This window comes from Hemitrygon akajei, chromosome 28 (genome assembly GCF_048418815.1).
Source record: "Hemitrygon akajei chromosome 28, sHemAka1.3, whole genome shotgun sequence".
Classification (NCBI taxonomy): domain Eukaryota; kingdom Metazoa; phylum Chordata; class Chondrichthyes; order Myliobatiformes; family Dasyatidae; genus Hemitrygon; species Hemitrygon akajei.
The window spans coordinates 27808581-27880669 of NC_133151.1; the positions used below are offsets into that span (position 1 = coordinate 27808581).

A 72089-nucleotide genomic window follows, 5' to 3' on the forward strand; every position below is an offset into this window, starting at 1 on the left:
TTTCATTTCCTCTGTTACCCTATGCCCTTGGCCCATCCATACATCTGGGAGATTGCTTGTGTCTTCCCTAGTGAGGACAGATCTAAAGTACTTAATAAATTCTCCTGCCATTTCTCTGTTTCCCTTAACAATTTCACCCAATTCATTTTTCAAGGGTCCAACATTGTTTTTTAACTATCTTCTTTCTCTTCACATATCTAAAAAAGCTTTTGCTATCCTTTATATTCCTGGCTAGCTTGCGTTCGTATCCACGTTTTTTCTCTCTTTATTGCCTTTTTAGTTAAGTTCAGTTGTTCCTTAAAAATTTCCCAATTATCTGCTATCCCACTCATCTTAGCTCTGTCATACTTCCTTTTTTTTAATGATATGCAATCTCTGAATTCCTTTGTCAACCACTGTGGCCCCTTTCCCCCGTTTGAATCCTTCTTTCTCCGGGGGATGAACTGATTTTGCACCTTGTGCATCATTCCCAAGAATTCCTGCCATTGCTGTTCCACTCTATTTTCTGCTAGGATATCCGTCCGGTTAACTTTGGCCAGCTCCTCCCTCATGGCTCCTTTGTTCGACTGTAACACTGACACCTCCTATCTGCTCTTATCCTTCTCAAATTGCAGATAAAAACTTATCATATTATGGTCATTACCTCCTAATGGCTCATTTACTTCAAGATCGCTTATCAAATCCTGTTCATTACACAACACTAAATCCAGAATAGCCTTGTCCCTGGTCAGCTCTAGTACAAGCTGTTCCAAGAATGCATCTCGTAGGCACTCTACAAACTCCCTATCCTGGGGTCCAGCACCAACCTGATTCTGCCAGTTCACCTGCATGTTGAAATCCCCCATAACTACTGCGACATTAAGTTTGCCACATACCAGTGTTAACTCCCTATTTAACTTGCACCCAATATCCATGCTACAGCTTGGTGGCCTGTAGACAACACCCATTAGGGTCTTTTTGCCCTTACTGTTCCTCAGTTATATCGACACGGACTCTACGTCTCCTGATCCTCTGTACCCCCTTGCAAAGGACTGAATCTCATTCCTCACCAACAGGGCCACCCCACCCCCTCTGCCCACATTTCTGTCCGTACGATAGCACGTAAACCCTTGTACATTTATTTCCCAGGTCTGATCTCCCTGGAGCCATGTCACCGTTATTCCAACAACATCATAGTTACCCATTCGCACCTGAGCTTCAAGCTCATCCGCCTTATTTCTGACATTTTGTGAATTCAGATATAGAATTTTTAGCCCATTTCTCCTCTCTCTGTTTAAATCGCTGCCTATTCTGTTTAACCCAGCTCCCCGAACTCCCATAGGGCTATACGCCTCTTGAATGTTGTTGTCCTTCCTAAATTTACTTATTCTTTCTGCACATTTAACTCCATGTTCCGTCAGACCATCCCTCTGTACATGTATCCTCCTTCTCACTTGTTCCGCCTTATCTTTCTCTACTACACACTTAATATTCCGGAACCGTGTAGTCCCCACCTGTCATTTATTCTTCATCTCGCTATCCTCTCTCTCATTCTGGATCCCTGACCCCTGCAAATTTAGTTTAACCTTCCCCCCCACCCCCCGAGAAGCACTAGCAAACTTTCCTACAAGAATGTTAGTACCGCTCCAGTTCAGGTGTAGACCGTCCCGTCGGAACAGATCCCACCTTCCCTGGAACATAGCCCAATTATCAAAAAACCTGAAGCCCTCCCTCCTGCACCATCCTCTTAGCCACGTATTAATCTGTATAATCCTTCTGTTCCTTGCCTCACTCGCACGTGGCACAGGTAGCAATCCTGAGATTGTTACCCTGGAAGTCCTGCCCTTCAGCTTTGCACCTACCTCCCTGAACTCACTAGGCAGGACTCCCTCACTCATCCTACCTACGTCGTTGGTCCCTACATGGACCACAACATCTGGGTTCTTGCCCTCCCTCTCGAGAATAACCTGCACCCGATCTGAGATGTCCCGGACCCCTGCACCAGAGAGGCAACATACCATCCGAGACTCCAGATCTTCCCCACAAAATCTCCTATCTGCCCCCCTGACTATAGAATCCTCTATCACTACCGCTCTCTTCTCTTCCCTCCTCCCCTTCCAAGTCGAGGATCGAATCTCAGTGACAACCTCAGTTTAATGCTGTTCAGTTGTGAGAGGCGAATTTGCAGCTTGCTGGCATTTTGTTAGACATTTCATTGATTTTCAGATTTGAAAATCAAGCGCTGTTATCCAATTACTGCAACATTAGGGCTATACTGATGCTCTCACGAGCGCGTCTGGTAGGTCCCCAAAACAGGAACAATACAATCCAGTAACGTTGCCGGGTCTCCTTCATCCTTCAACGCTGGTAGATGGTATGCATTTGGTACGGCATCAGTCAAATTGTAATTACCCCTTGACAGCGTTTGCTCAGACTAGAGACATCATTTATATGGAAAGGGGATACCCTGGGACAATCAATACATTAGGCCTGCCAGCCGACTCTGTAAGTGCCATCAACAGAAGTCGTGTTATCACTGATGACTAATATGTACTGTTACCTACATCTGACCCCATTGCCCCGTAGTTGCAATAATAGGCTTCACCCTCATTCTCATGATGCAGCTTCAAAGATGAGGATTCTTGCAGTCCATTACAAGAAATTTAATGCCATCGTTCAAAACAGTTCCATTGGGAAGTGTAATTTCTCTGGGCAGTTCAGTCCAGTGCTCCCTTCACAGCTCTAACATTGTTAGCAAAGTAAATAAAACTGACTCAACCTTGCCCGAACCTCTTCACCCCCATTTGGCCTCCAGTAGATTATTTTGGGTTCTGGTGAGGTCATAGCTGGACGAATCTGCGTGGATAACTTCTCTGACGTCAGCTCTGAACAACCTATGTGCTCACTATCATCGGCTCTCTAACTCGTGTCCTCTGTATTATTATTTTTTTGTTTATTTGTATTTGCAACGATTGTCGTCTTTTGCTCCTTGATTGTTTCTCAGTCGTTGTATGTTTTTCTTTGATTATATGGTATTTCGTTGTTCTACTGTGTATAATTGCAAGAAAATGAATCTTGATCTGGCAATGGTGACATACACTGATTTTACTTTGCAATTTGTGTATCGCATGCTGTTCTGGTTTCGTTTCTTGAAGAAAACTATTGTTTTCCTTGTTGTTGCAAAGCAGGATGACCACATTTTATTTATTTCCAGCATTTGTAGATTCACTCGTATGGCCATATTGATGGCGAGTTTGTCAATGAGCAGAGGTTGAATTGACTGCGATTACGCATGCTGAAATTCAGAAGAACCTTAGTGAAACATATAGAATTGTGAAAGGGGTAGACAATATAGAGGCAGTACAGTTGTTTCCTCTAGGCTAAAACTGGGGGTCTTAACATCAATATTTGGGGGAATAGATTTAGGATGGAGTAAATAGGAAACAGGATATAAAAGGGAGTTGTGAATTTGTGATATTAACTGGTAATGAATGAGTGGAAACTAACTTATTACAGACATTTACAGGAAATTTACCAGGAAATTTGATGAAGGAAAGGCAGTTGATGTTGTCTACATGGACATTTGCAATCTCTTTCACAAGGGCCCGCATGGGTTGTTATCAAGAACGTTCACTACCAAGGTGTGGTAGTGAACTGCATTACAGTTTGATTTTGCTGGCTGAGCCAACGAGTGGTAGTAGATGCTGCCTCTCTGACTGGAGACCTGTGACGAATGGAGTGATGCAGAAATGGATGCTGGCTCTGTTGCTGTTTGTAATACATATCAACGACCTGGATTATAATGTGCTAAGTACGATCAACAAATTTGCGCATGCCACCAAGACTGGGGGCAGAGTGGACAGCATGAAAGGTTATCAAAGCTTGCAATGCTCTCTCCGGTCCTGTTCACCCTGTACACATCAGACTTCCAATATAACTCGGAGTCCTGCCATGTGCAGAAGTTCGCTGATGACACGGCCATAGTGGGGTGTATCAGGAATGGACAGGAGGAAGAGTATAGGAAACTGATACAGGACTTTGTGATATGGTGCAACTCAAACTACCTGCGTCTCAATATCACCAAGACCAAGGAGATGGTGGTGGACTTTAGGAGATCTAGGCCTCATATGGAGCCAGTGATCATTAATGGAGAATATGTGGAGCAGGTTAAGACCTACAAGTATCTGGGAGTGCAGTTAGACGACAAGCTAGACTGGACTGCCAACACAGATGCCTTGTGCAGGAAGGCACAGAGTCGACTGTACTTCCTTAGAAGGTTGGCGTCATTCAATGTTTGTCGTGAGATGCTGAAGATCAGTTGTGGAGAGCGCCTTCTTCTTTGTGGTGGCGTGTTGGGGAGGCAGCATTAAGAAGAGGGACGCCTCACGTCTTAATAAGCTGGTAAGGAAGGCGGGCTCTGTCGTGGGCACAGAACTGGAGAGTATGACATCGGTAGCAGAGCGAAGGGCGCTGAGTAGGCTACGGTCAATCATGGAAAAACCTGAACATCCTCTGCATAGCAACATCCAGAGACAGAGAAGCAGCTTCAGCGGCAGGTTGCTATCGATGCAATGCTCCTCAGACAGGATGAAGAGATCATTACTCCCCAATGCCATTCGGCTTTACAATTCAACCGCCAGGGGTAAGATATATTAAAGTGCCGGGGTTAGGACTGAGCTTAAGTTACCATTCAATGTATTTTAGTAAACTATTTAAGAACTTTTTAAAAGCTATTTATTAATGCTTTTTGAGAGGGTGATTTTAGATGCATATCATATTATACTGAGTTAAGTATTGTATGTAATTAGTTTTGCTACAATAAGTGTATGGGACATTGGAAAAAATGTTGAATTTCCCCATGGGGATGAATAAAGTATCTATCTATCTATCTATCTATCTAATGTCATCGGGTACCGCTGTAAACACACCAAATTGAATTTAATACAGACAGGTATGAAATGTTTCAGAGGATACTGGGAAGAATGCCATGCTGATACACTCAGGCTTTGAACTTCTCAGGTAGGCCAGACTTGTCCGCAGATTTCAGCCAGCCATCCAATTCGCTGCAGGTCGCCTGAGTGGATGTCGTGTCCCTTAAAGAGCTGTCAAAAAACTTACCAAACCTCTTGACTGGCTTTTCTGTTATGATTGGGATGGCTGTGCCTGCGATGCTAAACCAGAACTTATTTTCCATCTTCCCTTTCCTCAGCACCATAGATCTAGATTTGGCTGGTTTGAAACGCATCCGGGCCCACTCCACCAGCTTTTCGAGCCCCTGCGGAATCCACCGGCATCCCGTGACTGATTCTGTGGTGACTGTGAGATCATCCATGAATGCCTTGATTGGTGGTTACCGATGAGCAGAATTCATTCTGGGCCCTCTGCACTCTGGTTCAGCAGACTAAGTGAACATGTTATTGGCCGGGGAGAACAGTGTCACTGAGATAGTGCATCTTGTAATGATACCGGTCTCCACTTTGTGCCAGTTTGATGTAATTGCTCCTGTAGAGACCCTCATACTGAACTTGCTGTAATAATCAGCGATAAGTTCTCTGGTATGGGCGTGGTGCTTGGTCAGTGTGAGCTGCACCAGCTTGTGCGAATGGAGCCATGTGCATTTGAGAGGTCGAGCCACAACAATGGCAGGTTGCCCTTGTTCTCTCTGGCCTCCCTGATGAACTGTGTCACCACACCAGCATGTTCCAGACAAACCGGCATCCCTGAAATGCAGCTTTCTGGACTGATGTATCAATATAGGTGTTCTTTGCTAGGCAGGTACACAGCCGATTGGAAACGGCACTGAAGAAGATCTTCGCCTCGACACACAGCAGGGAGATGATGCCCAATTGGTATATCTAGGTGGCGTTTTCCTCCTTAGGGATCCACACCGCTTCAGCCACTCTCCACAGTTCTGGGATCTTTCCCCTTCTCCAGAGGACACGCAGCATCTTCCACAGACGTAGCAGGAGCTTGTGCAATTCTTGTACACTTTGTACGATGTGCTGCTTGGTCCTGGAGCCGGGCTTGCCCTCGCTTTGCGGATGAACTCTCTGACTTCCTTTACCTGCAGCTGACATGTCGAACTGCACATGCGGTTCGGGGGGGGGGGGGGGGGTCTATTAGGATGTTGCACTCTCCTAAACTCCTGCTCTTTGTCAGGATCAATGTAAATTTTCTTCAAATGTTGATCTACGTCTTCCTACGAACAGGCCAGTTTCCCACTGCGCCTCTGCCCCAGTAACTCCTCGGTGAATCTGAAGGGGTTAGCGATAAAGGCAGCACGTTTTCGGGCCCTCTCACAACGCCACCTCCGATGCCACTCTGCCGGAGGAGGCCCTTGATCTTCTTTCGTAGTATTCACTTCAGCTGGGTCAGGCTGATGCGCTCCTCTTCTCCTGCCTCACCGTCAGACTGAGCTGCGCGTCCTCCCTCCCTTTCGGGCACCACTGAAGGTATATTTCCTTTAGTTTCATCGTAGCTTCTGTGGCAGTCCTCCTCTCAGAGGACACAGATTAGTTTGCCAGTCCGTTCTGACCCTGTCGCTGTCTCTTCGGGCTGTCACTGACTCTCCAGTCGTCCCCACTCTTCTCGTGGTTGTCACGCACACTTTGCTAGCTGTCGCTGATGAACTCAGGGTATAAGCTGTGTACGTACATCTACTGATGCCTCTGGAAACACCTTCAGTGATGTCCCTGGAATCATCGGGTGTTTCGGGAATATGATTCATAAATAAAGATACTGAATTAAATTGATCAAAATCCATAGCTGTAATAATCATTTATGTGAACAAAGGATTGTGGCCTGAATACTTTTTTCGAGGTACAGTACTATAACTTCACTCGATCCATACTTCCCAGATCCTGTCTATGATAATGAAATTAATGACATGGCCTTTATTTCCAGACTAAACATATTAGTTCCTACTCGGAACTAATTTGAAACAATTCCTGTTCTCTGCTGACGATTTTCAAAGTGCTATTCCACTTCCACTTTACTCCACCTTCTGTCCAACATCCAGGGAGACAATTTATGTACTGGCACAGAACGCTTTGCTGGACGCATTCCAAAAATTCCATCTCCAATCATTATACACAAAGGCAATCCGCTTATAATCTTTCAAAATATAATACTTTAAAACTTCGCAGCTTTGTTGTCAAACCAAAGCCCTCTTGTTTTGCATCACCCCCTTCCTGCAGAAACAACTAAGCCTCACGTTATCCATGCCACTTATGGTCTTATATACATGCCTCAAATCATTCCTCGATCTACATTCCAAGGCAGAAGCAACTTTTTTTTTAATAACGGCCCCCAATTCCAGCAACAATCTGCTGAATCTGTCCTGCATTTTTTTTTTAATAATTTAATACCAATATTTCTCTAGAGGATTGAAGAAGTTTATACGGACTACTCCGAGAAACATCTCAGCCACGTGCTACTTAACTGCAACAACATTCCTTATTCGTTTATTCACTCAGTGCCCTGACTGATGAAGGCGTTCGGCTGAACCTGATGATCTTCATCACGGTATCTACTTGTGACACGCGTTCATTGAACTGTGCACTTGCACTCCTCGGCCCCTCTGCACCATAACACTCCCCGGGGCTCCAGCCTACACTGTATAAATCCTGCACTGGTTTCATTTCCCACAATGCTGTGCTTCACATGTATCTGTATTGAAGGTCGTTGGCGATTCCTCAGCACACACTGCTAGATCACCCCCTTGCACTTTTATATCGCTGCCTACACGATCTACACTGCTGCTTATTTTAGTATCATTTGCAAACTAAGTACGCCTTCTACTTTCACATCCAAACCATTCATAAAGAGCGCAAACAGCACATTGAATTGAATTTAATTGTGTTGAATTGAATTGAATTGAATTGTCTTTATTTCTTGTATCCTTCACATGATAAGTACGAACCTTTACGTTACGCTTCGTCTAAATGTGCAATGTATAATTTATAGTAATTTGCAATTTAAAGAATGATACTTATGTGAGAATGCTGTCTTGGATTGCAGTTCAGGATTTAATGCCATAGTTCCATCTAGTCTGGACAAGAAGCTCTGAGACCTCAGCCTTGACCCTGTCTTGTGCATCTGGATCCTGGATTTCCTGTCAGATCACCAGCATGTTGTAAGAGAGGGCTCCCTAATTTCAAACCCTCTGATTCTCAATACGGGAGCCCCACAGGTCTGCTCACTGAGTCCCCTCCTTTACTCCCTGTACACCAATGTCTGAATCGCCACCCACTGCTCCAATATACCAATTACTTGCTACAGGGGCACAATCGGGAGCATCCTGACTGGCTGCATCACTGCCCGATGTTCAAACTGTACCTCCCTTAATTGCATGAGTCTGCAGAGAGTGGTGCGGACAGCCCAGCGCATCTGTAGTTGTGAACTTTCCATGATTCAGGACATTTACAAGGACAGGTGTGTGTAGTATCATTGAGGACGCAAGCCTTTCCGACCACAATCTATTCCAGTGGCTACCATCCGGGAAGCGATACCGCAGCATAATAGCTTCGTCCAATAGGCTCCGGGACAGCTTCTTCCCCAGGGCATTAGACTAATAAGCTCACGCTGATTTAGTGCACATTATAATACGTTGAATGTTCTTTTTTTAATAAATTATTATAAATTACCATGATTGCACATTGCACATTTGGACGGATACGTAACGTAAAGATTTTTACTCCTCATGTATGTGAAGGATGCAAAACATAAAGTCAATCCAATTCAGTTCAGTTCAATACAAATTCAGTTCCCAGCACTGATCCCAGCCTCTGTCCACAGATCTCCAGTTACAGTAACAGCCTTCAACCATTGCTTTCTGTTTGCAATCTCCACCGAGCCTAAATGCTCTGGATGAGCCCACCATGAAAGGCCTTGTTGACAGCTTTTCAAATTCGATTAATACAATATCCACAGTCCGGCCCTCATCAATCAACCATTTTACATAAAACATATGATCAGGTTAGTAAACTATAATCTCACCCACACAAAGCCATGTTGGCTACCCTGAAAAAAAATGCCTTTGCCCATGTGAGTTGATTCTATGAGTAAGAAATAATATAAAGATTAATGCACGAGTCAACCATTTCCTGGATTTTGTCTATTGCCTTGTTAAACAGGGAAACACTATTGGCTCATCAACAGTCCTCTGCAAAAACCTATGTGTAACATGCTGTAGGGTTTCACTAATAATGCAATAGTTTCTCAGTAGCTGCAACGTTTGGGTTATGACTCGAAATAACAGGGTTAGGAATGTTGTTCCTTCTTGTGAGCTGGAAGCGAGACTTCCGCGGTTGTTTTGGCCGGGGAGAGATGAGGAGAGAAGACGCGAATGGAGAGATTTGGTAGACCACCGGATGGGTTGGACTTGGAGCGAGAGCCTGAAGGGCAGCGACGATCGAAAGAGGTTGATGGTGGTCAATCGACTTGTCGGTGAGCTCCAACATTGTGTAACAAACTGTTTCAAACGATTAGCCTCTTTTGTTTGTTCGTTTGTTTTTACTAACCATATAGTCAAAGTAAGAACCATAAAGCCTAATCGTTTAATCGCATATTGTGTATTGTTTGTTATTTCCGTACTGAATTGTAACAGGGGACACATCGCGCAGCATCCACCCAAACGAGATTTCTTCAGCTTGGCCAGGCAGGGGGTTATCACCCCTATATTAAGCCGCTGGCTAAAGAGAGAGTCACCTGTGCAATTAAAACGAATCTACAAATATCTCCAGGAAGGCCACTGAAATCTGCTATCTTGCCTCATTCACCCAGTAATCTCTGATGTATCCCATCCAGTCTGGTGAGAGCTCCAACGCTCCCACCAGCTTGCTATAAACATGCCGTGGAATATCCACGTATCCTCCTGAAATTTCTTTACTGCGTCACTTTCAGTTTGAGGAATATTGACATGAACTAAACATCTGGTGCTTTGCCCAAAACCTCTGGAACCAGGCATACGTTCTGTTCTCTGCCCCTGAGATGTTTCACTTTCCTACCTTCCCTGTGATGTCCTTCTTGTTTTTAATGTATGATCAAAGTGCCTTGTTATTCCCCCAGTCTTGCTCTGCAAAATCATTCCCCCCCCCCAGCCTCATTCCGTACTACTGATTCTCAGAAGAACTTGCATATTGTTGAATATTCATCAATGGCCTTGTCTAATTTCTCCTTAGCGAATAGTCCTTATGGTTCCTTTTCCATTTTGACTGAATTTGCAACATTCCTGAACAGATCGACTGTCAATAAATCCCAGAGGTCAGATGTACGTTTACCCAATAACAACAGTTCCCAATCTCTACTCTCCCAATTTCCTGCCAAACACAGTTCTCATTAGCTTGCCCTTTGTTTAGTAAATGCCCCCCAGATTGTGTGCTTATCTACGGATGACTGTTTTCAAAATAGTCTCTCACAGAAATTCCTCAGCTGCAAGACTCATGCCCCAATGCAAGGTCACTTAAATGTCTCTAATGTATCTGCTTCTAACACTACCCCTAGCTGTGAATTCCATTCATTTTCTGAGAGTGAAAAAAGAACCTATGGCACCCCGCACTGCTATGCATTCCTCCAATCACCTTAAAATTACACCCCTCCCCTCTTTTCCGCCACTTCCACCCGAAGAAAAATGTTTTGGCTGTCTAATCGATACATGCCTTCCATCATCAAGTCAAGTCATCGCTTTTGATTGTAATTTCCACCATAAACTGCTGGCGCAGTACCTAGTAAAAACGAAACAACGTTCCTCCAAGACCATGGTGCTACATAAAACAACACACAAATACACCAGACTAAGTGAGATAACACAAGGCCGCATTAGACTCCGTAAGACAACACAAGATCTACACTAGACTACAAACCTACACAGGACTACATAAAGGGCACAAAACAGTACAGCGTAGTTCAATAATTGATAAATAAGACAATAATCACAGTAGTGGACAAATTTCAATATAATAATAAATGATGTAGATGTCAGTCTAGACGATGAATATGAAGGATTCTGATGGCTTTGTGGAAGAAACTGTTGCACAGTCTTAGTCGTGAGAGCCTGGATATTTGGTAACTTTTCCCAGATGGCAGGAGGGAGAAGAGTTTTTTAAGGGGTGCCTGGGGTCCTTCACAATGCTGTTGCCTTTACGGGTGCAGCGTGAGGTGTAAATGTCTGTATTGGCGGGAAGAGAGACCCCGACGATCTTCTCAGCTTACCTTCACTATCCGCTGCAGGGTCTTGTGATCCGAAACGATGCAGTTCCAGAATCAGGCCGTGATGCAGCTGCTCAGGATGCTCTCGGTACATCCTCTGTAGAATGTGGGGAGGACGTGGGTGGGAGATGGACTTTTCTCAGCCTTCGCTGAAAGTAGAGACACTGATGTGCTTTCTTGGTAATGGAGGTGGTGTTGAGAGACCAGGTGAGATTCTCCGTCAGGTGAACACCAAGAAATTTGGTGCTCTTAACTATCTCTACTGAGGAGCGATCGATGTTCAGCGGAGAGCGGTCGCTCCGTGCCTTCCTGATGTCAACAAACATCCCTTTTGTTTTGTTCACTTTCAAAGGCAGGTTGGCTTTGCATCGCCCTGTTAGCTGCTGCATCTCCTCTCTGTATGCTGACTCGTCGTTCTTGCTGATGAGACCCACTACGGTCGTGTCATTGGCAAATATGATGATGTAGTTCGAGCTGTGTGTTGCAGCACAGTCATGGGTCAGCAGAGTGAACAGCAGTGGAGTCAGCACACAGCCCTAGGTTGCTCAGGTTGATGGTGTTGGAGATGCTGCTTCCGATCCGGACTGACTGAGGTCTCCCAGTCAGTCCGCATCTTGTATACCTCTTTCAAGTCACGTCTCATCCTGCTCCCTCCAAAGAGAAAACTGCTCCCCTCCTCAACATGTCCACACAAGACATGCTTCATAAAGTATAACGTTCAATGTAAATTTACTGTCAATGTTTACACGTGTCACCACATACTACCCTAAGATTCATCTTCTATTTGTCGTTCACATCTAGTTCCATGGTGTAATGGTGAGCACTCTGGACTCTGAATCCAGCGATTTGTGTCTCGGTAGAACCTATTTCATACACAATTATACACACTGGATTATCTGACAATTTTAGTCAGTCCTCCATGAGAGGGCGCATCCCGAGACCACGCTTTTCACGCCTTTGTGTCAGAAGGCCCTACAAAACGATTGAGTACGACTGTCGCTGACGGAGGATACAGTATTTTCGAAATTCGAAGACAACGTGATGACTATAGTTTATATTATTCTCCTTCAGTTCTTTCTTGTTGGTGTCACGGTTATTTTTATTGGGGGGCGTGGTTGGGATTTGAAGTCCAATATTCCTGTTGGCGTTTTCAGGTGTGAGTGATCATAGCAGATGAATGTGTTTCTGAGGAGCTGGAGCAGGGGCAGAGTTTCAAGATTCTGGATCATAGATTCATGAAGTCATAGAAAAGTACAGCACAGAAACAGGCCCTTTGTTCCATATAGTCCGTGCTACATCATTTAAACTGCCTAATCCCATCGACCTGCACTGGGACCATATCGCTCCATACCCCTACATGACCGCACCTATCCGAACTTCTCTTAAATATTGAAATCAAACTTGAATGCACCACTCATTCTGTCAGCTCGTCACAACACTCTCACATCCATCTGAGTGAAGAAATTTCCTTTTCTGTTCTCCTTAAACTTTTACCTTTCACCCTTAACTCATGACTTCTGGTTGCAGTCACTCCCAAACCCTAGGAAAAAGCCCGCTTGTATTTACCCAGTCACTGGGACTTCATCTGTGCAGGGGTCATCTATACCAAAGGGATGGTTTGCATCTTCACTGGAAGCGTGTGGTGGTCAGTATCCTGAGGTTCATTGCTGTTTCTTCATCACACACTTTCTGGCAAACGATCATCGCAATTGGCAAACAAGAGAAAATCTGCAGATGCTGGAAATTTTAGCAACAAACACAAAATGCTGGAGAAACTTCATAGGTCAGGCAGCATCTCCAGAAAAAAAAAAACTTCTTCCATAAATGCTGCCTGGACTGCTGAGTTTTTCCAGCAATTTGTGTGGGTTGACCATCGTACGTAATAGTCTGTAACTTCCCTTTGGATTTGAAGAAAGTTCGATGTGGCTGAACCGAGGCGAGGCGGCGGATTCTTTGCTGAGAGCGAGGAGGACACAAGCTTCGATCGATGCCAGCGCTCTGCTGAAGGCCAAATGGAGGTGACGAGTTATGGGCAAGATTTAGTCTGTGTTTTACTTTGGTAACAACGTTAGATCTGTGAAGGGAGCACTGGTCTTAACTGCCCAGAGAAATTACACTTGCCAATGGAACTGTTTTGAACGCTGGCATTAAATTTCTTATAATGGACTGCTGAATCTTCATCTCTGAAGCTGCTTCATGAGGATGAGCATGAAGTCTGTTATTGCAACTACGGCGTAATCGATCAGATTTAGGTAACTGTACGTACAATACCTATGTCACCAGTGATATCACAATTTCTGTTGATGGCACTGACAGATTCGGCTGGCAGGCCTACTGTATTTATTGTCCCAGGGTATTCCCTTTCCTTATAAATGGTGTCTCTAGTCTGAACAAACGGTGTCAAGGGGTAATTACAATTTGGCGTATGTAGTACCAAATAGATACCATCTGCCAGCGTTGAAGGATGAAGGAGATTGAGCAACGGTACTGGATTGTAGCGTTCCTGTTCTGGGACCGTGGATAGGCAGAAAAAGCCAGAGAAAGCAGGATCTCCCGGTGGCCAGACATTTTAATTCCACGTCCCATTCCCATTCTGAGATGTCTATCCACGGCCTCCTGTACTGTCAAGATGAAGCCACACTCAGGTTGGAGGAATAACACCTTATATACCGTCTAGGTAGCCTCCAACCTGATGGCATGAACATTGTATTCTCTAGCTTCCGTTAATGCCCCTCCTCCCCTTCTTACCCCATCCCTGATTTATTTATATCCCTCTCTTTTTTCTCACTCTGCCCATCACTTTTTTGCCTGTTCTCCATCTCTCTCTGGTGCTCTCATCCCCCTTTCTTTCTCCCTAGGCCTCCCGTCCCATGAACCTTTCCCTTATCCAGCTTTGTATCCCTTTTGCCAATCACTTTTCCTGCTCTTATATTCAGCCCACCCCCTCCGGTCTTCTCCTATCGTTTCAGGTTTCCCCATCCCCTTCCTACTTTCAAATATCTTCCTATCTTGTCTTTTGGTTCGTCCTGACGAAGAGTCTCGGCTCGAAACGTCGACAGTGCATCTTCCTTTAGATGCTGCCTGTTCTGCTGCGTTCCACCAGCATTTTGTGTGTGTTGCCAGTATAAACTGTGTCCGCCACACTTCTCTCCGGGATCCTGCAACAGACGCTCTTTGTAAACCTGCCCGGCTCGGTGTCCTGCAAAAACAAACACGAGGAGACTGGGACTAAACATGGATTTCCCCCCGGTATGGGGAGAAGAGGCAGGAATGCACATCACCGCCAGCTTCTTCCCACCCCGCCTTCACCGCCCCACCTACCCCAGCCCGGGAATAGCTTCTCTCTACCCACTCACTCGCATTCCGAGCTCAGTCGTTGTTACACTCCGCTTCTTTCTCGCAACCGCCATCTCCGGAGTCAGTGCCGATCTCTGAGCCTGTCTGTAGAGCTGCTCTCAGAGCGATACGCTGCTGGTGGAAGGAGGACACCAGTAGCGCCCTACTCCCGGGCCCTGGAGCTCTCCATTCCCAACTGCTGTAAAACCGCTTCCGGGCATGTGTTCTGCTGTCCTCAGGTCAAGGGGCGAAACGACGCTGCGCATGCTCTCATGTTCGAATGACGTCATAGAGTGAAACATCGTCGTTTCTTCCCTCAGTTCACTTTCTGAGCGTCTGTTCGGAGGGACCGAGGCTGCGGGAGGGTCAGTGTGGATTTGAACCGGGCATTAAACATATTGCCCACTTGGCATCTTCCTTTCCAAAGTGTTTCAGCTGTTCTCCCTGCATTCTACAGTCACTCGGACACACTGAGGGAATCGGCATTTGTGCTGGGAAGTGTGTGAGTTTATATCTCACAGCAACAGTCCCTATTTAATGTTTCGAAGTGACGGAATCGGTGACCGAGTGTAACGCCGAACGGCTCTCGATTATAGACCTGTTCATGGATTACTAGAGAAAAGGTGCTGAACACAACGTTCTCGAAAAACTCTCCCGTCCCGGGCTATGTTCCGACTGGGTTGTTTTATATTCTAAACGATCACTTCAACACAGTTTGTTTTATTCAGAAAATTCTCCTGTATTTCTAGCTTTAATTTCCAGCAGGAAAAAGGTCGCCGCGACAGGGAATCGAACCCTAGTCAACCGATTGATTGGAGGGGAGATTAACCACCACACTAATGAGGAAAAAAAGGAGGTTATGGAATCTGTCACACGGATTACAAACAAGAGAAAATCTGCAGATGGCGGAAATCAAACTAATGCACACAGAATGCTGGAGGAACTCAGCAGTCCAGGCAGCATCAATGGAAAAGAGTAAACAGTCGACGTTTCTGTCTGAGGCCCTTCATCAGGGCGATTATACGGATGTCAGGGTATAAGAGAGCTCACAGAGTCACTTTGATGTCTGTTTGTTGAGTGTAGAGCAGGCGCCTTTCACCCACCCCCTCTCACCATGTGACTGGAGGGGTCACAGGATTCTTTCGCGATTCAGTCAGTTAATGAGTTCAATGACTGGCCAAAGGAAGGGCTCCCATTAATGTCCAACTGAGTGTTCTTTCAATTGCTGAAACATTTCTAATCAGGGTTTGTTTTCTTCTTCGCTGATGCGTGAGGTAAGGAAACATTTCTAGCTCCGCCTCTCTCAAGAGTCGATTTGCTCCCCAAATTTCATCAGTATGTGGACTTTGCAACGAGACGGGAGAACGCGTCGTACCTAGTTTATACAAATACCCCCGACGCGTACCGGGCGGAGCCCCGCCCCCACCTCGGTTACTCAGACCACATCTCTGTTATGCTAATCCCAGCATACAGTCCGCTCGTCAGGCGCTCCAGACCAGTTCAGAAGTAGGTGAAAACCTGGCCAGCAGGAGCCATCTCTACTCTTCAAGACAGTTTTGAGCAAACTGACTGGCACATGTTCAGGGAGGCTGCAACTGATGGCGACTCTACCAACTTAGAAGAGTACAAGGCAGCAGTGACTAGCAAGTGCATTGATGATGATACCCTGCCCAAGACCATCACTATACGCTCTAACCAGAAGCCATGGATGACCGTGGAGGTGAGTGCGCTGCTGAGGACCCGTGACTCCGCCTTCCCAGCAGGCGACGAGGCAGCCCTAGCAACAGCAAGATGAAAACTGTCCCGGGCCGTCAGAGGGGCAAAGCGTGCACACACACAGCGAATCCACAGCCAGTTCCAGGACAGCGGCTTACGCGGCGCATGTGGAAGGGCATCCAGGATATCACCAATTACAGGACATCACCTGACTGTGCGGGTGATGCCTCCCTCCCAGATGGGCTGAATAACTTATACGCCCGTTTTGAGGTGGAAAATTGGCGTTACGGCGAGTAAGTCCACCCATCCCCCTCCGCCTACAAATGACCAGGTGCTGTGTCTCACCTTGGTCGATGAGAAGAACCCTGAGCAGGGTCAACACACGGAAGGCTGCTGGACCAGACAACATTCCTGGTAGAGTGCTCAGAAGATGTGCAGACCAGCTAGCAGATGTTCTCACTGTCATCTTCAACATCTCCCTCAGCAGCACCCCGTTCCAACGTGCTTCAAATCCGACACCATCGTTCCCGTGCCGAAACAGTCTTCAGTGTCCTGCCTAAATGACTGCCGTCCCGTTGCACTCACGTCCATCATCATAGCGTGTTTCGAGAGGCTCGTCATGAAGCATATCAGGACCCTGCTGCCCCTCTCACGGGGTCTCCTGAAGTTTGCGTACCGTCCCAACCGTTCAACAGACGATGGCATTGCCATGACCCTCCACCTGGCCCTGACCCACCTCGACAAAATAGACACATACGTTCAGATGCTGTTCATAGACTTCAGTTCAGCATTCAACACAATCATCCTTCAGAAACTGATTGGAAAGCTGAGCCTACTGGGCCTGAACACCTCCCTCTGCAACTGGATCCTAGACTTCCTGACTGGGAGACCTCAGTCAGTCCGGATCCGGAGCAGCATCTCCAACACCATCACACTGAGCACGGGAGCTCCCCAGGGCTGTGTGCTCAGTCCACTGCTGTTCACTCTGCTGACCCACACAGCTCGAACCACATCATCAAGTTCGCCGATGACACGGCTGTGCTGGGTCTCATCAGCAAGAACGACGAGTCAGCTTACAGAGAGGAGGTGCAGTGGCTAACGGACTGGTGCAGAGCCAACAATCTGTCTCTGAATGTGAACAAAACAAAATAAATGGTTGTTGACTTCGGGAGGGCACTGAGCGACTACTGCCCGCTCAACATTGACGGCTCCTCGGTAGAGATCGTTAAGAGCACTAAATTTCTTGTTGTCCAACTGGCGGAGAATCTCACCTGGTCCCTCAACACCAGCTCCATAGCAGAGAAAGGCAAGCAGCGTCTCTAATTTCTGCGACGGTTGAGTAAAGTCCAACTCCCACGAAACACCCCCCCCTCCCCAACTTCATCACATTCTACAGGGGTTGTATTGTGAGCATCCTGAGCAGCTGCATCAATGCCCGGTTTGGAAATTACACCATCTTGGATCGCAAGAATTTGCGGTGACTAGTGAGGTTAGCTGAGAAAACATCGGTGTCTCGCTTCCCGCCATCACGGACATTTACACCACAGACTGCATCCGGAAAGCAAACAGCATTATGAAGGACCGCACGCACCCCTCATACAAACTCTTCTCTCTCCTGCCGTCTGGGAAAAGGCACCGAAGCATTCGGGCTCTCACGACCAGACTATGTAACAGTTTCTTCCCCCAAGCTATCAGACTCCTCAATACCCAGAGCCTGGACTGACACCTTACTGCCCTATTGTCGTCTTTATAATGCATTGTAATGCCTGCACCGTTTTGTGCACTTTATGCAGACCTGGGTAGGTCTGTAGTCTAGTGTAGTTGTTTTTTCTGCCTTGTTTTTTTTTACGTAGTTCAGTCTAGTTTTTGTACTGAGTCATGTAACACTATGGTCCTGAAAAACGTTGTCTCATTTTTAATATGTACTGTACCAGCAGTTATGGTCGAAATGACAATAAAATTGACTTGAATTGACTTGCTTTTCCCTGCAGTCCGAACACAGAGTGTTGCGTTTCTCCGGTCTGTGGGAATGACGCGACATCCAGTGGTCGGAATAGGAACAACAACGGAGTGAGGACAGATCCTTCAGAAAACAGCTCAGAAACTGATAATCGAGTTACAGAACTGAATCTTATAGCAAAGGAGACGGTTCACTGCCCGAATCTCCATTCGATCATGAGGCGATTGCGGTATAGTGATCAGCATAGCTGCTTTCTAACCATTAGACCTGAGTTCGATTCTCGGCCATTTAAAAATCTACAATTTCATGCTATAAAAATAACCTCTTTCGGAGCACTATGAACATGGAACTCTTGGGACCAAGTCGACCAGTCACACTAATTCATGGGCGATTTTCTGTGAGTCTAAGCGTTTTATTAATTATCATTCATTGTAGTAGATCAGAGATTGAATTCATATCCTTTATCTGGGATGAAACCAACTGAACTGCGATTGAACGATCGAGGACCCCACATTAAATGAAAAACACAACATTAGTTGCGGCCAGTCCGTTAGTTCCAAGGACTCCGCTCGAGGAAACACACACTTTCTGGTCAACTGGAACAGACAGATTTCTGACCAAAGACACCCCACATCCCGGATATTCTCTCCTTTCCCCTGTTCCATCGGGCGGAAAGCACAAACGCCTGAACGAACGTATTACAGTCTCATGGATAGTTTCAGTCCCGTTGTTTTGTCCACTGAATCGTTTCTCAGTAGGATAAGGTGTACGTTTGACCTCACAATCCACCTCGGTGTGATGCTGCAGCTTATTATTTACCTGCACTGTTCTTTCCCTGTCGCTGTTACACCTTAATTTGCATTCTGTTATTGCTTTACCTTGTGTGATCTCAATGCACTGTGTAATGATTTCATCCCAATGAACAGTATGAACGGAGAAGGTTTTCACTCTATCTCGGCACGTGTCTGAAATATAACAGTTCAAATTCCCATCGCGGCAGCAGTAGGGAGCCCCGGCCTCCGTTCAGCGCAGCGTTTCCCAGCTGGCAATGAAACACAACAGAGAAGAAACATCTGCCGGATCATTAGCCGCCAAACTTTCAGTTAACAGCCGAACGCTCTCACCGATACGCCACAGAGGCAAGTTTTGTGGAAAGTAGGAATAAATGGTTCAATTCTGTGTTGTAGAACGTGACCAACAATCGCTGCTGACCTGGACCCTGTTTTTCGCAGTCTACATGACCGGTTTGCATCAGAGAGTCACAGATAATATCAAACAGAAAATGTTGGAAATACACAGTTGTCAGGACACGAAGCTGTACGAGGAAATACCAATGGATTCCGGGTGCATTGCCAAACAACTCGGCCAAGACTACACACTCCCTTCTCATTTCATTTCCGGTGTTTATCCAAACGGAAGAAGCACTGCGCCTGTCCATTCACCTCCTCCCACACAACATTCAGAGTCCCAAACAGTCCTTCCAGGTGAGGAAATACTTCAGCTGTGAGTTTGCCTTGCCCATCTACTGCATCGGGTGCTCCCAATACGACCTCATTTCCAATTGAGATACGCAAGATGGATTGGGGAAGCATTTGTCGAGCAACTTTGCTCCGTCCGCAACGAGCAGGATTTCCCAATGGTCAAACATTTTAACTCCACTGCCCATTCCCATTCTGACATGATGGTCTATGGATTCCTCTACTTTCACGATGAAGCCAGTCTCGGGATGGAGAAGCAGCACTTCATATTCCGTCTGGGTAAACTTCAACCTGATAGAATGAACATCGATTTCTCTGACCCGATAATTTCTCCATTCTCCGCTTTTTGTTTTAATTTTCCATTCGGGATTCCCTCTTGCGTCTTCACTTTTCCTCGCACATCTACCGCCTCCCTCTAGTCATCCAATCTAATTTCTGCTTTTCAACCATTTTTTTCTTTTCCACCAGTCACCACCCAGCCTCTTATTTATTTCCCTTTCCCCAAAATATCTACCTTTTGTTCTTACCTGGCTTCAACTATCATCTCCCAGTTTTCAAAACTCCCCTTTCCCCAACATATCTACCTTCCGTCCTCACCTGGCCTCACCTATCACCTTGCAGCTTGAACTCCCTTCTCTTCCCCCGCGTTTTTATTCTGGCTTCTTCACACACCCTTTCCAGTACTGATGAAGGAACACGGCCTTAACACTTCGATTATTTATTTCTCTATATAGATGCTGACTGACCTGCTGAGGTCCTCCAGTGTTTTGTATGCGTTACTCTTATGCTTGTGCCAAAAAATATCCATCTTCGACTGTCGCCCACCAGGTCTTTGACTCAGTTTATTTTTCCCTTCCTTTCATTACCATAGTCCACCGTGCTGGACGTTTCCCGCAGTTTTGTTGTTCATATAACATAGAAATAAAAGTCCCGATTATTACATTCACAGTCATTCACTTGGTCTCAGCAGATCCGCGGCTTGTCCTCTGTCCGCTCACGTTCGCCTTCCTTGTCTGAAACTGAAAAATACCTTATTTTCTCTCTTTCCCAGTGGTGACGAATGGGTCTCCACCTGAAACATTAAATGTGTTTCCCTTTGTACAAATGTGAACGACGTGCGTGAACTTCGCAGTGGAGCAGCAAGTCGTCACTTTATTTAACTTGCACGTTGATGTGAACAAGAGGTGAAACATCCCGGCTCCTGGGTTCACAAAACGACCCGGAGAGTCGCAGTGAGATCCGTGATGCAGCCACCGACCACTAGAGGACACCGAGGGTGTGGGTCCTGTGTAGCAGCGCATAACGCTTCCAAGTTCTAAGTCAATTCATTACCAAAGCACAAATATGCCACTGTTAGATGCGTTTCCTTGCGGGGATTTGCAGTAACTGCAAAGAAACAGAATATAATCAATGAAAGAGTGCACACAAGACGGACAATCAATGTAGAAAACATAACAGACCGTGAAAATACAAAAAACGTGAAATAAAAATAATAATAATATAAAATTAACCAATGGGGGAGCATCCCTCCATGGAAAACATCCCCATGATCTGAGCAGACAAGATGTGAAGAAGGAAACGTGGAACGCTTGGCTCAGAGTTTGGAGACCTCTTCCCAGAAACAGAGGGGTTCCTTGTGGCAATACAGGGCCAGGTGGTTAACGGAAAAATATTAGAAATACATAATAAACGTCTGACAGATTAATGACGATAAATGCAGAAAATGACAAGAGCCACCAGGAACAATCCAACACATTACAGGATTGAGCAGCAGTTTAACTCAATCTGATTACTTACACAGGGAAAATCAATTGACAAATATCACTCACCAAAATCTTGCTTTAAAATGCAAACTCATAAAAGACACCACACCTTACTATAAATACAAACCTGTTCTAGATTAGGGTCAGAGTCCTACACATTAATTTTTGTCTGATCTATTGTTACAGATAGGACAATCCATAATAACCGTCTGGATATATAATATTACTGGATTAAAAAGCAGTAACAATGTACATAATCGATATAGTCATTGCAAACACACATAACGTACAACAATTAACAAGTGAAAAGCACCAGAAATATGCTGAATTAAAAGAAGAATTTGAAAGACTATCGAGCATGAATAGGGTGTAGAATGTCCCAATGGTAATATCAACAACAACTATGATCTCATAGTCACTGCACAATAGCATTAAACAGTTTGGACATCAAGCCAATATTTCTGTAAATCTCCTGAAATCCACTATACGCCACTAAAGTGGTCGGCAGTCCGTTGCTATTGACGAATGAGTGTGCGTCAGTACGCCCGGACTTCAGGTTTTACCAGCTTGAGCTGAGAAAGTCATAATAATAATAACAAAACTAAAATGTCGACAGCATGAAATGTCGAGTTTGAAAGTGAGTTGTGGAAACAGTTAGTGTTAGTGTGAGTGAAGTTGAGTGAATTTATCACTGTTTCAAGTGGCGATAACATAAATTTAAACATGAAATGCATTGGTGCCCTGTACGAGTTTCTGCTGGTTTGATCGTCCATGTGCAATATATTCAGTTTATGGCAACATGAATGTGAGCAAGACAGGTCGTGGTAGTGTTCTGTTTTCTGTATGTGGATATGTCTTTTTTAATGAATGTATTAGGGACAGCACGGAGCGCACAAAACGAACAGCAAAGGCCACTGGATCAACAGCATCCCTGGATAGGTTGGAACCACCAACATTTTGTATAACAGCCGAACAGAGGCCACCTGAATAAATGCAGAACGCAGGGGATTTTCCTAGTTTTACAGGCGGCGAACAGAGACTGGTGTTTTGACTGGTTTTTTACAATCTGTATTCGTGGGAGGGATCAGGGAATCAAAACCGATATAAATACGTAGTCGGCAGGATTCGAAGCTGCGCGGGGAAACCCCAATGGATTTCTAGTCCATCGCCTTAACCACTCGGCCACGACTACAAGTGCTCTAATGTTCTTCCACCTATAATTTATATTATGGTAGAGTCAGATAGAGCTATTTACGAAATTAAACAATGGGATGTGTCATCAAAGACTATTAGATATCACGTCGGTTTAGCCAATGATATTTTGCAGAATTCATCCCATTTGGAATAAAGTTTGGAACTGGGGTTTAAATGTTAATTTAAATCCTTTGATGTGTATTACTTCACATGTTGTCATTGCTTTGCTCCTTGTTCCAGTGGTTACCCATGGTATTTTCCCCAGTGTGTGTTTTAGGGCAATTTTAATAACTTCAGTGTTTTTTCGAGCACCATGCCTTTACAGATTTATTTTTGCTGATTTTGTTTGTTTTCATACAGTTATATTGCGTTTCAATATAGAAACATAACAAACCTACAGCACAATAAAGTTCCTTCGGCCCGCATGTTGTGCTGAACATGGACTTACTTTAGAAGTTACCTTGAATTACACAGAGGTCTCTATTTTTCTAAGATCCATGTACCATTTTTTCCTAAACTCCATATACCAATAATGCTAATTCCCGTTAAATTACCAATGTACAGAATGGTATGAAATAGGGTACACTTATCATGTTTCTTCATGTTTTTGCTCGGATAATATTTTAAAATACTTATCTGTATTTTTGATATAGTCATGAATGCTGCTGTTCCTTCTGTGCCATATTCACCAAGACATATTAACAGAAATGTGATACCCAGGATTTTCTGTGGATCGACAAAGAGGAGATTTTGGCCACGGAGGATTTAAAATATGTAAGATAACATCGAACTCCAATGGCTCAAGGACAGTGGAAGCAGACAGATCAAGTGTCTTTGTACCAGCCATGTGCTTGGAAATGCAGATGTAATTTTGTGGAACCGCTTTCCATCTTCCATTTTTTGAGCGGAAAATTTCTGTGTTTTAAAGCAAACACAAAGTTGTTTCAGGTAATCTGCGGGTTAAGAGATATTTTCCAAATTCGAAGTTATTTGTGAGGTGTTTTTGATATAATATAACATGCAAATGTGTGAATGTTGGGGTCAATGCTTGCCTGGAGTGATTTAAACTAGTTACTAAAGGGAACAAAGAGGCATAAATTACCAATTGACGCTTGCTGGGAAGAGGGAAATAAATGGATGCTGGCCTTGTGCAGACCTAACAAATGGGAGAATTCAAGCCAACCGGATGACCTACGGCCAATGACACTGGAATGTGATAATTGAATTGGAAAATATGAATATAAAAGTGGAAACTTCGAATGTGCTAGCAGTGATAACTCTTTCCTGAAACCTACAATCGCAAGGAAGATCCCCCAAGTCAGTGACTGGGAGAAGAAAGGATCGATCACGTGGCCAGCTGAGCTGCCTTAATTTGGTATTATAGTTGTGAAAAGTAGTCTGAGTGAGTATTGGTGCAGAGTGAACAGCAGAATTCTTGTTCTAAGTTGCTGGCCCGGTGTCGACATAGTTCTGTTGCCGTTTATGCAAAGACAGTAAAGTGCGGGTTTTGACTATTTACAAGTGACAGAGTGAATTTCATAACCTAATTCCATTGTCAACACTAGTAGGACAATCGATGGCCTAGAACAAAAATACCTTGACAGATGCACTTCAGAAATTCCATTTCTTATCTGACACACAAAAAAAGATCTGGTTAATTTTGCAGAAGGTGAAATGTCCAATCGTTGTAACCCTATCCACATGACGTTTCTATGTGATTTTTCAGCAGATCTGCTCCTCAATCTTCTAGCAACTATGGAGAGAATCTCAGTATAATCCCAGCAAAGTGGTTGTTGGTTATTATTTTATTTATTCCTAACTGACTCCTTCTACCTTAGGGCACGAACCTATCAATCACCTACGTGGGGTGATTGATAGGTTCGTGCCCTAAGGTAGAAGGAGTCAGTTTTAGAAAATCTAACACAATTATATTTCAACATAGTCCCCTCCTACATTTACATACTTAGTCCAGCGTTCGTTGAGCATACGGATCTTGGACCTCCAGAAAGTGTCCAATGCAGGGGTAATTGATAGGTTCGTGGCCTGAGGTAGATGGAGATGAGTTATATAGTTCTCGTTGCATGCACACGCTGTTCAACTCTCTGAGTGATTGTGCAGAAAGTTTGAAGTTAATAGCTCATCGGGGTGATTGATAAAGTCGTGGCCTACGGTAGAAGGGGATGGGTTATTAACTTCAAACTTTCTGCATAATCACTCAGAGAGTTGAACAGCGTGTGCATGCAACGAGAGCTGTATAACTCATCTCCATCTACCTCAGGCCTGCTGGTGCATGTAACGAGAGTTAATAACATTTCCTTCTACCTTAAGCCACTAACTTATCAATCACCCCGATGAGTTATTAACTTCAAACATTCTGAATAATCACTCAAAGAATTGAGCTATTTGTGCATGTAACGAAAGCTGTATAACTCAGCTCCTTCTACCGTAGGCCACGAACTTATCAATCACCCTCGTACCTATACATCGGCTTGTCTAAAGAACATCCACGATCAGGATTTGCTTTCCATGTGCTGATGTGAGGCAGGCACCATTTGCAGCTCTTCCGACTCTCTGAGAGTTCGGCTCTCACTCAGTCCGATCGCTGGTGAATACTCGTTGGCTGTTGTATAACTCCCTCTGTTTGAGGATGGCGATGTCAACTGGCCGCAATAAAAACTGCTGCAGAGTGAGGATTGATCCGACAGAGAGCAGCTCTGGGTCTGTGGAATCACATGGAGCACGGGAGACGCGTCACTACTCGAAACTCCTGCAACATGGTGCGATAGTGGTATAGGGATGAGCATAGCTGCCTTTCAAGCAGCTCACCCGGGTTCTATTTCCGGCGATCGCCGTGTGCTGTACCTGTTTTTCAGCACTTGTCTCACAAACGTCTCTGCCTGGAATCACACAGCCACATTACTTCTTTCTCTATGAAATTAACATTTCTGCTCTTCGTTCATCTGCCATTGTAGCCCACTGTTTCTCTTTCCGATTTGTCTTACCGCCATCGTGTATTGGTCTCGCCCCATCAGAGATGTCCCCCTTTTCACTTCCCAGCCAACTTCTCACCTTCTTTGACACTGAAGGCTATCTTTTTCTCTCACCATTTCTAATCGTGTCAGGATCAGAAGGGTAATCTCGTTTCATCACTCACAAATGTTTCTTGAAGTGATGAATCTTTCCAGTATTTTCTGTTCAATCTGTTCAATACTAGACACAGCTTTATTCAGCGGAGAACAACAAATGTTGGACAATCGTTGAGCATAATAGGAATTGTAGTTTTACCCGCGAAGTTCTCAACAAATCTCAGAAAGTGATGAAGTGAGTGGACGGAAACTTCAGTTAGAAGCACAAGTTTTCATTATTAACTGAAATGTATGTTGTGTACACAGGTGACGTGATGGCGATTTGCGGTAAAATATTCTGCTGAAGAATAGCAGACGATATTTTGGATCCGCCGGCCTCTGGATAACGGGCCCAGCACATTCCCGCTGCGTCATTCTGCTGATAGGTAAATATATCAGTTCTTCTCCTATCTTTTTATTTGTTAATTTTGCCGCTTTCCCCCGATTCTCTATTGTTCTGTTTGTTGGATTATTTTGCCTGTCTAATTTCCCTCGTGTCTCTCTTACGCTTTTACCTTCCTCCCCGTCCTCCTTTCCCTCCTCACTTTGTACCCCATCCGGTTATTATCCGGCGGCTGCGCTCCGACTCAGCCGGATATCTCGACCCGACATTTTAAGCAACGGATGTGATTTTCATTATGATTCTGACCCTATTTCTACGACCCTGCAGTCAAACACACCGGTTATCTCCCTCTGTGTCTCCTTGTCTTCCTTCTATTTGTCTGCGGCTGTTATTTCGGTTATAAACACAGGAGATTCTGCAGATGCTGCAAATCCAGAACACAGAATGCCGGAGCAAATGACCAGTTCAGACAGCATCTATGGGGAGGAGTAAACAGTCGATGTTTCGGGCTGAAATTCTCCTCCACTTTGTTTCTGTTACTTTAGTCAGTCTTCGACGTAACGAGCAGCGACGGCAGTCTGAGGTGCAGCGGAGAATACACCCACAGTCCGGGATTTATTTTACCAATCCCGAGTATCGTTCACCTGCCAATCCGTCCATATGATCGAATGAAGGTCAGAGTTCCGTCAGTTCTGAATGGACCGCAAATCACTGGGTCTGAATGTGAAAATCTCTATCCTTTGCAGTCGGATGCCTTGGTATTCTCGTACCAAACGGTTTAGCAAGTGGTAAGATCACTTTCAACAGTGCTCCTGTAAACTAAAAACCATGTTCGAATAATAGTGGCAGGGAAGTCTCACGGGCTTCAGTCTCCTCAGGAGGTGGTGTTACGAACCCCGTAACTGGGTATCTTACCAGCAAAGATAGGAGTATCCGTTGAAGTCTGATGATACTATTTTAACAGTATTTATTAGTAAAAATACACAAAAATAATATCAATGCAAATATACAGATAATATACGACATCAATACTAAACCTAAAAGTGCGGGTATAATAATAATCAACAAGAAATAAGCTCTATCGTTGTCTCGGGGATGATGAATTGTTCGATGGAAATATAAAGTTCAGTTCTGTTCATGCAGGCTGCGGTAGTTGTTGATCACTGTGTTGCAGTTGTTGGAGAGAGAGAGAGAGAGAGAGAGAGAGAGAGAGAGAGAGAGAGAGAGTGAGAGCAGTAACAGCTCTTAACTTGCCGACTTTCCTTTTACGATCTTGATCCTTCGATGCGTTGTTGTTGTGGCCATTCACGTATGACCCCTCCGTCTTTGAGCTGGACCGTTCCGTGGAAGACTCGTCACCCAGGCAAGTGTGGACACACGCACAAGCCCCCACCGGTCTCGTAGCGTCTCTCTTGGTGCGTCTGAGAGGTGTTCCCCAGACCCTACTTTTATCCCCACTCACGGGGTCTCAGGTGTCAATCGGATTGGGATGATTCAGTCCCTAAAACAGACCACTCTGGTTGCCCCCTGAGGGGTTTCAATGAATAGAACAGTACTCAATACAGAATTCCTTCTCCAAGAGACAATAGCAGTAATCTCTCTCTTTGTCAATAGGAGACATTCCAACCTGTGCTGTGCCTCTCTCTCATAAATTTGTATGAGCTGTTTATCTCTCTCATTTCCTTGGTATCAGACCCGAAATAATAGCGATTTTGCGATTCTCAAGAAGGCGGGGGGGGGGCATTGGCGATTCTGTAGCCTTCTGCCCATCAGAGTTGCTCCTCATTCGTAACACCGCCATCCTTCTAAGAATTCTTACCACAGGGAAAAATAACTAATACAGAATCTTACAGAATTTCAGAATCTGACACAATACAAGAGTCCTTCACTACAGAGTAATGCAGTTATACATTCAATTTACCATCTAGACATTTAGCGATTACATTGTCACTTCCTTTAATACCTTAATATATTGTGCCTAATAAAATGCATGTAGCATCAGACTACAACTTAATAACCACTTATTTTTGTTATTCCTTTTCCTCAGCAAAAACAAAACTAAAGAGTTGTGATCTTAGCTTACGTGTATATTACAAAAGTTTATGCAAATACTAATCTTTATTTTACTTTTAAACTTTACAGTCAATATTCCATGGTGTTGTCTTTATTATTTACATGCTTTGTCGAAATCCCTGAAAACCACATTCTGTTATTTAAAGTGGCATTTTGTCAACCTTCGCCCCTTTTCCACTTAACGCTCACGTGGTTAGCTTGCTCACCAGTGTGGAATAGGCTTTTGCATGCTCCTTTCATAGGAGTTATTTTATCAACAATGTTTTCCAAACTTATCTCATCTTCTGAACTTCCACATAATTCTTTATTTTTAAGCAAGTCGTTAGTTTTATCTTCAGGACCATTCATTCTATTAGTTTTCAGTTTAATATCTGCAAGCGATCCCTCTTTGTCCAAACAACATTTCAAATTCTGCCTCTTCACAGCACACCCTTGAATAACATTAGCGAGAGGGGTACCTTTAATTTCCAAATCAAACTGTATTTTTTTCGCAGGCACCTTCTTAACAAGCCATTGTTCCTTCAGCGTGGTTACTGCTTCTGACACCAATACAGACTTCAAATTTTTTCCATTCAATTTAGGAACTACACGTTTCCCTTCTCCTTCAATAATAATACCCAAATCACTACCTTTTATCTCCTCACTAACTTTTAACACACCTTCGAACACAAACAACTGGGAATTCTCACTTCCCACTAGTTCCAAGGTTAACCCTTTCTTCACTGAACCAAGTCCATCTGACCCACAAGGACTGCATTCCTTTTAAACTGAATCAGATACCTCAGACTTTTCCTGAGTTTCATTACTAGGTTCAGTACCACGTGCATCCACATCTTGAACACACTCAAAAACGACATCTGCCTCTTCCAGGCTTTCAATACCCGTCCCCTTTTCAAATTCTAAGTTCTCCTGATCCTCCCAGTTACTCTCTGGGCAACTCCCTTCCGGAGTAAACTCAACCCTGCGGGTTAAAACAACCTCATCTGCTAACCCAGCAGACTCCTTCAAGGTGATGGCATCCTGTTCATCTAGGACTGTCCTTATTTCATTATTGGGAACACATTTAAAATTTTCAACGTCTTCACACAGTTCTGTCAAGCCAGACAGATCATCCATGTCCAACCCTGGAACTTCTAACAGCCTTATCTGTTTCTCATTTTTATTCCGTGCCTCTATAAATTTCCTCCTGGCTAAGGGTAGGTCTAGCTCCTCTCCTTTATTCTATTTCACCTCCCTATTCTCCGTTTTACCATCCCCTAACCCCTCTTGGTACGGGGTCGGTAAAAACTTCTCAGCCAAATCGATACTGGACTGTTTTAAACTGGTCTCTTTCTCAGCTGCCTTTCTCGACATGCTGCGAGTCGTTGCGCATGTGGGCTAGATCTTGGAATCTCGGGGCGGGTCCTCAACACTTACAGGCTGGCTCGGCAGCTTCATTGCTGACCAAACCTCACCACCTGCTAAATCGTTACCAAGAACGACGTCCACGCCTTCTCTCGGGAATTCTGACCGCACCCCTATTTCAACTGGTCCAGATACCAAATCACAATTTATAATGATCCTATGCAAAGGTACAGCTTCTATCTCTTTTCCTATGCCTCTCAAAACTACCTCTCCCGTCTCAGGACCAAAATCTAGTACCTTACTGAGAATCAATGACTGCTCAGCTCCAGTATCTCTCCAGATCCGCACTGGAACTGGCGTTTCTTCCTCTTTCACAGACACGGTCCCTTCTGAAATAAATTTCGCACACCCCTCCCGTATTTTATCTACCTGGGGATTTCTCGTCGATTTACTGATCAACACAATACACAGTAGGGACTGCCGCGTTCCCTTTTCCTGTCTCCTTCCTCGGAGCAAAGCACTTAGATGCAATATGACCAACCTTTCCACAATTAAAACAGGTCAAGCCAGGAACCCTCCTGCCAGCTTGCTTTTCTTCCTCCTTATTTTTACTACTAGCTCCCGGCTTAGTTTCTCCCTTAGCCGTCGGGCTTTCTCTACCGTCCCTACGGTCTTTCTGGTAACTCTTAGTCGAGGAAAACTTTGTCTTGTGGGTTAGGACATATTCATCTGCGAAGCTGGCAAATTCTGATATGGACTTATTAGGCTTCTCGTTCAAATACATCCGGATATCATCCGAAACACAACCTTTAAATTCCTCAATCAGAATTAACTCCCTGAAACGCCGAAAATCCTCTTCCACCCTTTCTGCCACACACCAACGATCCAAGAGCACACCCTTCTCATAGGCAAACACTGCATACGTCTGATTCCACACTTTCTTTAAATCTCTGAACTTTTGTCTATAGGCCTCAGGTACCAATTCGTAGGCCCGAAGAATGGCCTGTTTTACTTCCTCGTAATTCTCATACTCCTCCTCCTCCACAGACAAAGCCGCATATGACCGTTGTGCCTTCCCTTTTAATACACTTTGTAACAACGCAACTCACTGATCTCTGGGCCACTTCTGATTCACTGCCACCTTTGCAAAATGCAAGAAGTATCTATCAACATCCGTCTCCTCGAACGGAGGTACTAATCTAAACTCCCTACTAACATTAAACCTCTCCTCTCGGTCTGCCCGTTGAGCTCTTCCCTCTTGCCTTAACGTCTCCATGTCCAGCTCATGCTGCCTCTGTTTCTCCTTCTCCCTTTCAGCTCTTTCCTTCTCCCTTTCCTCTGCTTCCAGCTGTTTTAACTGTTACGGATTCAAGCAACAATAAATATATGAGTGAAGCAGGGGTTTTTATAACAAATAACACGTTTATTAAACACTGAAAACAAACCCCCCAAAAGTAAACAAATCACTAACGTAACCGGAAATCAGCTGCTTTGCGGCAGCTTAGACAGTTCTTAAAGCAAGGAAGCTTAAACAGTTCTTAAAGCGATGTTGCAAAAACAGTTCTTCAAAGTAATTTTGCAAAAGATCAAAATGTTCACAGTCCATTTAAGGGAGAGACTTTTCAAGATGATTTAAATTCTCTTTCACGTCGTGTTGTTGCAATTCCCAGTCGAACTTTTCCCACTAAGAATTTTACGAAGATGTTATGTAACGGCTTAAAGGCACTGACCTTTCCTTTACAGAACTGTTCCCAATCCTTTCTGCTATTTCACAGGGATTAACACGAGAACAGTCAACGAATTCCTTCCGAATGAGGATCAAACAAGGTCGAACCTGTTTCACCGTCGAAATCGATTCTCCTCGATCTTTTAAATCCCGAACTCCGATCTTCACTCTCCACAGATTCTCAACTAGCAGTATTATAATGAAACTGCTGGCAATGACCCTTTAAACTTCAGGCATTAAATAAAACTTCATCTTCCAACTAAACTGCGTCATAACATTAAATCACGCAGTGGCATGAAGTGAACATGGCAAATCCAGCCACGAACTGCCCCTCCTCACAGGGAGTTGTCCTCCTTTTATACCCTGTAAAAAAAAACCTGTCAGATGACCTCTACTGGCGAGAAAATGACATCACTCCACCATCACAAGACCATTACCTCAAGTCCAGTACAGCTTCAACACCTGTCACGTGACAAGTACACCACTTTCACGTCACGGGTACGTAACATAACCTACGTTCATGCTGCCTCTGGTTTTCAGCGCTTTCCTTCTCCTTTTCAGCTCTTTTCTTCTCCTTTTCAGCCGCTTCCAGCTGTTTTAACCTAATTGCATGCTCCCTCTTCGCCTCAAACTCCTTTAGCTGGAGCTCATACTCGCTTTTCTTTTGTTCCAACCTTAATTTTTCCAACTCCAGCTGAACCGTCCCACTAGCTGTTACCATTTCAGGTGTAGGTTCCACTACCTCAGCCGAAAACACCTCCTTATTAACATAATACTGAGCTATGGCCCTCTGCATCTCCCACTTTTTCATTGACGGCTTCACCTCTGTGAGTTTTAATCTTTTCTCAACATTTACCAAGTCCGACTTTGTGGCATCCTCTAGCGCCTCCGGAGACGGTTTTTTTGTAAATTCGTCTACGTCCATCTTTGCTGGTTTCCCGTCTGGTTACCCGCGCAACCAGATCCAAGTCTGGAATTAAAAGCCCGATTTACTGGCCCTCCAATTTGGTATCAAATCTAGGGGATAATGCATTGTCCGATGGAAATATAAAGTTCAGCTCTGTTCATGCAGGCTGCGGTAGTTGTTGATCACTGTGTTGCAATTGTTGGAGAGAGAGAGAGAGAGAGAGAGAGAGAGAGAGAGAGAGAGAGAGAGAGAGAGAGAGAGAGAGAGAGAGAGAGAGAGAGAGAGAGAGAGAGAGACTCCTATGCAAGGTCTTCTCATCTTATTCTCCAGTCCTGATGAAGGGTCTCGGTCGGAAACGTCGAGTAGGCTCTGTTCCATAGATGCCGCCTGGCCTGCTAAGTTCTTCCAACATTTTGTGTGTGTTGATTATTTTCTCTCTTTCCCAATTGTGACGAACGGCTTTATTCTGCAGAGAATAGATGACATTAGGATACCTCAACGAACAATTGGTTAATCTTTCCAGCTAAACAGAAACCTCCGCAAAAGTGAAAAAATGATAACAGATTCCAGCCGAAAGCCAGTGGATTTCCTTGCATCTAACAATGAAGTGATGGTCTCGTGTTTTAAAGCGCATTGACGGAAAATTGTTGTTGGCAGCAGTTGACAGAGCAGAGGATAGTGTCGATCCATCGACCTCTGGGTTATGGGCCCAACACGCTTCCACTGCGCCACTCTGCTATGAAAAATAAGAACATAGCTCTTCCATGAATTATGTGAAATCTCTTGTGTGTGGTGTGTGTGTGTGTGTGTGTGTGTGTGTGTGTGTGTGTGTGTGTGTGTGTGTGTGTGTGTGTGTGTGTGTGTGTGTGTGTGTGTGTGTGTTTGCGCGTGTGTGCACCCATTGAGAGCCCATTGGGGGCTCCTTCAGCGCACCTGTGACAGGAATAAGGCCCGGCTCCGCCTTCTTTGGGGCAGCTGGGAAACGGAAAACACCTTTTCACCTGCTGCTGACGCCCACATTGGAATCTTCGTGCTTCTGATCACGATACGTTGCGGCGGTAACATCGGATCCAGCTCCTCCGTTCCCTCTGGTGGCTGGTGGATATAACACTAAACCCAGCTTCTCAGTGCCCTCTGGTGGCAGGTGGCTGTAACACAAGAGCCAGACCTTCAATGGCCTCAACGTGGCAGCTGGCTGATTTATTCTCCTCACTGTGTCTCTCCGTGTCATTTTCCGACCCAGGAGTCCGGATGTTTCCTTTACGTCATCATCAGGTTAAATAAATCCACAAGTTGACATCCTCACGACTCGGTTGACGGCATTCCCGACTGCAGGGAACAATGCTAATTTGGGTAGTTAATGATCATTCCGCTTCAGTCTGAATGTAACAAGTGATTTCAGATTTAAATATTCTCTCTTTAATTTGGCGTTGATGCGATTTTCCCAAAAAATCCTGTTTCTATTCAGGAGTAATGTGTAGTCTTGTGTTTGGTGAAATATTTACTTCATCCGCCTTTACATTGGTCTTTTAAGCGAATACTCTGATTTAGAAAGCCTGTTGCTGCTCTTTGCCTTAAATTCCGTAAATTGTACAAGTCTTTGCTGCAGGACCGTCAGACGGTCAACTCTCCTTTTCTCCCTGACTCAGCTCCTCAGAATGAGAATAAATCGAGGAGAGGTCCGACATATCTTCATCTACAGAAGTGATCAAAGGGTGTGCGTAGTGATTGGGAAGAGAAACTGAAGTTATGTGAGCGACCAGGATCAAAATGAATGGCGGAATTTTCTCGAAAAGCCGTATAGCCTACTCCGACTTCTATGGTCTATATTTCAACTTCCAATCTTTTTGATCAGGGTCTCAGACAGAAAATGGCATCGTTCGTTTGCCACTGGGGACATTGCTCAATGGAGGAGCGCATGTGTGAAGTTCAGGGTTCAAACCCAGCATTCAAACACTGTTTTTGTAAAGTTTGATAACTGGGCGGAAAATCCCAGATGAAGAAATTTCCCGCACGATGGTTGTCCTTTTTATTGCCGTCTTTGAGTCGGCGGAATAAGCCTGTAACACGTGGGACAGTTACGAATGTTTCCTTGCTGTATATCAGTCCTCGGTAGGGGAATTCTCAAAACACCCGCACTTTTAGGTAACCTTACATCTCTTCTCCTTTCTGCAAATGTTGCCTACCCACTGCGTGTTTCCAGCACTCTTCTGTTTTTATACAGGACGCGGCTTCATTCTGCAGAGAATAGATGACATTAGGATACCTCAATGCACAATGGTTTAATCTTTCCAGCCAAACAGAAACTTCCGCAAAAAGTGAAAAAAGGATAACAGATTAAAGTACATTCCAGCCGAAAGCCAGTGAATTTCCTTGCAGATACCAATGAAGGGATGGCCTCGTGTTTTAAAGCGCACAAACGGAAAATTGATGTTGACAGCAGTTAACATAGCAGAGGATGGTTTCGATCCATCGACCTCTGGGTTATGGGCCCAGCACGCTTCCGCTGCGCCACTCTGCTATGAAAAAAAAACCATTGCTCTTCCATGAATGACGTGCAATCTCGTGTGTGTGTGTGTGTGTGTGTGTGTGTGTGTGTGTGTGTGTGTGTGTGTGTGTGTGTGTGTGTGTGTGTGCGTGTGTCTCTGTGTGGGTGTTTGCGCGCGTGTGTGTTGGTGTGGGTGTGTATTTTTGTGTATCTGTATATATCTGGGCCTATGTTTTCTGTCTGTGTCTGTGTCTGTCTATGTCTGTGGCGATGCCTGTATATGTTTAGGTGTTATCTGTGCCTGTACATCTCTGGGTCTGTGTCTGTGTCTGTGCATGTTGCATCAGTTCTATCTTTCCCCATTATTCCTATCCACTTACTTCTCGTTCGGTTGATAACTCCTTGTTTTACCTCGTTCTGTCTCCACTTTCGTTTCTCTCTTCCTTACTTTCTGGACTACCCAGTTATTCTCTCTGTGTCGTTTATGCTTTATCCCATCTTGCACCCCGATATTTCGCCAGAGAATGTGGGTTATCTTATTTAATTGTAGACATGGACAATTGTAAGCAGCCTCCTGTGGGGCTGCTTACGAAAAACGACATTTTGAGCCACACTGGGGAGTCACTGCGTTCAATCCCAAGGTCCCATTAACGTTCCCATCCTGTCCCGATCATTGAATAAATGTTGGACTCCAAGTTGAACCAGAAGATCACCTCGTCTCCCTGTGAACGGAACTCGCGAATTTAGATGCTGACTTGGTTTCCGCATCGCAAGCACGTCTCTCAAAAAATCCCTTCATCGGGATTTAGTTCGACCATAAAACCATACGACGTAGGAACAGAAATCGGTCATTCAGCTCAGCGAGTCTGCTCCGCCGTTCCATCCCGGCTGATCCCGGATCCCACTCAACCCCATACACTTGCCTCCACCGCAGTCTGCGGCTGAGCATTCCACAGATTTGTTACTCTGGCTAAAAACAAGATCCTCCTTACCTCAGTCTAAAAGGTCGTCACTCAATTTCGAGGCTGTGCCCTCTAGTTCTAGACGCTCCCACCATAGGAAACATCCTCTCCACGTCCACCTTATCTTGGTCCTTCAGCATTCAGTAGGTTTCAATGAGAATTATAGTTGTTTTTCCAATGTTCAGAACATCACGGCCGAGCTTTCGTCACTTCCCTAAAAGTGGGGGTGTTTTTAGAATTTCCCTACCGACGACTGATATACAGCAAGGAACCATTCTAAACTGTCCCACGTGTCACAGGCTTATCCCGGCGTCTCAACAAGGCAATGAATGGCCAAACATCGTGCGGAAATTTTCTTCATCTGGGATTTTCCGCCCAGTTTTCAAACTTCACAAACAACAGTGTGGAAATGCTGGGTTTGAACCCTGGACTTCACACATGCGCCCCTCCACTAAGCCTGGTCCCCAGTGGCAAATAAACGGTGATATCTTCTGCCTGAGACACTGATCACAAAGGTTGGACGTGGAAATATAGAAAATAGAAGTCGGAGTAGGCTTTTCGGCTTTTCGAGCGAATTCCCCCCTTCATTTCGATCCTGCTCGCTCACCTAACCTCAGTTTTTCTTCCCGATCCCTACGTACACCCTTTGATTCCTTCTGTATATGAAGATATGTCTGACCTCTCCTCGATTTATTCTCATTGTGGGTAGCAGCGTCAGTGAATTCCTTTGGGAGGAGAAAAACTCTATTATAGCGGGATAGGTTTTCATCATATCGCGATCAGAAACCCAAAGATACTCATGTGGGCCTCAGCAGCGGGGACATAATTGTTTTCCGTTTCTCAGATGTCCCGGAGAAGGCGGAGCCGGGCCTGATTACTGTCACACTGATCTACGTGTGCTGACGGAGCCCCCAGTGGGCTCTCAATGACGGGGCGCCAGGACTGACTGCAATGGTGAAGTCGGCAGGGTAGCAGGGGTCTTGTTTCACTCTCCTCCTACTTTCTCCCAACAGCTGCATTAGCACCACCTACTGTAATGGAGTATGAAGGGACGTTTGATGGGGATCAGATGCTGCGTCCCAAATCTATTTTATCTGAAACGTTCACCAGTGTCCTACACGTCATAACCGTCCCTGCCTCAGGTGTCAGTATATCCTACAAATTCTATATCCCAACTCACCCATTATTTACCTAAACAGCTTCCCACGTTCCCAAGAATATCTGTGGCACAAAATGATCACATGTTCCACCGTCTCTGGGACATTACAAAAATCACACGGCACATTCCCATACTACCCAACAAGTGTCAAAGTGGAGTGCAATTCCTGGGCATGAGGCGTCTGCTAATTCTGATGACATTCTTCCCGACCCACCCCCACTCTGAATGACTGGCCAAAAAAAATAAATACCCAGTTGTAAAAAATACCACCAATGCCAAGATTTCTGAATTTAATAAAAAGCCCCTCCCTCCTTGGCATAACATAAGGATTTGAATGCGGAAATATTGCTGATTTTTAACTGTAAAAAACTTTCAGAATAGTTTTCCCAGTGGTACCAGGGCAGCATAGATCTCCCTTCAGGAAACACAAATTTGTAATGAGGAAGTAAATTTGTCGTCTCTAAAACAAGAGTAGACAGCACCACAGAACTTTTCCAGTCTCTCGGAAACATCTCTTGCTTCCGGACCTTCTTATAAAATTCAAACAACCGCTTTCGGGCTGTCTTGGGCAGATGGAGTATATGATAGCTTCCTATATCCTATCCTGGGTTGTAGTACTTGACCTATTGACAACACATTTCAATTAATCCAAAGTAAAGTCATCATCCAAAGGCACTCTCAAACGCTACGTTTCTGATCGATCTTCCATTGTCCATCAGAATATGCTCTTGTCTCCTAAAATACTCATCTCCTATATCGTCAAGTCTGCCACAAACCGCCATAGGGTTTAGCCCGAAACGTCGACTGCACTTTTTTTTTCCATAGATGCTGCCTGGCCTGTTGATTTCCTCAAGCATTTTGTGTGTGTGTGTTGTTCCTGTAGACTATGTATCTTTGTAAACACGTTTCACATTCATTCTGCCTTTTCTTTATCTAATGCAGCCAAGTTTTCATTCTCCATTTTTTTAAATCCTTTTCGCTCCTTATGGAGTATAGGGCCTCTGCAGAAGTCCACCACTTCCTGTGATCTCTAGCAGATGTTTTTGCAGTCTCCCAAGTTTGGCCGGCGGCTTTCAGTTCATCCAAAACCCTACGCCTCCGGGTTTGCATTGGGCGACCTCTTCTTCTCTTCCCTTGTGGATTCCATTCGAGTGATTGTCGAGTGACAGTCGACTGGCTCTTCCTCACGGTGTGGCCGACCCATCTTCACTCCCTCCTCCTTATCTGGAATACAATGGGCTCTTGATTTTCTCTCTTCCATAGGTCTAGTTTTGACACTCTGTCGTACCACTTGAGGCGGAGGACCTGCAGGAGGCATTTGTTGAGAAAGGTCTGGATCTTGTTGCAGCTGGTGTTAGTGATTCTCCATGTTTCGGTTCCATATAGCAGGATGGCTTTCACATTGGAGCTGAATATACGGAGCTTAGTTTTGACAGAGATGGCCGTAGATCTCCAAACAGGTCGCAGGGTTGTGAAGGCATGTTGGGCTTTTCCGATCCTTGCTCTGATGTCCTCATCTGTACCTCCTGATTTATTGATTTTGCTTCCGAGGTAGGTGAATTTGTCTACATTTTCTACTATTTGTCCTTCAATCCGTAATGGCTCCTCTTGTTTGTTATTAATGCGTAGAACTTTGGTCTTCTCCTGACTGATCTTAAGGCCTACTCGCTGTGAGGTCTCTCCCAAGGAATCTACTTTCTTCTGCATATCTTGAAGCCGGTGTGAGAGAAGAGCGAGATCATCTGCAAATGCAAGGTCTTCCAATTTCCCTGTTAACGTCCACTGGATGCCTCTCTCTGAGCCAGTATAGGCTGTTCTTGTAGCCCAGTCGAGTACCACAAGAAAAAGTAGAGGCGGCAGCAGGCATCCCTGTCTGACTCCAGTAGTGACCAGGAACTCTTCGGACAGTCTCCCATTGTGGATGACCCTGCATGAGAAGCCATCATAAAGCCGCTTGATGATGTTCACCATCTCTTCCGGTACACCATAGTGTCGTAAGATGCTCCAGATTGACTTTCTGTCCAGGCTGTCAAATGCCTTCTCAAAATTAATAAAACAAACATATAGTGGAGTTTGCCATTCTATTGTCTGGTCCACAATGACTCTAAGTGTAGCTATCTGGTCAATGCATGATCTCTCTTTCCTGAACCCTGCCTGCTCATCTCTAAGGCTCTGGTCAATGGCGTCTTTCATCCGCTCCACGATGACCCTGGTGAGAACTTTGCTAGGAATGGACAACAATGTGATCCCCCTCCACTTGCCACACAGTGAAAGATCTCCAGATTTTGGCAGCTTCACAAGGAGGCCCATTTTCCATCTGATGGGATCTCTCCTGTTCTCCACATCAAATTCAGCAGAATATGCAAATGGTCCACCATAACCTCTCCACCCTCTTTCAATGCTTCTGCAGGAATGTTGTCTTCTCCAGCAGCCTTGGAGTTCCTCAGGCTTTTCAGGGCTTTTCGAATTTCTTGCTTGGTGATTTCACCTATATTGATGTTGAGTGTGTCTCCAGGCTCCAGGTCAGGTGGGTTCTGTGGTGGTGGTCTATTCAATACTTCCTGGAAGTGTTCCTTTCATCTCGCCAGCTGATCTTCAACCGAAGTGAGCAGATGGCCTGTCTTGTCTCGAACAGGTCTGTTGAAATTGCTTTTCTTCCATCTCAAAAGTTTAGTTGTCCTGTAGAGTGTCTTGAGGTCCACTTTACTGGCCGCTGTTTCTGCTTGCTCTGCTATTTCATTCAAGTATGACCTCTTGTCCTTTCTGAGCTGTTGCTGCACCTCCTTGGCCATCACGCTGTACCTGTTGGCGGTGATTTGTTTCTGTTGCCGGGTTCTGGCCTGATTCAACTCCTGTTTGAACTTTTTCCTCTCCTCCACCTTCTACCATGTCTCGTCCCTGATCCAAGGTTTACTGTTGACTGGTGGTCTTCCCAGTATTTCTTCGCAGGCTCCTACAGTGGCCTACTTGAAGGTAATCCAGGTGTGTTCCGCTGTTCTTTCAACTTGTTCCTCTATTTGAAGCGCCCCAAAGCGGTTTTGCAAGGCGATGTGGAAATCTTTCTTGTTCTCTTCCGTCTGTAGTTTTCTAACATCAAACTTTATTCGCGTGTTCTGTTGCTTCTTCTTGGCTGACAGCTTCATATTCAGCTTTGCAACAACCAAATGGCGATCAGATCCAATATCTGCTCCTCTTTTGACTCTCACATCTTGCAATGAACTTCTCCAGCGCTGGCGGACTATGACGTGATCAATCTGGTTCTCTGTTTGATGGTCAGGAGAGACCCAGGTTATCTTGTGGCAGCGTCGGTGGGGAAAGAGAGTATCTCCAATGGTCAGTTCGTTGAAGGCACAGAAGTCGGTAAGGAGTTCTCCATTTTCATTCATATTCACTAAACCATTCTGGCCCATCTATCTCTCCCTGCCAGTGTTATCGCTGCCTACTTTGGCATTCAGATCTCCCATGACGATCAACATATCTTGGTTAAGTACCTCTCCAACTACTGCTTGAAGCTGGGTGTTGAAGAGATCTTTTTCTTCTTCCTCTGAGTTGTTAGTTGGGGCGTAGCACAGGATAATGGATACCTTCTGGAATCTGGACTCGAACCTGGCTGTGATGATACGGTCGGACACTGGTTCCCATTCTATCAAACTTCTGGCTTCTTCTTTGGACAAAATCAGGACCACACCAGCCTCATACGGGTCTTCCTCTTTTTCTTTGCTGGAATAGAGCAGGGTTTCTCCCGTCTGTAGTTTGGTCTCACCAGAAGTATTCCACCTTGCTTCGCACATGCCCAGGAGTGTGAGGTGGTATCGGTTCATTTCCTTCACTGCCTGTGCGCACCTACCTGTCTCCCAAAGCGATCTCACATTCCATGTTCCGATTAGGGTAGATTTCTTCTGTGAGAGCAGCTTTGGAACCTCCAATATGGTTTTCCTCGGGTGAAGGAGGGTTGTCAGCCCTGCAGCTTCCTGATGGGTTTGGTTGCAGCGCATCATCAGCATCCTGAATGGGGCCCCGCTTTTCCCGAGATCTGGGTTAGTGGTTGACAATCTGTTGACGGTTTCTGTAACAATTGTTTGTTTTACGTGAACGGGTTGTTAGCCCATTGCACAACCCCCAACCTGGAGGACCAGCGGTTTTCTGTCGGGGTCACCTTCCCGTAGGCGATGACATTTCCATGCTAACAATGGCATTTCCATGCTAACGAGCTCCATTTGCCCGGGTTTGAAATAAGAGTTTACCCTCTCCTAGATAGGCTGCCATCCAAAGCTAACGAGTCCTATCTACCCGGGTCTGGAATCGGAGTTCCTTCTCCTAGGCTATGTTGGTTCACGGCACCTTCTTCCATATTATCCGGTGCACCGCTCACACGAGGGATCCCCCATCCACCACCCAGGGGACGCGCCTCAACGCCGTATAGCCCCAGCGTGAGGGTTTTATTTATTTTCTCAGTATGATAACTGTGCAGTACAATTCATGACATCCTGTATAAACATCACGAACTTCATTTTATGAACAAATAAAGTGTCTTTAGTAATAGAACTTTAGTAATGCGACATATAGCCACTGAATTCACATTCTGTTCTCCAACTGGTACTCTATGATCAACATTTGGTTTAACTTTTTGCAAACCTCTGCAGAAGACACACCTAATTGTACTTTCAAACAGCACACACAAAATGCTGGTGGAACACAGCAGGCCAGGCAACATCCATAGGGAGAAGCACTGTCGAAGTTTCGGGCCGAGACCCTTCATCAGGACTAACCAAAAGGAAAGATAGTAAGAGATTTGAAAGTATTGGGGGGAGGCGGAAATGCAATATGATAGGAGGAGAAGACCGGAGGGGTTAGGATGAAGCTAAGAGCTGGAAAGGTGATTGGCGAAAGTGATACAGAGCTGGAGAAGGGAAAGGATCATGAGACGGGAGGCCTCGGGTGAAAGAAAGGGGGGTGGAAGCACCAGAGGGAGATGGAGAACAGGTAAAGTGATGGGCAGAGTGAGAGAAAAAACAAACAAACTACGAAATATATCAGGGATGGGGTAGGAAAGGGAGGAGGGGCATTAACGGAAGTTAGAGATGTCAATGTTCATGCCATCATGTTGGAGGCTACCCAGCCGGTATATAAGGTGTTGTTCCTCCAACCTGAGTTTGGATTCATTTGGACAGTAGCGGAGGCCATGGATAGACATATCAGAATGGGAATGGGACATAGAATTAAAATGTTTTGCCACTGGCGGATCCTGCTTTCTCTGGCGGACCGAGCGTAGGTGTTCAGCGAAACGGTCTCCCAGTCTCCCAGTCTGCGTCGGGTCACACCGATATATAAAAGGCCACACCGGGAGCACCGGACGCAGTATACAACACCAGCCGACTCACAGGTGAAGTGTCGCCTCCCCTGGAAGGACTGTCTGGGGCCCTGAATGGTGGTGAGGGAGGAAGTGTAAGGGCAGGTGTAGCACTTGCTCCGCATAAGGGAGTCGCGTAGGGAGCGATCCCTGCGGAAAGCGGAAAGCAGAAAGGGGGGGGGGGAGGGATAGATGTGCTTGGTAGTGGGAACCCGTTTGACGTGGCGGAAGTTACAGTGGACCTGGAGGTTGGTGGGGTGGTAGGTGAGGACAAGGGGAACCCTATCCCGAGTGGGTTGGCGGACGGATGGGGTGAGGGCAGATGTGCGGGAAATGGGAGAGATGCGTTTGAGTGCAGAGTTGATGGTGGAAGAAGGGAAGCCCGTTTGTATAAAAAAAAGGAAGAGATCTCCTTCGTCCTGGACTGAAAAGCCTCATCCTGACAGCACATGAGGAGTAGAAGGAGGAATTGTGAGAAGGGGATAGCATTTTTGCAAGAGACAGGGTGGGAAGAGGAATAGTCCAGGTAGCTGTGAGCTCGTTGACATCATTACCTTTGCCTCCAACTTTCACCCTGCCCTCAAATTTACCTGGTCCATTTCTGACACATCACTCCCCTTTCTTGATCTTTCTGCCTCCATCTCTGGAGACGGCATATCTACTGATATCTACTATAAGCCTACAGACTCTCACAGTGCCGAATGACATAATACTGTTCCTATGTCTGATGATAGAATGGAGGATCAAACTCCATGGGCCGAAAGACATAATACTGTTCCTTTGTCTGATGATAGAATGGAGGAGCAGACTCTATGGGCCGAATGACATAATACTGTTCCTATGTCTGATGATAGAATGGAGGAGCAGACTCCATGGGCCGAATGACATAATACTGTTCCTATGTCTGACGATAGAATGGAGGATCAGACTCCATGGGCCGAATGACATAATACTGTTCCTATGTCTGATGATAGAATGGGGGAGACACCATGGGCCGAATGACATAATACTGTTCCTATGTCTGATGATAGAATGGAGGAGCAGACTCCATGGACCGAATGACATAATACTGTTCCTATGTCTGATGATAGAATGGGGGAGACACCATGGGCCGAATGACATAATACTGTCCCTATGTCTGATGATAGAATGGGGGAGACACCATGGTCCGAATGACATAATACTGTTCCTGTGTCTGATGATAGAATGGAGGATCAGACTCCATGGGCCGAATGACACAATACTGTTCCTATGTCTGATGCTGTTATACACTGATAGCATTGATTCTGACATATGAATATGGATCACTGTGTCCAATTGATCAAAGAACATTTAATCAAATTAATCAACTGCTGTATTCAAACTGCATGAATAATACTTCGAAGTAAACTGTGCACTAAACCTCTACACGATACCAGAGGCTGAGAGTTACAGATTGAACCCCACACTCTCACACTATACCAGAGAGTGACAGGTACAGAATGAAATCCACACTCTCACACTGTACGAGAGAGTGACAGGTACATAAAGAATCCCACACTCTCACACTATACCAGAGACTGACAGGTACAGAATGAACCCCACACTCTCACACTGTACCAGAGACAGACAGGTACAGAATGAACTCCACACTCTCACACTGTACCAGAGGCTGACAGGTACAGAATGAACCCCACACTCTCACACTGTATCAGAGACTGACAGGTACAGAATGAACCCAACATTCACGCATTGTACAAAAGACCGACAGCTACAGATTGAACCACGCACCGTCACACTGTACCAGCAACTAACAGTTACAAATTGAACGCTACACTGTCACACTGTACCAGAGACTGGCAGTTACTGTTTGAACTTCACACTCTCAGACTGTAGCAGAATCTGACACAGCGAGAATGAAACCACATTCTCACACTGTACTGAATGAGCCACAGACTAATATACTGTACCAGAAATTGACAGGTGCAGATTGAATTCTACACTCTCACACTCTATCAGAGACTGACAGGTACAGATTGAACCCCACATTCTCACACTGTACCAGAGACTGACAGGTACAGTATGAACCTTACTATCACAACCACGGATTCGGCAGTGCAGTAGATACGACAATTGTGCTTGTGAATTTACAATTGTCAGATAATTATTATTTGATCATGATATAATTTAACTCCATACTTGTCGTCGTAGTGCTTGTCGAGAGTTGGACAGAGCACAGCAACGCTGCAACGCTTTACTCCGGGTTTGCTTTCGGCATTTTCCCTGATATATTGGACTTTCAAGTCAACTGACTTTGAAAACTAGCGATATTCTTTTCATGTTTAGATTTTTTTCAGCCGCAGTGTAGGCTTTGGTTCCTATTTGGGAGTTTTAGTTTATGGCCCTATTTGGCCTAGCGTTTATTGTTTATTTAAAATGCAAACACGAGGAAATCTGCAGATGCTGGAAGTTCAAGCAACACACACAAAATGCTCGTGGAACGCAGCAGGTCAGGCAGCATCTATAGGGAGAAGATCTGACGAAGCATCTCGGAACGAAACGTCGACAGCGCTTCTCCCTATAGATGCTGCCTGACCTGCTGCGTTCCACAAGCATTGTGTGTGTGTGTGTGTGTGTTTATTGTTTATTTTCCCTTTAACACTGTTCGCAATAAGGTTTGTGAACTATCGACCTGCTTCAGTGTCCCTTACTCCGCACCAGGTCCATAGTCGAACCTGGTAACAATAAGACTCGACCACACAGAAAGATGGAAGCATCACAGAAAGGGCAGCTGAACTTCGCCGTGAGACAAGCTACAGGCAATGGAATCTGTTCTCATTGAAGTTACAGATGCAATGAGGCGGATACGTCGTGACGTCAAGCCCAGACTCACTTGGAGGAACAGACATCGTCTTCAGCCGCAACTGTTCAGGAGCTCACCACAGATAATCGGACACGGGTGTCTGCGATTTTCGCACTCACGGTCGCCGTCCACGAACTTACCGTGAACAGCCAGCATCAGCTGACAGCTATTAACGTTGTCGGCAGCACAATTAAGCAGCTCAGGACGCCTCAGTTCCCCCTCCCAGCATCTCGCAGGTCCTCCTTTTCTGCTGCCTGGACAATCTCTGCTACTAACGCTGTCGCTTTCGCGCCTGGAGCAAATCCTACTCCAACGACCGTTTAGGAACCGAGTATTCCACCACCAGGCAGGTATTCTGGTGATCCCGATGGTTGCGGTAATTTTATTACCCAATGCGAGCTGACATTCCAAGCCCAGCCTGGTCGTTTTGGTGATGATGCGCGAAAATTGGCGTCATTCTTCTTGACGGACCTCCACTCAGTCTGATCAACGCTTTTCGGGAGCAAGGATACCCCGGAGCCCAGTCGTTCCGACATTTCGTGACGGAGTTAAAGGGGGTTTTTGATCCTCCAGAACGGGGTCAGGAGGCAGCCCACCGATTCTTCGACCTACGTAAGGCAGAGGAACGGTGAGAGCCTATTCAGTCAAATTCCGTAACATTGCAGCAGAGACGGGTTGAAATGAGGGATTTCTCATCACTGCTTTCCAGCGTTGACTAAACGCAGGGGTTCGTCATGAGATCGCCGTCCGAGTGAGCAGGATAGTCTGGGTGATCTGAATAAATCTGGCTATTCGAGTTGACGACAGGGTGACTGAGTGGCGCAGAGTAAGAATGTTTCAAACTTCCTGATCTATGTCTTTCCTCGCCCTCTCCCCCTCCCTCACCACCCAGCACCCAGCCCACAGAGGAGCCTATGCAAGTGGGGCGCATGCGCCTGTCTCAGGAGGAAAGAGAGCGGCGGCGGAGATCGGGTTCCTGCTTTTACTGTGGTGATCCAGGGCATTTCCGGGCGACATGTTCCAAGCATTCAGTAAGAGAGAATACCGTCAGCGGGGAGGGGAATCCTGACGAATCGGTTATCCCTTCCGTAATGGTCGCAGCTTCCTTGTCGTAGAGGTCTCAGACCTATGAGTTTAAGGCGTTCATCGACTCTAATGCAGCCAGGAATCTCATGGAGATCCCTCTTGCTCAAAGATAGGGAGTTCCCACTCAGGAATTCAGAGAAAATTTCAATATCAAGGCGCCGGGAACCGGTGAGATGCACCTTTCCATCCAAACTCCCAACTGTTGTCCAAGGCAACCATCATGAAGAAACAGATTTCTATCTGGTTAATTCACTTGATCTGTCAATAGTACTTGGTCTCCTCTCGTTAGCCCGACATAACCTACGGATCGATTGGTCTCTGAAGGTACTCCAAGAGTAGGGACCGGTATACCTGTCTACCAGTCTGGGTCTAGCTCAAGCTCCGTTCCATGAATCCTCTCCTGTGTCAGTTAAGGATGTGGACTGTCCGGGATTCCGGCTGAAAACCCGGACCTCCTTGACGTTTTCAGTAAAATAAAGGCCACTACCCTGCCCCTACACCGACCATACGACTGTGCCATAGACCTGCTACCTGGCATTAATCCTCCCCGGAGCCGCCTCCTTTCCCTCTTTCGTCCTGAAACGGTGGCCATGGAGAAATATATTAAGGAGGCATTGAGCATGGGGGTTATCTGTCCGTCAACTTCGCCAGCAGGAGCATGCTTCTTTTTTTGTGAACAAGAAAGATGGTAAGCTCCACCCCTGCATCGATATCGTCCCCTGAACAACATCTCTGAAGAATCGTTACCCCCTTCCCTTGATGGCGTCTGCGTTTGAACATCTCCGGAGAGCAACCATATTTTCCAAAACTGATCTGCGCAATGCTTATACTCTGATTAGAAAAAGAGAAGGGGATGAGTGGAAAACGGCTTTTAGCTCCTCTAATCGCCACTATTAATACCTGGTGATGCCTTTTGGTCTGCCCAACGCCCCCGCTGTATGCCAGGCCTTGGTTAACGATGTGCTTAGGGACTTGTTGAACCAGTTTGTGTTTGCGTATTTAGATGACATCCTTATCTATTCCCGCTGTCATCAGGAGCACGTCCAGCATGACCGGAGAGTACTCAGACACCTTCTTGAAAACGACCTGTATGCCAAACCTGAAAACTGTGAAATCCATAAAGACCAGGTGTCGTTTTGGGGCTATATACCTACCACATCCAGTGTTCAAATGGACCCTAGTAAAGTTCAGGCAGTTCCAAATCATCTGCAGTCAAACAGGTATGGCGCTTCATGGGGTTTGCGAACTTTCCCTATTGCTGCTCCAATTCTTGCACTCAGCAAGAAGATCTCGGCATGATTCCACTGGACGGACGATGCCGACCCAGCATTTTGAGCGCTAAAGCGACGTTTCACCACTGCCCCGGTGCTGGAACACCCAGACCCATCTCAACCATTCATTGCCGACGTTGATGCATCCGATGTAGGCATTGGATCTGTCCTCGCTCAGCGCTCGTAGGCGGATTGCCGGCTGCACCCTTGTGCCTTTCTTTCCCTTCACCCGACTCCGACCGAGAGGAATTACGACGTTGGGAACCGGGAGCTTCTGGCCATCAAGGAAGCCCAGGAAGAACGGCGACACTGGCTGAAGGGGGCAGAGCATCCATTCTTGGTCTGGACAGATCACAAGAACCTCCTCTATATTCACATGATAAGAGACTCAACTCTCGTCAATCCCGGCGGGCTCTCTTCACACGTTTCAATTTCATCCTCACGTATCGTCCCCACAGCAAAAATACAAAGGTCGACGCTTTCTCCCGGCAGTTTGACGGATCCTAGGACAGTGTCGATCCAGGGCCCATTCTTCCTACCTCGTATCGCTGCTCCATTGATCTGGGGAATGGAGGCAGAGGTGAGGGCCACCCAACAATCAGATCCAGGCTCGGATGGGAAACGTCCCAACCGGCTGTTTATCCCTGCTGCGGTACGTTCCAAAGTGTTGGAATGGGATCACTTCTCCCGTTTGGCTGGATATCCGGGAATTCAACGGGTTCAGGATTTTGTAAAGAGACAATTTCGGTGGCCATCTATGTTCCAGGATGTCCATGACTTTGTACCTGCCTGTGCCACCTGCGCTTGGAACAAGACATCACGGCAGTGTCCTGCAGGCATGTTATGTCCACTGCCTGTGCCCCACCGCACCTGATCCCACCTCTCAGTATACTTAATCACAGGTCTGCCCTCGTGTATTGGAAATACACTATCCTGGTCACTGTGGATCGATTTTCCAAGTCTGCCCACTTCATTGCTCTCCGCAAGCTCCCATCGGCTCATGCGACTGCAACACTCATGGCTCAACATGTGTTCAGGCTCCATGGCTTCCCTCAAGACATAGTGTCTCATCGTGGACTTGTCATGGTCCGGATCGGTTCCCCTTTAAATTTCGTTAGGTTGCGATCCGGACCATTGACGCCTTGTTCCCTTTTAATTTCGTTTCACGCGTCCCTTGAGTTTTGCAATCAAGGTAATCTACCTTCGACACGAACCGGCAGCTTTTAAGCCCCTGGCATTAGCCTTTCGGGGCGAGAGTGTGAAGGAAGCCTTCGCAAGTCGCCACCGCCGCTGCTACAACAAGCCAAGAGTGATCCAGCCCGCATCGGAGTACCAGCAATTCATCTTCCGTCGCCAGAGTGGGTCCGGGCAAGTTTAATCTACCAGGGGTGAGTGGAAGGCGGTCGTGAGTCGACGTTTATACCCCTTATCTATGTCTACCCCCAAAGAAGAGCACCGGCTCTGTGCCTGAGCTGAAGGCGGAGTCACGGCTCGATGTCATGCCCCTTGTCCCTGTCAACCCCCCGAAGAAGAGTCCCGGGTCGGTGCCTGAGCTGAAGGCGGAGTCCTGACTCGACGATTATACCCCTTGTCCGTGTCTACCCTTCGAATAGTCCCGGCTCTGTGCCTGAGCTGAAGGCAGAGTCCTGACTTGATGTTCATGCCCCTTGTCCATGTCAACCCTTCGAAGAAGTCCCGGCTCGGTGCCTGAGTGGAAGGGGATGTCCTGACTCGATGTTCCTGCCCGTTATCTGCGTCTATCCCTCGAAGAGTCCCGGCTCGATGCCTGATCTGAAGCAGGAGTCCTGGTTCCAGACTCCTTGTCCTGTGTTTTGGTGTCCTCCTGTCTGGCTGCAGTGCTCCATGGTATCCAAGTGTCTGGCGGCGGTGAATCAAGGTCCCAGGGTCCAATTCCAAGGGGCGTGGCGGTCCCAGTCCCCTGGGTCCAAGTCCACGGTCCGCGAGTTTCCCATTTCCCTGTTTCCAAGTCCCAGGTCCGCGGCGATCCAAGTCCCTAGTCCCCTAGTCCAAGGTTCGTGTTCCTCTTTGTCCTCGATTTCCCAATCTTCTGTGTAGCGAGTAATAAACGCTATTTTATTATACCTAAGAAAGACGTGTTTGTATCCTGCTTGTGGGTCCTCTCCCAGCACCCTTGTCCCCGCCTCGTGACAGGACCACAATTCACTTCCCGCTTTTGGAAGGCTTTCTGCTCTCTCGCAGCTGCCACGGCCAGCCTCTCACCTGGCTTCCGCCCGCCATCTAATGGCTAGACTGAGAGAGTGAACCAGGAGCTGGAGACAAACCTGCGCTCTCCTGCTTCTTTCAACCCTACGTCCTGGAGCTCCCAACTGGTTTGAACAGCCATCGCCCACAATAACCTCCAGTCGTCCTTCACCGGTATGTCTTCCTTTGAATACCAGAAAATGCCAGAAGGGATTCCAGCCCCCGCTCTTCCCTGATTAGCAAATCGACGTCGGAGTTCCTGCTGCTGAACTGCTGATCCAGTGCTACAAGCGCACCTGGAGATGAGCCATGGCTTCTCTGCTGCGCGCCCGGAAGCAGCATTCCCGGCAGGCTGATCGGCTCCGTCGAGAGGTAAGGCAATTCAAGCCAGGAAAGGAGGTCTGCTTGGCATCAAAGGATCTTCCCCTGATAGTCGAGAACCGGAAACTGGCACCGCGCTATGTGGGACCGTTTGTAGTGGATTCTCTACACTGCCAAGAGTCGTACCATTAATACTATACTCTGTCGTCATATTTGACCTACCAAAATGAACCACATAGCACTTATCTGGTTTGAACTCCATCTCCCACTTCTCGGCCCAGTTTTGCATCCTATCGCGCAACACACACAAAATGCTGGTGAAACGCAACAGGCGAGGCAGCATCTATAAGGAGAAACACTTTCGTTGTTTCTGGCCGAGACCTTTCGTCAGGACTAACTGAAAAGAAAGATAGTAAGAGATTTGAAAGTAGTAGGTACAGGAGTAAATGTGAAATGATAGGAGAAGACCGGAGGGGGTGGGGTGAAGCTAAGAGCTGGAAAGTTGTTTGGCAAAAGGGATACAGGGCTGGAGAAGGGAAAGGATCATGGGACGGGAGGCCTAGGGAGAACGAAAGGGGGAGGGGAGCATCAGAGGGAGATGGAGAACAGGCGTAGTGATGAGCAGAAAGAGAGAAAAGTGGGGGGGGGGGAATCTAAATATATCAGGGATGGGGTAAAAAGGGGAAGAGGGGCATTAACGGAATTTAGTGAAGTCAATTTTCATGCCATCGGGTTGGAGGCTACCCAGACGGTATATAGTGTGTTGTTCCTCCAACCTGAGTGTGGCTTCATCTTGACAGTAGAGGAGGCCATGGATAGACATATCAGAATGGGAATGGGACGTGGAATTAAAATGTGTGGCCACTGGGTTCCTGCTTTCTCTGGCAGTCAGAGCGTAGGTGTTCAGCGAAACTGTCTCCCAGTCTGCGTCGGGTCTCACCAATATATAAAAGGCCACACCGGGAGCACCGGATGCAGTATACCACACCAGCCGACTCACAGGTGAAGTGTCGGCCCTGAAAGGTGGTAAGGGAGGAAGTGTAAGGGCAGGTGTAGCATTTGTTCCGCTTACAAGGATAAGCGCCAGGAGGGAGATCGGTAGGAATGTATTTGGGTACGAATGGACAAGGGAGACGCGTAGGGAGCTAACTCTGCAGAATCCCTCCTATCTACACAATGTCCATATCCCTCTTTTCATATTAAAGTACAGTATCTATTTAAACGTCTATTAAAAGCCTGCAATGCTTTTGCCTCTGGCAACATAGCAGACAGCGCAATCTGGCATCCATCACTCTCTAAGTAAAACACTTATATCTCACACCTCCTTCGAATCTACCCCCTTTTCACCCTCAGTGCATGCCCTCTGGTAGTAGACATTTCTACCCCGGGAAAGGATACTTTATGTCCACTCGATCTGTGCCTCGCAAAATCTCATAAACCTGAAGGTGAACTTGCAGGCAAAGTCGTTGGTGTGGAAGCAAATGCAGTGTTAGCAATCATTTCAAGAGTTCTAGAATACAGGAGCAGGGATGTGATGCTAAGGATTTATAAGGCACTGGAGAGGGATCCCCTTGAGTATTGTGAACAGTTTAGGGTCCTCGTCTAAGAAAAATTTTGCTGGCACTGGACAGGGTTCAGAGGAGGTTCACAAGGATGATTCTAGGAATTAAAGTGTGATCATATGAGGAGCCTTTGGTAGTTCTGGGACTGTATTCTCGGGAGATTAGAAGAATGAGGGAGGATCTCATTGAAGCTTCGCGAATGTTGAAAGACATCGACAGAGTAGATGTGGAAAGGTTGTTTCTCTTAGAGGGGGAGTCTCTGACAAGGGAGCACAGTCACGCCATAGAGGATCACCCGTTTAAAATGCAGATGCGGAACATTCTCTTTCTGCAGAGGGAGGTGAACTTGTGGAATTTATTACCACAGGCAGCTTTGGATGCTAGGATGTTGAATGCATTTAAGACAGACCTTGATAGGCTCTTGTTGAGATACGGCATTAAAGGTTATGGAGAGGATGGGGAGTGGGGTTAAGGAGGGGAAAAAGGTTCAGCCATCATTGAATGGCGGAGTAAACTCGACGGGCCAATAGCCTAATTTTATCCCATGTCTTAAGGTCATAATTGTAAGTGAAGTAAGAAGCAAAAAAAAAGTATATCACACACAAAATGCTGGTGGAACACAGCAGGCCAGTGGAATCTGATGAAGGGTCTCGGCTTGAAACTTCGACAGTGCTTCTCCTTATAGATGCTGCCTGGCCTGCTGTGTTCCGCCAGCACTTTGTGTCTGTTGTTTTAATTTCCAGCATCTGCAGATTTCCTTGTGTTTGCTCAAAAAAAAATGTATGAACACTATTCTCTCACACGGTACCAGAGAATAGAATTTACAAGAAGAATGCTACTGTCTCAGACTGCACCACAGGGGAACAGGGAAAATAGTGATTCCCACACACTCACTATGTGCCAGAGACTGACAGGTACAGAATGAACCCCACAATCTCACACTGTACCAGAGGTTGACAGGTACAGAATGAACCCCACACTCTCACACTGTAGCAGAGGCTGACAGGTACAGAATGAACTCCACACTCTCACACTGTACCAGAGATTGACAGGTACAGAATGAACCCCACACTTCCACACTGTACCAGAGACTGACAGGCACAGAATGAACTCCACGCTCTCACACTGTACCAGAGACTGACAGGTACAGAATGAACCCCACACTGTACCAGAGACTGACAGGTACATAATAAACTCCACACTCTCTCACTGTACCAGACACTGACAGGTACAGAATGAACTCCACACTCTCACACTGTACCAGAGACTGACAGGTACAGAATGAACCCCACACTCTCACACTGTACCAGAGGCTGACAGGTACAGAATGAACTCCACACTCTCACACTGTACCAGAGACTGACAGGTACAGAATGAACCCCACAATCTCACACTGTACCAGAGGTTGACAGGTACAGAATGAACCCCACGCTCTCACACTGTACCGGAGGCTGACAGGTACAGAATGAACTCCACACTCTCACACTGTACCAGAGACTAACAGGTACAGAATGAAACCCACACTCCCACACTGTAGCAGAAACGAGGAGATACAGGAGAAGCATCACGATCTGACACTCTACGCTTTGGTCTCTGGCTGTCTGTTTGTCTACCTGTCTATCTATCTCTCTGTCAGTCTGTCCATCTGCGACTCTCGTTCTTTCTTTCTCTGTCTCATCTATTTTGTATCTTATGCTTCTCTGTTTCTCTGTCATTTCCAGCCATTCAGCATCTATTCCTCTCCCAAGTCCGAGCACCATTTTTATTATTTAACCTGACTGCCCATTCTTTTGCCGATTGAAGCATCTCTTCTTAATTTTCTTTTGACCATTGGCAGAATGTGTTGCTCTTAAAATATTATTACGTTCGGAACATCACACACGAAATGCTGGTCGAACTCAGCAGAGTTCCGTGTGTTACCTTGTATTTCCATCATCTGCAGACTTTCTCGTGTTTGCACATTAGCGACCTGCGCATTTGACCGTTTCCATAGTGACGTGTGTGTGTGTGTGTGTGTGTGTGTGTGTGTGTGTGTGTGTGTGTGTGTGTGTGTGTGTGTGTGTGACCAGTAAGGAGCTGAAGGACAAATGGGGAAACTGCAGGGAGAGAAGGTAAGTGCCAAACAGTGCCGCTGGTCTCCGTTTATCGATGGTCAACAAAAAGCTGAAATCTGTAAGTGTAGCTGCTTCGTGAACAGAGCCAGTAGTTATAATTAAATCCTGAGGCCTCATTGACACAATAGACACTGCTGAATGCTCAAGAATTCTGATGTATTTGTCTTCAATCGGTGCAATATTTACATCAGAGACAATGGTGTTGAATTAAAATGTTCGTTTAAGCAACTGCAACTTAATTAATTTCCTCGTTCAAGTGACTGTAACTAAGAAAATTAGTGAGGTGTATAATCGCATCTCGGGAGATTAATCCTGTCTGTAAGTCAGGGCCGCTTTGAATGGATCAGCTCTCTGTCGGAGCTGTGAATTCCGGAGGAACAGAAATTACCGTTTCTCACTGAAATGGCTAATGCAGTTATTCAGCGCATACGAGAAGTTTACTACCCTTTTATTTCAGCCTTTGGAATTCCTGGTAAGCCGCAGTGTCAGCTGCCGTTGGTGGAAAAAGAAGTTTAACCGTAATGTTGTCATTGCGCTCTCGCTGGTTCCACTGTTACATATCCATTCCTAGTGTTCTGCATTTCAGGAATGGAATAGACCCACTGGGATGTGGATTCTGGGCTCTGGATTTAAAATCAAACTGTTGCAGGAATTCAGCGAATCCACAAACATCTGTGGAACAGAGCGTGTCCGGTGGCGTTCTTCCAGCATATCGTGATCACTGACGGGCTGTTATTGGGCTTTTAGCAGCTGCACTGATTGGCAAATATAGTGTTAATACTGTACAGCCCTCGCAGGTTTTACCAGTTCATTGTCTGTATTTGTATTGGAGCGGTTGTCTGAATGAGATGCAATAATCAAACATCGATCTTTGGTGACACTTTAGCAAATGTGCGGAGTCTGCGATTAGGCTGAATGCAAAGCAGTTGATGGACAGCACAGTGAAGTCGTTCCCGAGCCAATAAGCACAAGTGACGTGGTACTTCATAGTCATCAGTACTGTGATATATATTCTATTATATCTACAACTGGCACCGTTACAGCCATCTGACTACGGCACTAAGTTTGCTGCTGGGCGATGAATTCCTCTCCCCTGCTTCAGTGGGAGGCGTCATGTCTGTCTATGCGGTTGTGTCATACTGCGCTGTATCTGTTGGAATCGGTCAATGTTCTGTTGTAAAGTCAGTGAGGTGGCAAATGCTGGAATAGGAAACAAACTCGGGGAATGCTGGAAACACTGAGCCCCAGCCAACTTGCATAGAAAGAGAAACCAGTTAACACTCGTGTCAGGTGTCTCTCAGAGAACAGGTCTGGGAGAGATACTTTAACTATTTTACCACATTTTCTGTTTTGCCTTGAATAGTTTTCCGGCATTTCCTGTTTTTTTTTCCTTCCTTCATCTGTTCTGTCGCTGACAGGGATCGCCATGAAAGTTGATGATTGTCTAATGGAAGAATCCCACCATTAGCGTCCGGATTTATTCATTTCATCCAGACGAGACGCGGAAGGCGCCGGTAGAAAATGTTCCATCCAGTATTGACTCTGAGGCGGTAGTTACCCAGTTTTAGCTTTCCAATGCCACTTCACATTTCGGTCATCAGTAAGGAATTCGAATTCAGATCATATTGACTTTATTTCACTGTGTAAACTCCTCTGTTCCCATCAGCTCTGCGCCCTCTCTCGACACACCCACCGGTAAATGCAACAATGAAGTGGAAATATTGCAGGACCCCCTCAAACAGCTGCATTGGCTTCTACTCGGTATTTTCTCAACTTGCTGTCCCCTGTCTCTCTTCCAGCGAACTTGGTGTCGATTGTGATCCTGCCCCGGGGAAAGTGCGGTCTCTCCAAATGTGTCACTCGCTACCTGGTGGGAATAGCAGCGGCCGATCTCCTGGTCGTTATCTCGGAACCGCTACTGAAGTGGACTGCTCGGATTTATTTTCCGAGATCATTCCTGCGAATCACTCCTGTGTGCAAACTCGACGAATGGTTGATTTTTGCGAGCACTGTGTCCTCAGTCTGGCTGACTGTCGCTTTCACCGTCAATCGATTTGTGGCTGTATGCTGTGAGAAGCTGAAAACAAAGTACTGTACCGAGAGAACGGCGGCTGTAGTTATCGGGACAGTGAGTCAGCTGGCCTGTTTGAAGACTGTCCTCATCTGCTTTTCTTTGGAGCCTGGAGAATTAATTAATGGTGTTCCCTGGGGTTGTGTTCTTAGACCGAGCTTCACAAACTCTCCCTCATGGGCGGCATTTGAGATGTGTATCCTCATTTTAACGCTTTGTGTCCCATTCGTTCTGATATTGCTGCTCAATATTCTAACTGTCAGGCGGATTTTAATGGCTAGTCGAGACCGCAGGGGGCTCCGGGGACAAAAGAGTGGAGAGAATGACAAGGACCGGGAGATGGAGAACCGACGCAAATCCATCGTTTTGCTCTTCAGCATAACCGGTAGTTTCATACTGTTGTGGGGAACACTAGTGATATTTTATATCTATAGACGGATTTCCTTTAATTTTGTTTATTCTGTCACGAAACCCCGCTACATCACAGTACACACATCGCTAATGCTACAGATTCTCAGTTCCTGCACCAACAAGTGCATTTACGCCCTGACTCAGAGCAAATTCCGAGAGGAACTGAAGGATGCGGTGAAATACCCACTGAATCGGATTTTGACATTCATTAAACGTTCGAAATAAATGTTGTAAGTAAATGTTGTTATATGTTGTTAATAAATGTCATAATGCAGCTGCCTTCATGCTCTCTATTCTATATCCCCTCTTGCGGTTAAATGGAAACAATGTGATGAACAGAATTAAAAAACAAACACGAGATAATCTGCAGATGCTCGAAATACAAAACAACACGCACAAAATCAGTTCATGATGAAGGGCCTCGGCCCGAAACGTCAACTGTTTACTCTTTTCTACACACAAAATGTCGGAGGAATCAGCAGGCCAGGCAGCATTTATGGAAAAGAAAAACTGTCGAAGGTTTGAGACGGGACCCTTCAACAGAGTCCTGTCAACTGAATACTGTTTTTCAGTTTTGTGTGTGTTCTCTTAGAGTTACAGCTGATATCGTCGGCATCACTGGCGTCACCAACCCAGAGAAATTCTCTTTGCAGCTCACGACCGCCCTGTTAAATTGAAGCTCGAGGCGAACCTGTTTTCCCTGCTTCCCGACTCTGACAAAATTGCCTGATCTTCCTTTAACAAAATTTTAACTTCTTTACAATTGAAAACAAACAACCAGCACCGTCACTTGTCGCTCTTGGACAGATATAGTGAGAGAGAGAGAGAGAGAGAGAGAGAGAGAGAGAGAGAGAGAGAGAGAGAGAGAGAGAGAGAGAGAGAGAGAGAGAGAGAGAGGAGAGAGAGAGAGAGAGAGAGAGAGAGAGAGTGACAGGTACCAAACACTTTAGCCTGGGGGACAACAACGGGACTATCTGTGGAAATGAGTGAGATTTCATGATGGTGCGTTACCTCCATCATGGTAGGGCCAAGGGTGTCTCTGAGAAGATACAGGCCATTCTGAAAGGGCAGAGTGAGTAGCCAGAGGTCATGGTCCTTATTCCAAGGAATAACAGAGAAACAAGTATTGCAAAGAAAATTCATGCAGTAAGGCCGAAATTAAAGAAGTAGGAACTTTCGGGTGGTGATCTCAGGATAACTTCCAGAGTCACATGCAAGCGAGGAAAAAGAAGGCAGGTTTCGTCCAATTAATTGTGTGGCTACAATCTGGGCAAGAGGAGGGCATCAGGTGCAAAGATCATTGGGCTCTCTTCTAAGATGGGCGGGACTTGTGCAAGGAGGATGGGTTACCCCTGCAGTGAAGGGGACCTAATATTCTTTCAGGGAATTTTTCTGGAGCCACCTTTAAGAGTTTTATCATGTAGCAGGCACAGGCGGGGGAGGGTTAGGGGCTAGTTGGGATCCAGAACTACAGCTCAGTATGACCTATTGAGCGGAAGGTAGAGACGAGGTCGAGGAACGCCAAAAAGATGTCAAGATGGAGTCACGTTAATGAGCACAGTGGCACCGAAGGACAGAAATGTGTTTATTTCAGTGCGTGGTGTAGAACTGTTCAGACAGACACATTTAGAGTCTGGTTGAGAGAAGGGCAGGACTGGCAGCTAAACATTCCATGATTCAGATGATTCAGGGTGTCCAGAAGGAGGTAGAAGATGTTGCTGATCAGGCAGAAGGTGAAGGTCATCTCAAAGGCTCATCCATTCAGACAATATGGGTGGAACTCAGAAATAAGAAAGAGGATACCACTTGATGGGATGACACTGTAGACCTCCCCACAGCCGCAACAGAGAGACACAAATATTTCAGTAGTTTATGGACAGATGTAAAAACAACACAGTAGCTCTGGTGGATGAATAATCTCCCGAGAATGACTGGGAGTCCCTAACCACTTGAGACCTGGATAAGGCATTATTTGTTAGTTGTGTTCAGGAAGATTTCCTGAAACAGTATATAGATGGCCCACCTGGGAGGGAGACATACTTGACTCAGTGTTGCGAAAAGAGGCTAACATGATGATTCGAGTTTCATTTGGAAAAAAAACCGGAATACAATTACGGAAGTTTTCAGACTGTTATTGGTAAAAATAAGACTGGACCTGCAGATGGACAAATGCAAATTTAGGGAAGGAAAATTATAGCATAATTGGCAGGAATCGTAGAGAGTAGTCTGAGAGCCGATCTAACTGATTACGTTCAGGTCTGACATGTGAGAGACACTTACAGTCTTGCTGATCAGAATTCAGGACTTCCCTGTCCCTGTGAAGAAGGCGGAGAAGGACAGGGATTTTCAGGAACTTAACATGATGAGTGATATTGAATTCAGCTGAAAAAATAAGAGAAGGCACATGTAAGGTTTAGGGAGCTGACATTGGACGGGGCCTTAAAGGAAGATACGGGAAGTAAGATGCAAGTCACACTGTGAAACTGGAGAGTGAACAGTGACCAGTAAATGACCTCAACGAAAATCCCGGGACGTTTTATGCAGACACTGAATACAACAGAATACTGGTGAAGAGGACAGGACCACATAAGGACAAAACGGGAGATTACGTCTGGAGTCATAGTTAGTAGAGAAAATGTAGTACTGAAAGTACTAGTGTAGAAAATGAGTTCTTCACTAATGTACAATGTCTTGTGTATGTTACTCAAAATGGCTTCTTTGATCTGTTAAGAGTAGGAAATGAATACAATCCCCATATCAGCAAGTCTAAAGCTAAACAACTGCGAGAGAAACACTTATCAGACTAAGAATCTGCGAGGGCGCGGAGCAAGGGAAGAGCCCGCTGCTGAAGAGCGGGGACGGGTCCCTAACCCGGGAATGGATACCGATTCGAAAGATGACGACTCAGATGAGTGGCCCCTGTTCCCATTCGCTGGCGCTCCAGTACCAGAAGAGGAGGCTTCTGGCCCTTCCCATACTGAGTTGGGTGAGAGGAGGGAAGGTCTTGAGGGTCAGATGGAGAGGCAGCCAACGTTGTGGGGAGAGAGGGTGGAACCCGAGCGTGAGCCGGAGGGATCTCAGGTGAGTGAGGACCACCGTGAGGAAGGGGGTGAGGGTCTGTCAGGTAGTCCTGGGGTGTCCGAGACAGTGGGTTCGCAGGTGAAGAGGGAGCCCGGTGGGGCAGAAGGGGTACGGAGATCTCAGAGAAGTAGGCGCCCCCCGGAGCGGTTGACATATGTGGTTCCAGGAGAACCGAGTGTGATTTCTACTACTCTGGGTAGTTATGTCGCTGCTTTCTGCACCTGGGTTGGGTTTTGTGTGTTGCAAGAAGCTTTGGGGAACTCTGGTAATGCCATGAGGGCATGACATTTGTTGGTGGGGGGAGAATGTACAATGTCTTGTGTATGTTACTCAAAATGGCTTCTTTGGTCTGTTAAGAGTAGGAATGCTTCTTTGTCTGATAAGTGTTTCTCTCGCAGTTGTTTAGCTTTAGACTTGCTGATATGGGGATTGTGTTCATTTGTTAACCAATGGGGAATGTTATTTTGTCTTGTGAGGCTGGGAACTTGGGGGGGGGGGGTTCGCGGTCTTTTGAGGAGAGTCGAGAGGGAGACGCCGAGGAAGGTGGACGTGCGCTGCACTGCTTGGTTGACCACCGGAGGTGGTCCCAGGTGCGAAGACGTGGAGGTCAGAGGCAAGCGACGAGGGGTCGAATGGTTCGATGGTTGAGCTCCTACGATGTGCACTAAACTGACTGAAGTTTGATAAGTTGGCGCCTTTTGTTTTTTTCTTTCCTTTCATATATATTGTATTGCCTAGTACTCTTTTAGTTTTTGTAAACTCTTTAAAGTGTATTTCATAGCGGTATCTGGTGTGAATTTGAAACTGTGTGCGGGCGCGAGGCATACACTTGATTCTCACAGCACTTGCGTGTACGGGAGGTGGGGTTGGTGTGTGGCTGGATCTCCTTTTCCCCTAGACATATACCAGCCTGTTGGGTAAGTGTTACACTGGGATGAAGGACATGGGGAAAACCAGATCGTGGTGGCTAAGGTGATATTCTCAAGCGTTTTGTTGCTAAGGGGAAGGCGGTGTTGGGCTGTCAAAGAGTACAAAGGTGGTTAAATCCTGTGTAGATTTAGTCCACTGGGGTAAACAGACGACAAGCAAGCAAACATGAAGTTCAATCTGGCTTCATGGTCAGCACACACACAGTGACCTGAGTGGACTGTTCCGGTGCCGTATTGTTCTCTGTTTATTGGTCAATGATTTGAGGCCCAACGGGCAACGTATCAAAGGGTCACGTGAAGCAAATTTAATTTCTAAACTAACTGCGGTTGTCATCTCGGACACGCTGCCTGCAGGTGTGGAGAGAACAACAAGAGTGTTCCAAGAGGAACTGAACAAATGCTTCAGGGGAAATAACCCGCTGAACTGTCGGAGAGAGTGTGAAACGGGACAGAGCGAACAGACTGATAAATTTGAATGGCGTGCCCCATCTCATAGTGATCCTGTGCTCATTAATAGTATCAAAATCTCAGTCGGCTTTGGAGAAGCAAGTCGGAGGAGCAAAACTAGAGTGCGGCGGGGGCCATTTTGGTTTTTTACTTATTCTCATCGGAGTTAAGAGAGGCGGAACTGCGCAGGCGTGTGACGTCGGGCAGTGAAGCGGGGAAGATTTAAAAAGGACACAGCCTTAAATAGCGGGCAGCGTCGTTTGCGGGCAGTGGAGTGAGCCGGGAAGGCTTAAAGGGTTGGGCTCAGCTGGCTTCGGCGGAAGCGGGCGAGACAAGGTAGGTTCAGTTTTCGACTTTTCCTGTTATTTGAGGAAAGGAGAACTATGAGTGTCAGGGCAGCTTGGTGTTCTCGGTGTCGGATGTGGGACGTCCTGGAGTCTCCTAGCCCCTCGGACGTCCACATCTGCGCCAGGTGCACCGAACTGCAGCCCCTAAGGGACCGTGTTAGGGAACTGGATCTGCAGCTCGATGACCTTCGTCTGGTCAGGGAGAGTGAGGAGTTGATAGAGAGGAGTTACAGGCAGGTGGACACACCGGGCCACGGGAGGCAGACAGGTGGGTCACGGTTAGGAGGGGGAAGGGGAAGAGTCAGGTACTAGAGAGTACCGCAGTGGCTGCACCTCTTGACAATAAGTACTCCTGTTTGAGTACTGTTGGGGGAGACAGCCTACCTGCGGGAAGCAACAGTGGCCGTGCCTCCAGCGCAGAGACCAGCCCTGTAGCTCAGAAGGTTAGGGAAAGGAAGAGGAAGGCAGCAGTAATAGGGGACTCGATGGTTAGGTGGTCAGATAGGCGATTCTGTGGACGCAATCTGGAGACCCGGATGGTAGTTTGCCTCCTTGGTGCCAGGGTCAGGGATGTTTCTGATCGCGTCCAAGATATCCTGAAGTGGGAGGGTGAGGAGCCAGAGGTCGTGTTACATATAAGTACCAATGACACAGGTAGGAAACGGGAAAAGTTCCTGAAAGGAGAATATAGGGAGTTAGGAAGACAGTTGAGAAGAAGGACCCCAAAGGTAGTAATGTCGGGATTACTGCCTGTGCCACGCGACAGTTAGAGTATGAATGGACTGATGTGGAGGATAAATGCGTGGCTGAGGGTTTGGAGCAGGGGACAGGGATTCAAGTTTCTGGATCATTGGGCCCTCTTTTGGGGCAGGTGTGATCTGTACAAAAAGGACAGGTTATACTTGAATCCTAAGGGGACCAATATCCTGGCGGGAAGTTTTAATAGAGCTCTAAGGGAGGGTTTAAACTAATTTGGCAGGGGTATGGGAACCGAAATGACGGAGCGGAGGAGAGGGAAAACAGAAATAGATCTAAGGTAGTGAGCAGTAAGGATGTCAGAAATGACAGTCAAGTGATGGAGCAATTTTGCAGCCATTGGGATGAGTTGCAGTGCAATAAAGTTGCAGTGCAATCATCGCAAAAAGTACCAAATTCTGGACTTAAGGTGTTATACTAAAATGCACGCAGCATAAGGAATAAGGTGGATGATCTTGTTGTACAGTTACAGATTGGCAGATATGATATTGTGGCCAGCACTGAGACGTGGCTAAAGGTTGCATGTCTCTGGGAGCTGAACGTCCAAGGATACACGGTGTATCGGAAGGATAGACAGTTAGGTAGAGGGGGTGGCGTGGATTTCATAGTAAGTAATGATATTAGATCATTAGAAAGAGTTGATATAGGACCGGAAGGTACAGAATCTTTATGGGCTGAGCTTACAAATCGCAGCGATAAAAAGACCTTGATGGCAGTTATCTACAGACCTCCAAATAGCTGCAGTGATGTGGACTACAAATTAAAACAGGAAATAGAAAAGGCTTGCCAGAAGTGCAGTTTTATGATAATTGTAGGGGATCTTAACATGCGAGTGGATCGGGAAAATTAGGTCGGCACTGGATCTCAAGTGAAAGAATTTGCAGAGTGTCTACGAGATGGCTTTTTAGAACAGCTTATTGTTGAGTCCACTAGGGGATCGGCTGTACTGGATTGGGCATTGTGTAATGAGCCAGAGGTGATTAGAGAGATTGAGGTGAAGGTACCCTTAGGAGGCAGTGATCACAACATGATTGAGTTCACTGTGAAATTTGAGAAAGAGAAGCCGAAATCCGATGAGTCAATATTTCAGTGGAGTAAAGGAAATTACAGTGGCATGAGAGAGGAACTGGCCAAGGTTGATTGGAAAGGGACGCTAGCGGGAAGGACGTCAGAACAGCAGTGGCTGGAGTTTATGCAAAAAGTGGGGAAGGTGCAAAACAGATATATTCCAAAGAAAAAGAAATTTTTGAATGGAAAAGGGATGCAACCGTGGCTGACAAATGAAGTCAAAGCCGAAGTAAAAGCAAAGGAGAGAACATACAAGGAAGCAAAAATTAGTGGGAAGACAGAGGACTGGGAAGTTTTTAAAAGCTTACAAAAGGAAACTTAGAAGGTCATTAAGAGGGAATAGATGAACTATGAAACGAAGATAGCAAATAATATCAAATATTATGCTAAAAGCTTTTTTTCAAGTATATAAAGAGTAAAAGACAGGTGAGAGTAGATAGAGGACCGATAGAAAATGATGCTGGAGAAATTGTAATTGGAGATAAGGAGATGGCGGAGTAACGGGACGAGTATTTTGCATCAGTCTTCACTGAGGAAGACATCAGCAATATACCGGACATTCAAGGGTGTCAGGGAAGAGAAATATGCGCAGTCAGAATTACGACAGAGAAAGTACTCAGGAAGCTGAATAGTCTAAGAGTAGAAAAATCTCCTGGACCAGATGGAATACACCCTCGTGTTCTGAAGGAAGTAGCAGTGGAGATTGCGAAGGCATTAGCAATGATCTTTCAAAAGTCGATCGATTCTGGCCTGGTTCCGGAGGATGGAAGATTGCAAATGTCGCTCCGCTATTTAAGAAGGGGGCAAGGAAGCAAAAAGGAAATTATAGACCTGTTAGCTTGACATCGGTGTTTGGGAAGTTGTTGGAGTCGATTGTCAAGGATGAGGTTACGGAGAACCTGGAGGCATATAACAAGATAGGCAGAACTCAGCATGGCTTGCTGAAGGAAATTCCTGCCTGACAAACCTAGTGCAATTTTATTGAGGAAATTACAAGTAGGCTAGTCAAGGGAGATGCAGTGGATGTTGTGTATTTAGATTTTCAGAAGGCCTTTTGACAAAGTGCCGCACATGAGGATGCTAAACAAGATAAGAGCCCATGGAATTACTGGAAAGTTACAAACGTGGATAGAGCGTTGGTTGATCGGCAGGAAACAGAGAGTGGGAATAAAGGGATTCCATTCCGGTTGGCTGCCGGTTACCAGTGGTGTTCCACAGAAGTATGTGTTGGGGCCGCTTCTTTTTACGTTGTGTATCAACGATTTGGATTATGGAATAGATGGTTTTGTGGCTAAGTTTGCTGATGATACAAAGATAGCTGGAGTGTCCGGTAGGGCTGAGGAAACAGAGAGTCTGCAAAGAGACTTGGTTAGATTGGGAGAATGGGCAAAGAAGTGGCAAATGAAATACAATGTCGGAAAGTGTACGGTCATGCACTTTGGTAGAAGAAATAAAAGGGCAGACTATTATTTAATTCAAACTTCTGAGATTCAACGGGACTTGGGAGTCCTCGTGCAGGATACCCTTAAGGTTAACTTCCAGGTTGAACCGGTGGTGAAGAAGGCGAATGCAACGTTGGCATTTATTTCTCGAGGAATGGTGTATAGAAGCAGGGATGTGATGTTGAGGATCGATAAGGCACTGGTAAGACCTCACTGGGAATACTGTGTTCAGCTTTGGGTTCCTTATTTAAGAAAGGATGTGCTGACGTTGGAGCGGGTTCAGAGAAGATTCACTAGACTGATTCCGGGAATGAGAGGATTAACATATCAGGAACGTTTGACCGCTCTTGGACAGTACTCCTTGGAGTTTAGAAGAATGTGGGGGGACCTCATAGAAACATTTCGAATGTTGAATGGCATGGACATAGTGGATGTGGCAAAATTGTTTCCCATGGTGGGGGGAATCTAGTACGAGAGGACATGACTTTAGGATTGCAGGGCGCCCATTCAGAACGGAGATGCGATTTTTTTTTTTAGCGAGTGGGTGGAGAATCTGTGAAATTTGTTGCCACGGGCGGCAGTGGAGGCCGGGTCACTAGGTGTATATAAGGCAGAGATTGATAGGTATCTGAGTAGTCAGGGCATCAAAGATGATGGTGAGAAGTCGCGGGAATCGGACTAAAGGGGAGATTGGATCAACTCATAATGAAATAGCGGAGCAGAGTCGATGGACCGAATTGCCGACTTCTGTTCCTTTGTCTTATGGTCTTATGGTCTGGTCTGTACTTCATGGATACCTCCCTCCCACTAGGCATCTTTGAGGAAGTAACGGAGTGTAGATGAAGGATAACATGATGCGTGGTGCATCAATTTCCAAGGATTATAGTAATGCCTGCAGGAGAAAGAGGAACTGAAATGTAGGCAGGTTATGGACAAGTGTAAAAACAACTTTGTGGCGTGCGTGACTGTAATTTCCCTAATATTGACTAGGATTGTTTGTGTATAGGCTGAAAGCAGCACAATTTTTATGGAATCCAGAAAGGTTTTACAGAAATTACAGCCTATACTGTACTATGTAGGTCTGCAGCAGATTTAACACATCATCTAAAACTTAGGCAAACTTCTTTAGATGTACAGTGGAGACTATCCTGACTGATTGCATCATGGTCTGGTATTGAAACACCAAGGCCGTTGAATGGAATAGCCAGTGAAAAGAGGTGGATGCAGCAAATCAATCACAGACAAACCCTGCCCACCATTGAGCACATCTTCCAGGAGTACTGTCGCAGAAAAGCGGCATCCATCATCAAAAAATCCATCATCCAGGTGATGCTCGCTTTCGATGCTGCCATCAACAAAGAGTTACAGGAGCCTTTAGTCCCACAGCACCACGTTCACGAATAGCCATTACCCCTCAAAGATAAGGGTTTTGAAGCAGAGGGGACAATTGCACTCACCCCGGTAATGAACTCACATTCAGGGACACCACAACTCATGTTCTCGATGTTAACTTCGTATTTATTATGTATGTATAAATATATTTACTTACAACATTTGTTATCTTTTGTGGATTGGTGTTTTGTCTGTCTTAGTTGTCTGTGGCTTTTTATTGATCCATTTGTATTTATTACGTATGCCCTGAAGAAAATGAGACACGGGGTAGTATATGCTGACACATAGGTTCTTCCTCAGGATGCAGCAGCTCAGGGAATCAGTCAGAGTCCCCAATAACTTCACATGAGGGAAGTGCACTGGCTGCAGCTCCTGACTGAGCGTGTGAAGCAAATGGATGTGGTGATCGACACACCAAGGACCGGCTGGGACACTGAGACCAGATTATTCGTGAGATGGTCAATCCTAAGGTGCAGGGAGCTGATATGTTTGCTGACCACCAGAAGAGACGAGGACAAACGTCAGACCGTGCAACGTCCCCCAGTGGAGGCTACCCTGACGTTCTGAATACTGAAGGGGACATGGCCTATCAGGGCGCAACAGCACCACCCAGGCTGCTGGCACTGACATCGTCTCTGATGCCCAGCAGTGAGGGAAAAGATCAGACGGGACAGTAGTTGGGAGAAAACTCAGAAATACATTGCTGTGAAAGAGATATCCGGTTCGTGTGTTTCCTCCCGAGTACCAACGTCAGGAACGTGTGGGAACAGCAGAAAATTCTCAAGTGCTCGTGCTGCATAAAACGTCGAAAAACACCGCTGTGCTTGGGCAACGTGAGTAGAGGGGATTAACAGTGAACTTAAAAAAAAACAGTAATTTCTAGATTACTCCCACGGTCGTGTATTGGTGAGGATAGAAACAGAATGATGGCTCAGATGAATATTTGACTGAGAAACCGATGCAGAAGCCAAGATTGTAGCACTTGGATCACAGCAATTTCTTCTGGAGTTGGGGTACTTTTACATAAACTCCTAAACTGTAGATTTGCCCGTGATGCTTGGAAGGCTGTAAATGGAAGTGACAGACATTGACCAGCGCATAATACTATCACCAAAGAGAGCAAATTTAGTCAACGGGATAGACGAGAGCACAGACAAAGGATAGGAAAGACAATTGGTTTAAACTGCATTTGCTTCAACGCAAGAGCCTTGACAGGTCAGCTGGATGAACTGAGGTGTGACTGGCTCTGCGGACTGCTGGATCACGTATTTTGATCTGATAGGTCAATAATTTGGGTGACAGAATTAATGGATTCGTTGTCAGGTTTTCAGACAATTTGAAGATAGCTGGAGGGGCAGATAGTGTTGAGAAAGCAGGAAGTATGCAGAAATACTTCGACAGATTGGGAGAATGTGCAGAGAAGTGGCAGATGGAATATTGCACTTGGAATGATATGGTAATTCATATAAGCAGGAATGGCATAGGCTGTTTTCTAAGTGGGTTTTTATTTAGTAAACAAAGTTGAAAAGATCTTGGAAGTCCTCCTGCAGAATTTCTAAAGGTTAACTTGCAGGCTGAGTCGGTGATATAAAAGACAAATCCAATGCCTTCATTCATTTCAGGAGGACAACTATACAGAAACAAAATGTATTGCTGAGGATTAAAACGACATTGGTCAAACCGCACTTGGAGTATTGTGAGTAGTTGTGCGCCTGTTGTCTATCCATTGGAGAGAGTCCAGAGAAGGTTTGTGAGAATGATTCTGGAAATGGAAGGGTTGATATTTGAGGAGCGATTGATGATTTACAGCTGTATTCGCTGGACTTCAGGAGAATGAGGGGGATGTCATTGATAGCAATTGAATATTGAAAGTACAAGATAAAGTGGATGTGGCGAGGATGTCTCCTTTGTGCTGGCGTTAATGATCAGAGTGCACAATCTCAGAAGGCAGGAGCATTCATTTAATTTAGCCTATTTTATCAGTGCCTCCAAGTACCCTTAGCAATCATCTCCAACATCTTCTCAACCACTGAGGTCAGATGAAAAGAACTATTCCTGCGCCAGGACGCTCATTGCAAACTGGATCGCCAGGTTCGGCCACCTAACGGATATCGCCTCTGACAGAGGGGCGCAGTTCACGTCTGGTTTGTGGACAGCACTGGCGCAGCTCCTGGGCACCCATTCATCACACCACAGCGTACCATCCCCAGTCGAACGGTTTGGTAGAGCGATTCCACCAGAATCTCAAATCGGCCCTGATGACGCACCTCAGGGGCCCCAACTGGACAGATGAGCTTCCCTGGGTCCTACTGGGCATCCGCACAGCTCCCAAGGAGGACCTGCACATCTCCTCGGTGTAATTGGACTACGGCGCTCCCCTGATGGTCCCAGGCGTGTTCGTATCAGAGGCCCGAGGTTCGGAAGAAACTCCAGCAGCGCTGGTAACGAGGCTGTGGGACAGGGTAGGGACCCTGGCACCGGTCCCGACCACCAGGCATGTTCCCACGCCATCCTTCACCCCTAAAGACCTCCAAGTATGTTTTTATGCGCATGGGCATGCACAGGTTACCTCTACAGCGGCCGTACCAGGGACCCTTCAGGTGATCCGGCACAACGGAACCACGTGTGTCGTGGAGGCGTCTGGCCGGCAAGAGACTTTAAACCGGCGCACATGGACATTGAGCAACCAGTGAGGGTACCCGCACCGTGCCGGCGAGGCCGGCCACCCAGGCAAGCCACACAGACTGGGGTTCCGCTCCTCCGATGGACTTTTCTGGTGGAGGGGTTGCGGTGGACCGGACACGCGGGATTGCTAATGCCATCAGGAGCCGCGGGCAGACACGCGGTAGAGCGTTCGGAACGACCCGCTCGTGGCGGTCCTTCCGGGGACAGCCTGACGTCACGTCCGACCCGTGGGTCGCAGGGGCCCATGCGAGGGGAGGTTTAAGCGCGCGATTTTGAATCAGTAAAGGCATTCTGAGTCAGCTCTCTCTGCCTCCGTGTGTTTCTTTAGTAGCGCGTTGCGCATGAGGACAAAAGGTTAACTTGCAGGTTGAGTTTGTGGTGAGGAAGGCAAACGTGATATTAGCATTCATTTCAAGAGAACTAGAATATAAAAATATAAAAGCAAGGTTGAAATGTTTTGACTTTATAAAGTACTGGTGAGGTCTCACGGAGTATTTGGAGCAGTTTTGGGCCCTTTATCTTAGGAAAGATTAGCTGAGCTGGATGGGTTTCAAATGAGATTCTCAACAACGATTCCAGTATTAAACAGCTTGTAATCGGAAGAGTGTTTAATAGGTCTGGGCCTTTATTCAGTGGAATTCAGAACAACAAGGGATGAACAATTAAAACCTATCGAATGGTGAAAGGCCTTGATAAGTTGGACGTGGAGAGGATGGAAGTGTCTAAGACCAGAACACCCAGCCTCAGAAGAGAGGGGCATTCTTTTAGAATGGAGATGAGGAGGTATTTCTTTAGAGAGGTTGTGGAATCTGGAGCTCATTGCCACAGGTGGCAGCGGCGGTGGCCAAGGCTTTAGGTATATTTATGGTGGATTCTTGATTGGTCAGTGCATGAAGGGATACATGGAGAAGGCAGGAGATTGGGGCTGAGAGGAAAAATGAAATGACGGAGCAGACTCGATGGGCCAAGTGGCCAAATTCTACTCCCTTATCTTGTACTCTGTATCACCACCTTAGAGACATCGATCAATTTAGTCAAGCGTGATATGCCCACACAAAACCATGCTGATTGTCGCTGAGCAGGCCACGCCTTTCCAAATGTGCATAAATTATTTACTTCAATATCGTACTCGGATCTGCTGGTCTTTAAACAACTCCCGCATGTCAGATGTGGCCTTGTCTGACAGTGGCTGCTCCCAATCAATGTTCCTTGGCTTCTGTTTTACTCCATCCTGACTTGCCCTCCTGCAATTCAGTACCTTCATACAAGATCTAACTTTATTCTTTCTCAAATCTAAGGAAAAATATAAGATCCCAAAGTATTCACGGACTCTTAGCTGTCAGCTTGCCGGGCTCATTTCGTAAAAAACTAATTCCCTTAGTGTTGAAAGCTGAGCGATCTTCCGCAGCAGGCATTGGAAAGGCATTGGACCCAGTTGTAGAGGGAGGGACAGAGCTATTTGATCCGGACTGTAGGAATGATCCAAGTCTGCCATTGCAATTGCATCTGCCGTAGATCTATTGCGGCGATAGACAAATTTCAATGGCTTCAGATCCTTCCTGCGACAGTCGTTAATTCGAACCATGACCAACCTGTTAAAGTATTTCATCACCATAGATCTGAATGCTACTGGACGATAGTTGTTGAGACAGTACACACTGAACTTCTTGGGCAATTGTAGAATTGTTGCCCTTTTGAAGCGGTTGGGTACTTCTGCCTGTAGCAGCCAGAGGTTGAAAATGTCTTTGAACACCTCCAGCTGGGGATTGCCACAGGTTTGCAGAGCTTTACCAGGTACTCTACTGGGCCGTGCTGCCTTGCAAGGGTTCACTCTCTTGAAAGACAGCCTGATGTCATATGTCTGACTGTTCACCATGTAAGACCGACCCTGGTTTGTTTTCACAAAGTGCAACTCCTCACACATGTCCGCATTAAATTCCACCTGCCATTTTTCCAGCTGACCCAGATCCCGCTGCAAGCTTTGAGCTTCTTCCTCACTGTCCATTACACCCGCAGACCTGGTGTCATCCGCAAAACTGCTATTCCAGTTCATCACATTACATCCAGCTCTTTGATATAGATGACAAACAATGGACCCAATTCACTACTTGAACTTCACTGAATTTTCTTGAACAACCCCGCATGTGGGATGTTATCAACGGCCTGTCACGCTCCGGCCCGCTGACTACTCATTTCAGTTAAATTTCTTTTCTCCGTTTTCCACTAGGCTCCTTCATTAGGCGCACCTGATCCTCATTCAAGCCGACAGCATAAAAACTCCGGCTTACATTTACTCTCTGTTGGTTCGTCACCGTAGCCAGTGTAGCTATGCTCATCCCGGGGCCGCCAAGAATCGTGGACTCTAAGTTGCTTTGGTGCCTATGTCTGCTTAGTGAATTCATTCGTGGCCAGCTGAGTTGACGGCCGTTTTGCCAGTACTCCGAGTCAAGATGCGAACTCGGTTGTTTTCATGTCCGGATGAGATTTGCTGGACGATTGCCGACACTGCGAGCCAAGATATAAATGGACTGTCATTGTATGGTTTTTGTCGTCTCGTTGCCAGCAGAGCAGGTCCAACTGTTTGCCGCTACTCAGAGGTGGGGATTCTGTCTCTTCGTGTCCACGTCCAGGCTCAGTGTCCGTGTCCAAGTCCAAGTCCACGCTCTGTGTCCAGGTTCAAGTCCAAGTCTAGGCTCCGTGTCCATGTCCAAATCCATGTCCAGGCTCTGTGACCGAGTCCAAGTTTAACTCCTTTCGCCGTGTCCCCGTCCAGGCCCAAGTCTAGGCTCCGCGTCCATGTACAAATCCATGTCCAGGCTCTGTGACCAAGTACAAGTCTAACTCCAATCGCCGTGTCCGCGTCCAGATCCAAGTCCAGGCTCCGTGTCCGAATGCAGTCCAACTCCATGTTCCGTGTCCGAGCTCCTCCTGTTTGTTGTTCCGTGTAAGTTTTTAATCCTCGTTCCCCGACTTTCCTAGCAACTATTAATAAACTCACTTCTGTTAATGCTACTTGCGTGTTTGTGTCGTGCTCTTCAGTCCGCTATCCTTCGCTTCATTGCAACAGGGCCATGCTAAAGTGCATGTAGGCTACATCCACTGCCTTGTCTTCATCAAACCTACTGGTAATTTCCTAAAAAAAAGATCTCTACAAGTTTGGTTAGACATGATGTACCATGCACAAAGCCATATTAACTATTCCCAATCAGTTCATGTACATCCAAATATCTATGATTGCTCAGAATACCTTCCAATAACCTTCCCACGTGTGATGTTAGGCTCACTGGCCCATGGTTTCTCGGCTTATTCTTAGACCCTTTCTTCAACAACAGATCAACGTTAACTACCTTCCAATCCTCCAGCACCTCACCCGTGCATGAGGAGGTTTAAAGTATCAATGCTAGGACCCTGTAATCTAGCCTCCCACAAGGCATGTGGGACGACCTTTTTGGGCCAGCAGGCTTATTCACCCTAAGGCAGCAAACTTCCCTCTTCTTTGATATGTATAGGGTTCATGACCTCGATGTAGCATTGTCTCACACATGTGACCATCTCCTAAGGATTTTCAGCTGAACAAAATCCATCTCCAATAACTCTTAAGGCTCCTCCTATAGATTAGTATGTTGATTTTTCAGAGGACCAATCTTGTTCCTTGCTATCCTTTTGCTCTTAATATATCTGTATAACCGCTTTTGATTTTCCTTCGCCTTTTCTGCGACAGCAAGTTCATGTTTACTTTTCACCCACCTGATTCGATTCTTACGTCACCTCCTGCATTTCTTAAACACCTCAAGTACTCCATTTGTTCCTGCCTGTTGAGTCCTGCTATATACTGTGCATCTGTCAGTTCCTTAATCTAGTCTCAATTTATTTTGAAAACTAAGGGCCAAAGTTCAACCTGTTAGCCTTGCCTGTTATTCTGAAAGGAAC

At 46.1% G+C, this 72089-nt stretch overlaps 2 non-coding genes and 1 pseudogene across 2 annotated transcripts; all 3 read right to left on the bottom strand.

Moving 5' to 3' along the window:
* Positions 1-6178: 6178 nt before the first annotated feature.
* Positions 6179-49675, bottom strand: LOC140717850 (uncharacterized; annotated as a pseudogene).
* trnas-aga (transfer RNA serine (anticodon AGA)) lies at positions 22551-22632 on the bottom strand. Its single transcript has one exon. It is a non-coding gene; the product is annotated as a tRNA-Ser (tRNA).
* Positions 34602-34673, bottom strand: trnam-cau (transfer RNA methionine (anticodon CAU)). The gene has a single exon. It is a non-coding gene; the product is annotated as a tRNA-Met (tRNA).
* Positions 49676-72089: the final 22414 nt, after the last annotated feature.